Source organism: Bos mutus, chromosome 24, assembly GCF_027580195.1.
Source record: "Bos mutus isolate GX-2022 chromosome 24, NWIPB_WYAK_1.1, whole genome shotgun sequence".
Classification (NCBI taxonomy): Eukaryota; Metazoa; Chordata; class Mammalia; order Artiodactyla; family Bovidae; genus Bos; species Bos mutus.
This window is the reverse complement of record NC_091640.1, coordinates 58,362,626-58,434,386: the sequence shown is the minus strand read 5'-3', so window position 1 is coordinate 58,434,386 and position 71,761 is coordinate 58,362,626. Positions and strand designations below refer to the sequence as shown.

The window sequence follows — 71,761 nt, the reverse complement described above, 5'->3', positions numbered from 1 at the left end:
GAAATAGCTCAACTGGAATTCCATCACTCCACTAGCTTTGTTCCTAGTGATGCTTTCTAAGGCCCACTTGAATTCACATTCCAGGATGTCTGGCTCTAGGTGAGTGATCACACCATCGTGATTATCACCATCGTGATTATCTTGATCGTGAACTCTGTTTTGTACAGTTCTTCTGTGTATTCTTGCCACCTCTTCTTAATATCTTCTGCTTCTATTAGGTCCATACCATTTCTGTCCTTTATCGAGCCCATCTTTGCATGAAATGCCCCCTTGGTATCTCTAATTTTCTTAAAGAGATCTCTAGTCTTTCCCATTCTGTTGTTTTCCTCTATTTCTTTGCATTGATCGCTAAGGAAGGCTTTCTTATCTCTCCATGCTATTGCTTGGAACTCTGCATTCAGATGCTTATATCTTTCCTTTTCTCCTTTCCTTTTCGCTTCTCTTCTTGGAACAACAAACTGGTTCCAAATAGGAAAAGGAGTACATCAAGGCTGTATATTGTCTTATTTAACTTATACGCAGAGTATATCATGAAAAACGCTGGGCTGGAAGAAGCACAAGCTGGAATTAAGATTGCGGGGAGAAATCTCAATCACCTCAGATATGCAGATGACACCACCCTAATGGCAGAAAGTGAAGAGGAACTAAAAAGCCTCTGATGAAAGTGAAAGTGGAGACTGAAAAAGTTGGCTTAAAGCTCAACATTCAGAAAACGAAGATATGGCATCTGGTCCCATCACTTCATGGGAAATAGATGGGGAAACAGTGGAAACAGTGTCAGACTTTATTTTGGGGGGCTCCAAAATCACTGCAGATGGTGATTGCAGCCATGAAATTAAAAGACGCTTACTCCTTGGAAGGAAAGTTATGACCAACCTAGATAGCATATTCAAAAGCAGATACATTACTTTGCCAACAAAGGTCAAGGCTATGGTTTTTCCAGTGATTATGTATGGATGTGAGAGTTGGACTGTGAAGAAAGCTGAGTGCCAAAGAATTGATGCTTTTGAACTGTGGTGTTGGAGAAGACTCTTGAGAGTCCCTTGGACTGAAAGGAGATTCAACCAGTCCATCCTAAAGGAGATCAGTCCTGGGTGTTCATTGGAAGGACTGATGTTGAAGCTGAAACTCCAGTACTTTGGCCGCCTCATGCGAAGAGTTGACTCGTTTGAAAAGACCCTGATGCTGGGAGGGATTAGAGGCAGGAGGAGAAGGGGACGACAGAGGATGAGCTGGCTGGGTGGCATCACTGACTGGATGGACATAAGTTTGAGTGAACTCTGGGAGTTAGTGATGGACAGGAAGGCCTTGCGTGCTGCAATTCACAGGGTCGCAAAGAGTCAGACACGACTGAGTGACTGAACTGTACTGAACAGCCAATTAACAGTGTTGTGATAGCTTCAGGCAGACACCAAATGGACCCAGCCATACATGTGAAAATTTTCATAGGTTTCCTTTTGTTTTTCTCATTTTTTCATCAAAGTTGGTCCTTCATTCTTTCATTATTAAAACAATTTCCTAAATAAACCATCCAAGCTTCATAAATCCCATCAGCTTTTACCTCTGTTTCAGGGAATCCTAGGGCTTCCCCGGTGGCGCTGGTGGTAAAGAATCCACTTGCCTAGGCAGGAGACATAAGAGACGAGAGTTCGATCCCTGGGTCAGGAAAATTCCCTGGAGGAGGGCGTGGCAACCCACTCCAGTATTCTCGCCTGGGAAATCCCATGGACAGTGGAGCCTGGGGGTCCACAGTCCCTGGGGTGGCCAAGGAGTTGGACGTGACTGAAGCGACTTAGCACATGGAATTCTAATACTAGCTTCCAATGATTAGGAAATCTGTCCTTTTTTAATTTAGTGTCACATTTAAAGTGAATTCTCGCCCTCCGTTTCCTGTCACCTACACCTGATCAGTTCGGGTTCACTTTCTTCTCTCACACACTCAAATCTGCCCTGATGGAAGAATTAGCTCTAAAGGATGTAGCTCTCATCAGATCCCAAAAACATATCCTGCGGGTCTTATTTTCCCAGTAAGGAAGTTGGAGTAAATCTTCGCCGAAATCTCTTTCTTGCTCCTTACCCTCTTCTGCCTTAGCCCAGAAGGTCACTGCTTTCTGCTTCTCATCTCTTTCTTAACTTGGTGAGCATGAATGCAAAGCTTGTCCTGCCAATGTGTCCCTAAATCCTTTCGTCCGGGTGTTGTCACCGGCCACACCGTTGGCCTCGGCAATAAATCACCTTCCTTGTTTCTGGCTGTCCGTCTTGTGACTGAACATCCAAGGCTGCGGCACCAGATGTGTGTCCAGCTGCGCCGACGTCTCTCTCGGAGTTTGGGACCCATTTCTGCTCACTTACCTGCCTCCTTCACTCCTCTGTGAGCGCCTGCTGCCAGAAACCACATTTTACTCATCTCTGTATCACCAGCCTCTAGCACAGTGCCCACCTCACACTAGAGTCTCAATAAAGGTTTTTAGAATATTGAATATATTCATTGGGTGGCCAAAACATTCGTTCGGGTTTTTCCACCACACGTTACGGGAAAACCTCGAACGAACGTTTTGGCCAACCCAATACCATGACTTACAAACCAAGAGACCCAGGGCAGGTGAGACAGTTCACAAGCCCTGAAAGAGAGTATAGAGTTGAGCATGAAGTACGGCTCAGTGAGCTTTCAGAACAGGGGAGTAAATAAGGGCTCAAGAGTTGTAGAAAGTTTCATAGAGAGTGTAAGACCTAAATTTGGCCATTGGGGGAAAAAAAGAGAGAGAGCCCTTGAGGCAGCAGCGAAGGTGCTTGCATTCTCCACCGTGCCCTCCGAGCTTTCTGAGTGGGGCAGCCTTTGTCTGTCTTTCTCATCGTACCCCAGCCTCTCTCATTAGGTCGGCTGCATGTTCCGCTTCCACCTTTCCCAACCTGGCCTGAAAATCCTCTTAGGGTGCTTATCTGCACAGCCTCATCTTATTTTTTTAGCCCAGAGTGAGATATCAAAGGCCGATGCACAATGACATTTTTGTCTCTTCTCCCAAAGGTCTCTGGGGCCACTCTTCCAGCCTGGTCTGGTTACTGAGGCTGCCCCTCTGGAAAAACAAGGCTGTGGGGTAATTAGGTCATAGAGAGGACTGAAACCAAAGGGTCCCGCTGGAGGCAAGGCTAAAATTCATAAACAAAGATGGGCACAGCTCGAATTCAAGACAAGCTAATTGTAGATCCGTGGGCTTGCTCCAGTAGGATGGTGACAAATACAGCCTTTCTTGAAATGCTTTGCCTGGGCCGGCCTTTGAAGCATTTATTTTCCATCACTGAATCATTCAATAGCAATATAATTGTTATTTTCATTTCCCTGGTTCGAGCGACGGGTCTAAGAGCCAGTCACCATTCCCAGTTCATTAACCGACTGGCCTTCGAATTAACAGCCCCTCCATTGGGGGTTGCCTTGGAGACAAAGCTTCCTGTGGGTAATCCAAGATTATCTAGCTCTTTATCCTGCATGTGACCCTTAATTACTTGCTAAATTAGAATGGTTTTCTGAAAATCACAAGCGGAGGTTAATACGTTCTTCCAGAGCTGGTCAAGCTAAGATGACACTGAATTCACAGGGAATTCAAGTGACATGATCCCTGAAGGCGTCTCTTTGAGGAAGAAGATGAACTCTCCCCCGGGAAGGCGCTGCCCCCCATAAAGCCCTGTCACTCATTGCTGCCCTGCCTGCTTTTAGAGCTGAGGTTTAATCTCCTTGGGACAAATCACTATGTCAATATTGAGCAGATTCATTCTGGTCCTGGAGCCTGAACCCATTTGTCTTTCATAATCAACTGCTTTCAACTTAAGTTCATATTTTTTTTTAATCATAATTGCAGATTTTTGCTCTATGCATTTACACAAGGTCAAGGCTTCATGGACCAATTACGGACAAACAAGGGGATGGAAGAAATTATTTTTTAAAAAAAAGAAAGTAAACATTTTAGGGGGCGGAAATTGGGGCCCTAGAGTATCTTCCCTAACATTAGACAGGCCTCAAAGGGAGATTAGGGGGAAGGAAGAACTCTTAGGATGTACCTAATGAGATGCCCCTTCACACGGCTTTTCCCCAAGTACAATATGAGCAAATGCAGGTATTAAATGAGATTTGTCATGAATGCATACATTTAGCATTGCTAGGTTTTTATTCATTCAGGCTATAATGAATTTTTTTTCAGGTCTGAAACATTTATTTTTTGTTTTTTCATTAAACAAATATCTTCATGCCATTACATGATTAAAGTATTCTTTAGTCTTTACTTCTCATTGTCTCTGGCAAGTTAAGGATATCCACATTTTTGGCAGTCCGTCCATCAAAACACCGGACCTATGTGTTGTACAAATTAGATACATTACGAGATATAAATATACTTCCAGTAAATTGAGTTAATAAAATGAAAAAGGGAAGTTGGTTAATATTATTGAGTGTCGTTCCAGATGATTAAAAAACTGTCTTAAAACCTTAAATAGTATTAGTAATCCTCAACATTAAAGTATCAAACTCAAAATACTATAGTCTGGAACCTCACAGGCATCCATCCAAAAAGTGTTTAGGAAATTCAACTGAATTGAATTAGAAATAAACCTCATTGATGATTTGGCACCCCAAGTAATTCATTCAGATTCCTGAAGGAGTTGTCTGCAAACTGCTAAAATCCTAGTCAATCAGAATGCTTGACTGATTACAGATAAAGCTTTGTGTGGCCATGGTTATATTCTTCAGCTGTGTACCACCTTTTAACATATTTAAGCATCTATTGTGTATAAGACATCACCCTCATTTTGTTCAACTGTAGTAGTCAGAATAAGAATTATTATAAAGGTCATATGAAAATCATTTTATTACATCTGCCTATAGCTTAATCATGGTAAGTCTGAAAAACCAGGAAATTGACTTTGACTATGGTACCCTTCAGTTAGCCGTCAAAATGATTTGCTTTTAGAGAGGTCTGGTGAAGCTTGGAGCAGTAACCCATGGATACTGAGGTGTTTTTTTTTTTTTTTCCCTGACAGTGTTTTTAAGTAGTTTTGCTTAAGACTCGTGGTTGCCAAGGGGGAAGAGGGTGGAATATGGATGAATTGGGAGTTTGGGATTAGCAGATGCAAACTAATATATAGAGAATGGATAAACAAAGTCTTTCTGTAGAGCACAGAGAACTATATTCAATATCCCGTGATAAGATTCTTGTTGATGTCTGATAGAAAACCACAAAATTCTGTAAACCAATTATCCTTCAATTAAAAAATTAAAAATAAAATAAGATAAAATATCCTGTGATAGACCATAATGGAAAAGAACTTTAAAAGGAACATACATATATATGTGTGTGTGTATATTATATATATATATATAACTGAATTGGTGGCGTAGTGGTAAGGAATCCACCTGCCAATGCAGGAGACCAGGGTTCGATCCCTGGGTCAGGAAGATCCCCTAGGGGAGGAAAAGGCAACCCACTCCAGTCTTCTTGCCTGGAGGATTTCATGGACAGGGGAGCCTGGTGGATTTCAGTCCATGGGGTCGCAGAGAGTCGGACACGACCGAGCGCGCACGCACGTAAGCACATAACTGAATCACTTTGCTGCACAGCAGAAATTAACACACTATTGTAAATCAATTATACTTCAAAATAATCATTTTTTAAAAGTAAGTCTTGTTCAACATTCCTTGAGGTCTGTTCCAGATGATAGAAAGCCTGCAGTATATTACTGCTGCTGCTGCTAAGTCGCTTCAGTCGTGTCCGACTCTGTGCGACCCCACAGACGGCAGCCCACCAGGCTCCCGAATCCCTGGGATTCTCCAGGCAAGAACACTGGAGTGGGGTGCCATTTCCTTCTCCAATGCGTGAAAGTGAAAAATGACAGTGAAGTTGCTCAGTCGTGTCCGACTCTTAGCAACCCCATGGACTGTAGCCCGCCAGGGTCCTCCATCCATGGGATTTTCCAGGCCAGAGTACTGGAGTGGGGTGCCATTGCCTTCTCCAGCAGTATATTATTAAGTGATGTGCAAGAAGGATTCTGTAATCAAATCACCTTTGGCAATGTTTATTTAAATCAAAATTAATTGGGCTTCACCAGTAGAGAGCTGTTAGCACTTTAAAAAATTCAAGTCTCCTAAACTTATTTGCTTATATTGAATAGAATTCTTATTTTTATCATACCTAACAGCATCTCCTGACACTAGTGATATTTAAGCACACTTTGGGAAAACACCTTTTTATTTTTTTTACACACTTTGGGTAACAGGTGCAGATACAACCAATTAAAAAAAAACAAACAGGGGATTAAGCATTCCATTATCACATCCTCACCTATAAAAAGGTACCCCCATTAAAAGTATCCTGAGAAGAATTTAAACAAATCACTTTGTAGCCCTGCTCTAGCAGTTATCCACTATCTGTTGGGAGAAAAGAATGATTCCATAAGCCAAGAGGAGAGGGGACCCAGAAAGGAGAGTAACTGTTCTACATAAAGACTTGATCCAGCTCCATGATGACCTTCCTTAGAAACCTAACATCTTGTATCACTGTTGATCAAAACCTGATTATTTCAGATCAGATCAGATCAGATCAGATCAGTCGCTCAATTGTGTCTGACTCTTTGCGACCCCATGAATCGCAGCACGCCAGGCCTCCCTGTCCCTCACCAACTCTGGGAGTTCACTCAGACTCATGTCCATTGAGTCAGTGATGCCATCCAGCCATCTCATCCTCTGTCGTCCCCTTCTCCTCCTGCCCCCAATCCCTCCCAGCATCAGAGTCTTTTCCAATGAGTCAACTCTTCACATGAGGTGGCCGAAGTACTGGAGTTTCAGCTTTAGCATCATTCCTTCCAAAGAAATCCCAGGGCGGATCTCCTTCAGAATGGACTGGATTATTTCAACTACAGTCTAATCTTGAACTGAAAACTCTTTGTTCTTATATTTTCATGTCCTCCTAACTTAGATCACTCTTACACTCTGCCTCTTTAATAATCAATAAAATCTATAAGACAGTATCATGTTCTTGCTTAAACATGTGTAGGAGACACTGTCGGCTGCTTTCTGATCTTTCATGTCAACCTTCTTCCTTCTGAACTGAGCACTGCCCCCCTCCCCCGCCCCCGCACTTTGGCTAGATATTCACACACACACAGCTCATGTGACTGGGAGGCTGGCCCCATCTTTATCTCCTGGGACAGATCATGATTTGTCTAAGCCAGTGGTTCTCAACGTGTAGACAAACAGCATTAGCATCATCTAGACCTTGTTAGCAATGCAAATTCTTGCATTCTAACCTCAACCTACTACATTAACTAGAAATGTTGGGGTGAGGCTCCCCAGGTGATTCTGAACCCCACTGAAGTTTGAGAACCACTGTTCTTAACCAGTGGGGCTTCCCAGGGGATGCTAGTCGTAAAGAACCCGCCAGCCAACACAGGAGACTTAAGAGATGAGGGTTTGATCCCTGGGTCAGGAAGATCCCCTGGAGGAGGGCATGGCAACCCACTCCAGTATTCTTGCCTGGAGAATTCCACAGGAGCCTGGCGGGCTACAGACCATGGGGTTGCAAAGAGTTGGACACGACTGAAGCAACTCAGCACACAGCACGGTCTTAACCAAACCTGGTGATCCCATGTTCTTTACCATAACCGAGTCAGTGCATGGTTTTTCCCTGGCTACCATTAATGTTCCAGAGATGGACATGTAACCTGACCTCCTCAAATGAAGGGCAGAAGTTTTATTCCGAGGTTGGAAGAGAGATTTTCTACCTTTCATGGAACATGAGGAGGGTACCGCCATCTTAGAACTTCGAGAGAAGCCTGAGGACAGGAAAGTCAACCCAAGGTAGAACCATGGACGTTTGCAATGCAGAGCAGAGTCTGCCTGTACCTTCCTGCACCCGGCTCTACTTCCTACATCTAACTACAGCTCTGCCCAATGACAGGCTTCCCTACTGTTTCAGCCACTTCATATTGAATTTTTTTTGTTTCTGCAGCTGGAAGCATCCCATTTATTAAAATGTTATCATAATTTTTTAAGGATTAATCTGAAATATCCCAGGAAGTTGTATTCCTGCTACTTTGCCTCTAGCGTAGTGGAGCACTCAATTATGTTTGATGAATGAATATGAATTAATGCGAGCATGCATGAATGAATGACCACAAGCAGGCAATAGCATCATTACTCTTATCAAATACAATTGATTCAAAGTCATTATGAGGTTCCACCAATAGTCAATCCACTAGTGCAAGCAAAGAACTCACAAGTAACCGTAGTCTTAACACCATTTTTGCTGCAACCAAGTGAAATCCTTTCCAGCTAGCTTAAGCAAGAATGACGATTATCATATGGAATTCTAAAGTGACTGAAGTGTCTCATAGACCATAGTTTGTACCCCTGACTCTTTGCTAACAAGAACAGTGCCTTTGGGGATTTCCCTGACTGTCCAGTGGTTAAGACACTGCCCTTCTGATGCAGGGGGCACGAGCTTGATTCCCTGGTCAGGGAACTAAGATCCCACATGCCACGTGGCTCAGCCAAAAAATTAAAAAAAAAACAAAGAATATGTGCCTTTTGTGAGAGGAATGTTTGAGAGTTCCCATTTCTCTATATGTTAGCCAATATTTTATATTATCATACCTGTAAATTTTTACTAGTCTGATGACTAGGAAATGATATCCCATTGTTTTAATTTCAACTTTTCTGACTTAATTCACATTAGTTGGGAATAACATCTTAACATTTATTTCTTGGCATTTCAGATTTCCTCTTGAGGAAATGGTCTATTGTAATCTTTGTTTTTTTTTTAATTGGGTTGTATGCTTTTTTATTCATTTCAAGGAGCTCTTTTTCCTTTCTGGATATTGATCCTTTGCCAGATTTATGCATAGAAATTATATTCTTCCTGTATGTGATATTTTCTCCCACTTTGTTTAGCATATCTTTTGTTGAATAAAAGTTTTTTTGTGTAAATTTTCAGTAGGTGAGTTTATCAGTCTTTCTTCTTTATGAGTCAAGCTTTTGTATTTGTTTGAAAGAAGCATTTTTGTACACTGAAGTCATAAGTATATTCACTTATATTTTCTTATAAAAGATTTTACTTTTTCACATATAGATTTTTTTTAAGATTTCTTTATTTTTGACCATGCTGCGTCTTTGCTGCTGCAGGCTTTCTCTGGCTGTGGCGAGCTGGGGCTGTTCTATAGGTGTGGTCGGAGGGCTTCTCATCGTGGAGGCTTCTCTGGTTGCAGAGCACTGCCTCTGGGCACGTGGCTCAGTCGTGGTGGCTCTCAGGCTCTAGAGCTCTAGCTCAGTACTTGTGGTACATGAGTTTACGGCCCCAAGGCATGTGGGATCTTCCTGGACCAGGGATGGAACCTGTGTCCCCTGGATTAGCAGCCGGATTCTTAACCACTGGACCACCGGGGAAGCCCTCACATGTAGATTTTTAATTCACCTGCAATTTGATTTTGTATAAAGTGTGGAGTTTAAAATAGTACGGTTTTACTATATGCTTGCTGTTTTGGAGAGGGGAGAGGGAAAGCTCCCCATTCTGACCTCAACTGCTTAAAGCAGTTTTTGGTCTGGTGGGAGATTTGCGTTGCTGGAGATTTATTGTTGAGAAAGTATTCTCTTTCCAGCGTCATCTTGCCATAAGTGCCACACGTTTAAAGAATTACAGAAAGAATCCATTATTTATTGGGCTAGCCAGTAGCTGACAAATTTTTATTAATGCCTCACATGTCACTGAGATTTCCTTCAGTTTCCAAGTTGGATACACTCCAGCATTCCAAATGGCTGCAAAAGACTTTATCTCTAGGGCATGGAGAAAAAGAACTCCTAACAGCTCTGGTTCAATTCTTCTTTAATACATAGTGGAGGGGTGTGATTACTCCCTATCTATGTCAAGTCCCCTTTCTTTACATGGAACTTTGACTCCCAGTTTGAATGTTTTGCTTAACCCCTCTTTGATTGGCCTTTGTCATTCTGCACTGGGAAATCAATATCTACAAATATTTATTTTGTGGTCAAGTATGGTGCAGAATAAAGAGACTCACAGACTTGGAAAATGAACTCATGATTGCTGGGAGGGGTTGGGGGAGGGATAGTTAATGACTTTGGGAAGGTCATGTACACACTGCTATATTTAAAAGGCATAACCAACAAAAACCTATGGTATAGCAAAAAGAAATTTAACTTTACTTAAGTATAATTTAACTACAATAAATAAATTTTGAAAAAAAGTGGTGCAGGATGTCACAGTTCAGATGAGAACATTTTCTTCCCCTCCTGATTTCTTTCCTCTTTTGCTTTCTGTTCTCCCGCCTATTTTTTTCTTCCCCTTCCCCCCACCGCCCTTAACGGTACCTGGAATTTGTCAAGGAATGAAAGGTAATGTTTTGTCTCAGCAGAAGTATAAAGGGTCATATAAGAAGAAAAGTTTAAAAAAAAAGAAGAGTTAAACAGTTCAGGTTTATGGTGAACAACATATCTTCTTTCAGGTGCCAGGCCTAATTTTACGCTTACCAACATGTTATGTACATTTTACCAAAATCTCACATTTGGGTAAAATTCCAGATTTAAAAATATATTTTAGAAGTCGGAAAGGGGTCAATTAGTTTATTTAAACATCACAGGACCAAGAAAAGTATCCTCACATACACTGACTGCTTAAGAAAAATAATATTTGATGGGTTATGGATACCTGAACCAAACGACATAGTGATACACAGACAACTGATGTCAACACATCCTGTGCCAAACACAGCGTCGTTCTCCCGTAACTGTCCTACCTAAACTGCACCCGGAACAGTTCTTACCTATATTTTATTCATTAGCCTGAAGGTAACCATGCTGCTGCTGCTGCTGCTAAGTCGCTTCAGTCGTGTCCGACTCTGTGCGATCCCATAGAGGGCAGCCCACCAGGCTCCCCCATCCCTGGGATTCTCCAGGCCAGAATACCGCAGTGGGTTGCCATTTCCTTCTCCAATGCATGAAAGTGAAAAGTGAAAGTGAAGCTTAAATTGCAAATTTGATTATATCAATAATTGGCGAATTCTTTAGCACGAACTACTATGGCATTTGTAATACAATTAAAATAAACCAAATTAATCATATTGGCTCTGCTCTTTTCAACTCTGTGGCATGACCCAGAGGCTATTCATACACTGTCTTGCTGCTGCTGCTAAGTCGCTTCAGTCATGTCCGACTCTGTACGACCCCATAGACGGCAGCCCACAAGGCTCCCCCATCCCTGGGATTTTTCCAGGCAAGAACACTGGAGTGGGTTGCCATTTCCTTCTCCAATGCATGAAAATGAAAAGTGAAAGTGAAGTCACTCAGTCACGTCCGACTCTTAGCGACCCCATGGACTGCAGCCCACCAGGCTCTTCCGTCCACGGGATTTTCTTGCAACATACCTAAAAGACATCAGGCAGTTTATGCTATTGATACTATGAAGCCACCAGTTCTTCAGCGTTCACTGTTCAAATCTGACTGCACTTGGGTGCATTTTCTTAAGAAAATAAGAGCTGGGAAGAAGAGATGCACTGTGTGTCCTGATGAATGCAACTGTGATGAGACTGATTTGATGGGACTGAGTTAGGCTTCTCTTTGCTGTTAGTGGAGGAGGGAAAAGATGTTACCAGAATAGCTCATGTTTACTGAGAGCTTACGGGTTCCAGGTACTAAATTCATTCCAAAATGTAAAATCTAAAACGGCAGAGGTACTATTATTAATCTCCCTATCTAGATGAGGAATCCAAGCTTCAGAGAGGCTAACCATCCCACGAACTGGGAAGGCCAGCAGTCACCCCTAGCTGGTTGACTCCAAAGCCTTTGTCATCACTGATTTACAATTGATGAAAATTTGGAGAAGAGCTTTTAAGATGTCCAATATGTTATTTCAGGGAAGATAGTTACTGAAGTTGAAAAAGAGAACTGTTTCTTAGACATGAAACAGGTAGAGGAGAGTAAATGAAAACGCTGGGTTAATTCCCAGGCGGCTCAGACGGTAAAGAATCTGCCCGCCAGTGCAGGAGACATAGGGGCCATGGGTTTGAACCCTGGGTCGGGAAGCTCTCCTGGAGGAGAAAATGGCAACCCACTCCAGTATTCTTGCCTGGAAAATCCTAGAGACGGAGGAGCCTGGTGGGCTTCAGTCCGTGGGGTCGCAGAGAGACAGACAGCACTGAGGACAGCACACGGCTGCAGCCACGCTTACCACCCAGAGCGGCGCCTGATACACAGTAGCTCTCAATGCACGTGCACTGTGTTAGCAGGACTGCAGGTAACAAAACCGGAAACAGCGGCTTAAAGGAGGGAATCTTTTCTCTGAAGATAGAAGACTGGAAACAGGCAGACATCTCCTGCCAGAGGGGCTCATGAAAATTGTTAAAGACAGGGCACCTCTAACTCCCCGGGCATCATTCTTAGCGGCCACAAGATGGCTGCTGCCCCCACACTGCACGCATGTTTCAGGCGGAAAGAAAGACAAAAACAGAAAAGCAGAGCCTTTATCACATGAGGTTGTAACTTTTTATTTGGTAAGTGACTCCTTCCTTAAATAGTTCTACCTACCTCTCATTGATACCCAGCAGGCTGGAGAAACAAATATTTCAATAAGCTAACATGCTATATAAGATAAGCTACAATGATGTATTGTTTAACACAGGAATATAATCAATACTTATATATTCAGTTATATACTTACAACAACTATAAATGAAGCCTAATCTTTAAAAATTGTGAATCACTCTATTGTACACCTGCAACTTATATACTATTGTACATAACTGTACTTCAACAAACATTTTTAAATAAAATAAATAATATGTACAGACCCCTCAGTGCAATTTCTGGCATATAGCAAGTATTCCTCAAGGCTTTGCCATAAAGAGTAACATCAACGTTTCTTTAACAAATACTGATTGATTCTTTATGAAAGACATAGAGTTTGTTCCCACAGAGACGAACGAATTGAAGATAAAATGATTAATCTATGAACTGAAAAGCCTGGAGAGCCTGGCGCAATGACCCACACATACTATACAGACAGGAAGTGTTTGTTCTGGCGGTTGCTGAGGTGGTAGTGAGAATGTACTTTCCTTTAGTTACATCTGGAAACTGAAGAGTGGAGAACTGTAAGTTCATACTCAACTTAAAGATTTGATTTGATTGAGCAAAAGAGATTTAATAAGAATGGGCCATGAATCTGGAGATAAGTTGGAAGGTCAATGAAAGAGAAAATATTGTGGTCATGTAGTTCCAAGGGCCCGGTGGTACTCACAGGCCACATTTAGAGCTCATGAAATAAACTATTTAAATCCTACTGCTTATTCTCACCTTCCATGAACCAGGAAGCAGGTGCCCTCAGACCCGAATCAGAAGCACCTTGACCTTGGAATCCCCAGCCTCCACAACTGAGAAATAAATGTCTGTTGTTTAGATGGAGAAAAACAAACAAACAAAAAATCATACTGCTTGTTCAGATTTTTAAAAAATTCATTAAGACACATTTATGAAAAACAAAACTCTGGATGATCGTCAGCATCTTGACAATATTTTTTCGAGATAAGGAAAAGAAGGTTCCCCTTTATTTTTATGTATTTATGTTTGGCTGCGCCGGGTCTTCCTTGCTGCAGGGCCTCTCTCTAGTTGCGATCAGCAGGAGCGCCTCTCTAGTCGTGCTGCACTGGCTTGGATGGCGGCTGCTCTTCCTCCTGGGCCGCAGGGCACCCGCTCAGGCTCAGTGGTTGCGGTGCAGGGGCTTAGTTTTTCTGCAGCATGTGCAGTTTTCACAGAGCAGGGATCGAACCTGTGTGTCCTGCATTTGCACGCGGATTCGTTACCACTGAGCTACCAGGGAAGACCCAAGATTCTGCTTTAAAATGCAGAACTTACTTGTTGACTCATAAAGACCAATACTATCTCAAATGTCCGGTTTATGTGGCTCCCTCCCTTCGCAGCTCGTAATCCCTCCTATCATACACTCGGTTTTATTTGAATGCATTATTGCTACGGTTTCAAAATTTGGAAAGCTTATGGAATTAGATTTTGAGAAAGGTAAAGGATGAGCGATAAATTGAGGCCTGAATCAACACCAACCAAAAGATCCTAGGTCTCTCCAGGCCCGTGGATTGCTGGTTGCCGGTTTGATATGCCCTAACACGGGCTGGTGGAGCTCAGTGGGTTAGGACCAGTAATACTCGCGATTATGCCTTGCTGCCGGAAAGATCTGTTTCTGCGAAGTTCACGTGCTGAACACCAGGAGCTGTGCAATTGGTGTCACATCAAAAAGAAGGCCTTTCTCCTAACTAACGCTGTTAGTATGGCCGGGAGGGGCGGGGGGGGACGGAGGGGGGGGATTGATGCTGTAGGTTCCACAGGTGTCAGGGCTCCAGAATTCTACCGGCAGGAGGCAGAGTCTCACAGGTAGGCTTCGGGTCTGCACCTACAACCCTGCACGGCACGCGGTAAGAAACTGCAGGCGTCCCTTTCCCGCCCTAGAAGACCAGAAGCGTGTGCTCGGACCTCGCCGCCCGGCCCCGCCCCTCCCGTAGTCCCGCCCCTTCCCGTGGTCCCGCCCACTCCTCGTGGCCCCTCCCCATCCAGCGGACCTGCACCTTACCTCTGGTCCCGCCCCCTCCCCGGGACCCGCCCTTCCCTGTGGGCCCGCCCCCTCCCTGTGGCCCTGCACCCTCCCTTGGCCCCGCCCCCGCCCTACGGCCCCGCCCACCGATGCTCGGCGTCCGGCGGCCTCCCGGATCGCGGAGGCGGGGCGGGGCTCACCCTTGCCCCCGGGGTTCCGCCAATCAGCGAGCGCCCTGTTGGCCGTCCGCGGCGCCCGCCCCGCCCGCTCGCGCCGGCCGCCGTCTCCCAGAGTCCAAGATGGCGGGGTCCAGGCGGCGGGGTCCCCGGGCCGCGATGCGGCCGTTGCTCTGCGCTCTGCTGCTGTGTGTCTGCCGTTCCGCGGGCGGCGACGGCCCGGGAGGCAGCCCTGGGGCGGCGGGCGCCACGGACATCCCGTCCGCTCCGCCGCACCGCCGCTTCGAGTACAAGTACAGCTTCAAGGGGCCGCACCTGGTGCAGAGCGACGGGAGCGTGCCCTTCTGGGCCCACGCGGGCAGTAAGCGGGGCGGGCAGTGAGCCGGGAGGGCGGGCGGCCGGCTGGGGCCCTTCCGCTCCCTCCGCGCCCCGGGCGCGTGGGTCAGCCCCGATCCGCGGGCCCCCGTCCGCACCCCCTCCCCCCTCCCCTCCCCTCCTCACCCTCCTGCCGCGCTCCCTTCCGATGCCCCCCGCTCGTTGTGTTCGGTCTCGGGCTCTTCCTTTCTTCCTGCGCTCACTTGAGCTCGCTTCGAGGCGTCGCGTTTCACCCCAGCGCCGCGGCTCCTGGGAGACGTCCCGCGCTCCTGTCCCCCCGCCCCGATCGGCCCCAGCCTGGACCTGCGCCCCCGCCGCCCCTCGGCCCTCCCCTGCTCCCCCACGGGTCGGCCGCGGTTGATACTCCACTTGAGTGTCCGGTGTCCCCTGACGGCTGCAGGGATGGCCCGTGTTGGCTTTAGAGCCATCTCGGAGTCTTCATGTCAGAGGACATGCTTCTCTTAAATTTGCCTTTCTCAGGGACGTCCTGTGGTCTTTGATCTTTTCTGTTGTATTAACACATATGTCACTTATAGTTAGGCTTGTTGCTTCATAAGAAGAAGGGATGCGAGGTATTGATTGAGAACTTGAGTCTAAAAACTAGCACCGTGTACAGCTGTTGCATTTTTACTTTTTTTTTTTTGAGTGCGTGATTGAAATAACCTGTGCTCAGTGTTTTATTCATTTTGTGTATGTGGCACTGTTAAGCCCCGTCCGTGCTAAGAGAGCCTTGCTCCCTGCTTACGTACGTGAGAGAAAACCTATCTGTGAGAGTGCTGATGTGTCACGGCTGCCTAAAACGTGGCAGCTGGCGTCTGTAAACTGCTCAGTGACCATCAGATGCAACCTTTGAAACGAGTGGCAAATGCCTTTCTATGGGGTGAGAAGCACTGGCACTTTGAATTCCATCTTTGAGTGTCGTGAGCAGTCATTCATGTAAGGTTTGTATACATTCTTTTAGATTGTCCAGGGCTTGAAACAAGATGTTTCATTTCTAGAAAGTAATCGCTGCTTTACAAAGCACACTTTTAGGAAGAGCTATTTCCTTGAAATTAATGTGTAATTAAAAGGTAGAAATTTCAATTAGGCTTAATGACCAAGTCATTAAGTATGTCGAGGAGAGTGCAATTATTCTGTTACTCCGCAGACGTTAACTGTGTACCCGCTTCTCAAAAGCCTATCGCTGGGCATTTCTTATCAAGGTAGCCTTGTTCTTAGTAACACAGAGCTGGCGCAGGCGTCCCAAACACAAGTGTGGGGGATTTTTGTTGTTCTTGAAATGATGCTGAGTTTTTCAGTAGTGGTGATAAACGTGTTGACGTTTTTCACTTCTGCATTTCTCCATCGTCGTCTTGTTCTCGCTTTTTCTTGCACTCACACCACATACATCAGCCAATTAGGAATGTTAATCAACTGCTTAAATTAGTTACATTGACTTTCTTTACAGAACCTATAACCAACTAAGCTTTTCTGCTACAGAAATGTCACGCAGCATACCTGGGCGAATGAAAGTTGTATGACTAGATTGAATTTGAAATAAGGAGTTTAGAATTTTAGCAGTGACTTTTCTGTTGACTCTGGGAATCACCGCTCTGGGTATCTCTTGCTTTCCTTATCACTGTAATTTTTGCCATCTGACAGCTTTCCTTAACTCCATTGATCATTTTTTCCCTTTTCATTTTGCCCTGAGATCCATTATTTGAAACATTTTTTTCAGTAGAGAAAGTTAAGATTTAATTTATTTAATCCTAACAAATCCCCCTTACATCATCCCCAAATTAAGACCAAATCTGTGGTGTTCCTCTTTCTTAACTCTAATGTCCTTTGCACTGTCAGTACATATCCTCGGGTCCATAAGGGCAAAAATGATAACAGCAGGTCATCAGCCTTTCGAGCTCCAAGAGCTCTTTCACCTTCTTCATGCTCTGATTAGATCCCTAGTAGGTCAGGCAGGTGCTGGCTGTTTCATAGGTGAAAAACCTAATATTCAGCTTCTCGGGGGGAACATCACCATTTACCCCACTGCAGAGAGCCATTGGTCTTATTCAGCAAGGGAATTGCTCTTTGTTTCTATTTTAATTCCTTTAAATTCAGTAGCCACAAGGGGTCATAGCTATCATATGGGACGGTCCAGTTGTAGAGGATACACCAGGTTGCAGAAGGTGAAGGCTCTGGGCCACACGGTGTTACCGCCCTTGTCCTACAGTCCAGCAGCGTGTGCGCGCCTTGAATCAGAACCCAGGCCAGCCAAGGGACTCTGCACCTTGCTCTATACGTGGAAGGTTTCGTGCTCAGAGGTTGAAACCACACTAAGGAAATGAACTGGCTGTGCACTCAATATTGAGCATCTCTTACTATATGTCTACAATGGGGAGTTGAAGTTAGTTTTGTTTTTGGCTTTGGTTTATCTGTTTTAGTACATTCTCCAGGTGGCCATAGTGGTAAAGAAACTCCCTGCCCATGCAGGAGATGCAAGAGTTCAATCCCTGGGTCGGGAAGATCCCCCGGAGTAGAAAATGGCAACCCACTCCAGTATTCTTGCCTGGAAAATTCCATGGACCGAGGAGCCTGGTGGGCTATAGTCCATGGGGTAGCAAAGAGACACAACTGAATGACTGAGCACAGTCCAGTAATAGGAATAGCTAACATTTATTGAAATATTTATATGCACTTGTATAAGCACTTACATGCCTGTAAAGTTAGAGAAATGGAGTAACTTGCCTATGAGCAAACAGCTAGTAAGTGGATAGAGATACAGACCATTGTGTTGGGGGTCTCTGTTCTCGCTGAAAATCTCCTGATGCTGAAGAACTGTCTGTTGACTGGAAATTCAGTTGACCCTCTCTCCAGAACAAAGCATACATGCTCAGAATTTTGCATGTAACTTTTGGGGTGTATATAAATGATTGAGCCCAGCCCCTTCATTTACAGTGAATATATGGTGAGCCCGAGAGGAAGAGAATTCTTTGCTCAAAGGCACACAGCTGAAGTGAGACTAGGAATAGGTCTCTTGATTCCTAGTGGTATGTTCTTTTCACGCTGTTTGAGCTTTCTAACGTTTGTACACTGGTAAAAATACACCAAAGTTTTAAAAAAGAAAATACACACATTTCTGAGTTATTTGAAAAAGATTATCGTAAGAATCCAATAGTTGATTTGCCTTTCAAGCTATAATTTCTTCCCTCCTACCCCTTGAATTTTTAGTGGTTAGTTGCAGCTTTAAGGTTTATTTGTTTGTTTTTTGCAGAGATATCACACTTTCCAAAGATAGAGGAGTATTAAAAAACCCCTAAAATTTAAAAGTTGAAATTGTCATCATGGAATTTTTCCCTAATAAAATTACTCTACAGGCAACTGAATTAAAGTTAGATCTCTTTAGGTATATATAACAGTTTGTTGATGATTCATTGAGTTTTATCGAATTATACCTTAAAGCTTTTCTTCCCTGATTGCTATTCTAGATGCTATTCCAAGTTCGGATCAAATCCGAATAGCACCATCTTTAAAAAGCCAAAGAGGATCAGTGTGGACAAAGACAAAAGCAGCCTTTGAGAACTGGGAACTGGAGGTGACATTTCGAGTGACTGGAAGAAGTCGCATTGGAGCTGATGGCCTGGTATGGGAATTTCTTTAACTTGGAAATTTACACAGTGGCATATACTGCTAGTCTCTAAAGGTTCCCTGTTACATATTTACAGGCAGTTTGGTATACGGAGAATCAAGGCTTGGAGGGGCCTGTGTTTGGATCAGCTGATATGTGGAATGGTGTTGGAATATTTTTTGATTCTTTTGACAATGATGGAAAGGTATGGTTGTTTTCAGGACTGTTAACCCACTTTAAATGTATTTGCTAACAAAGTTAGTCTGTGAACAATATAGTTTATTTGACACTTTGGTCAGCTTTGTAGTAGAGGACTCCCTAAACTATATTTTAAGCATGATGATGAATCTTTATGTAGCTGGGAATTTATAAATGGAAAGATAGAAGTTCATGATTTTTCTTATTCCAACTTGAGGTAACAGCGGAACCTTAAGTCTGAAAACTTTTCAGGACCCACCTCCCCAGGCCCCTGTTTATGCCTAATAGTTTTGAGGATCAGCCTGGGTAGTTGAGACGTAGGCGTTAAGGCCAGCAGTGTTTCAGACTGTTAGTGCTTTTTTGTGAAAGCGTGTGCATTGCCACTGTTAGCTTGCTTACTGATACCTTTTTATACATGGTAATCACTGTTTTTTGGAGAAGGCAATGGCACCCCACTCCAGCACTCTTGCCTGGAAAATCCCATGGATGGAGGAGCCTGGTAGGCTGCAGTCTATGGGGTCGCTGAGAGTTGGACATGACTGAGCGACTTCACTTTCACTTCTGACTTTCATGCATTGGAGAAGGAAATGGCAACCCACTCCAGTGTTCTTGCCTGGAGAATCCCGGGGACAGGGGAGCCTGGTGGGCTGCCGTCTGTGGGGTCGCACAGAGTCAGACACGACTGAAGCGACTTAGCAGCAGCAGCAGCAGCAGCAGCAGCAATCACTGTTTTTGATCAGCCTGATTTCTCTAAAACAGTTAAGGACAAAATGTACCTATGAACTGGAAACATTAACTTGTGCCTTAGCAGCCCTAAGACTGTGATCATTGTTTCTGCTGCTGGTTTGTTGATTATCAGAGGTCATTATTAGCCATTTAAAGGAGAGCCTTAACAATGAACTCCTCCGGTGCTGGGGCCGTGTTAATTCTCCTGTTACTAAGTTCCCTTAAATCCCACACTAGTTCCATGCTCACAGTATCCTAGGATTTTAGAGGTGTTAGAGAGCTTACAGCACACCCAAAATAGTCTATACTTCTTTAATTTAAGGCTTTAAAACAAATACATTCTCCTTATTTTTAGAAAAATAATCCTGCAATAGTGATTATAGGCAACAATGGACAAATCCATTATGACCATCAAAAGTAAGTGTATTTTTTTACAGTATTCCAATTTTTAGTTTCCTTTTGGAAACCTTATAAAATATTTTGTTTCAAATCTGAACATTTTCTAAATGAAAAAGGTTATTTTTTCTTGAGGTGTTTTTTGTAACTTAATGGGAAGGTCTTATTTTACGTTGATTTTGTTGTAAAGTTCCTTCTGTGGACCACCTCGATTTCAAACATAAAAATGTGTTGTCGTTAACCTGAAATTGTATAATACCTTCAAAGATTTATGAAACATTCCTGGCTCTCAGTGATGCAATAGCCATGTTTTTTCATCTTTATTCAAAGGGATCTTTAAAAAATAAAGTTTGGAGCCTTAACCAACCTAATGACTAAGCAATTTATGCCTCTTTGTTCAGTCCTGGTATTGCTGTATTGAAAAATTTTCAGTGGGTTACAAAGCTTCTGAGAGTTTAGTGTATTTATAATGTGTGTGAATTGGGCATGTACATTTTTAATTTTCACATGGTTGTGGGGGAATTACCTTTCAGCCAGTCTGTAAAATGCAAGAAAAATTACTTTCCTGCCTTAATGATGTTTAACTCTGGTAATTCCTCATGACCACCTGTTGAGCGATTTGAACTAGAGGTCCAAGGCCTCTCCCTGGTGATTCTGCTTCAGCTGATTGAGGGCAGAGTTGAGGAGCCTGCATTTTTTTTAAAGCTCCGTATGTGACTCTGACTCTGCTGAGGAAGAGAATCACTGTCCCCTTGCTGGCAGCCATGCTAACATTGGCTCCTCGTCCAGACTCCTGACCCGAGTCGCAGGGAGAACTCACGTGTGAACTTGGTGTCTTCTGCATAGATAGTTTCAGATATCCCAAACTTTGTCATAACTTGATATGGGTTTTGGTCTTTCTGGAAATTAATTGTTTTAAATAGTGAGTTTTTAAAATACCAAGAAACTTCCCTAAATTTCTTGTCTTCCTTTCCCTCACGCTATAGTGATGGTGCTAATCAAGCTTTATCAAGTTGCCAGAGGGACTTCCGTAATAAACCCTATCCTGTCCGGGCAAAGATTACGTATTACCAGAAAACATTGACGGTAAGTGACCAGCTCTTAGAGGCAGTCCAGTGAGCAGCGCTCCAGCGTGTCTCTTCTGTACTCTTCGTACTCTAGTGCGCTCCTCGTTCTGGTGGAGACTCAGTGCATCTAACTGGGTATTCACATCCTCATCAGCGCTGCTCTGTGAGAACAGAAGTGGCTTCACGGCGTGGTTCTCGTGTCGCATGTTGGCACGCGTGGTGTGCTGTCAGACTTGATGGTAGGTTTGCATATAGTGAGTGAATGTTTAGGCGTGCTGCTGTGCGCCGCACGAACGGGAGTGAGACAAAGGCCATTGTCTGCAAAGAGCGTGTCTCATGGAGGCAACCGTAGGTAACACCATGCTGCGTGATAAATGCTACAACACGGATACCATTAGGGACCCAGAGGCCAGAAGCCTGTAACTCTGCCAGGAGGGAGGTAAAGGTCAGCAATAGTTTCTCAGTTGAGCTGCACCCTGAAGGAGGAGGAGAAGCCTCCCAGATCGGGTGCAGATTCCAGGCCGAGGACACGGGCCTCAGAACTGTTGAAAGATTGGAGAAGGGCCAGTGGTTGGTATGGCTGGGGGAGAGAGGAGCCGTGGAAGGTGAGGTAGGAAGCTTGGCAGTAGTGAGCCTCAGCCGCCTGGTGCAGTGTATCCTGTAAGGAGCAGGAGAGTGGAGTGAGCGGGTTCCAGTTCAGGACGATGACCGAGGCAGCAGTGGTCTTCTAATGGTGTTCGTGAGAGAAACAAGAAGCGGGAAGGTTGAGACTGACTCTTAGAGGGCCGCATCTGTGTGACTTGGTCCTTTACGTGCGGTTTCTCCCTTTTTTCCTCCCAGTTTCGTTGAGATGGAATTGACACACAGCATGGTAGGAGTTTGGAGTGTGCAGCATGATTTGACTCACACACCACAAACCGATGGGTGCAATAAGTTCAGTGAACATCCATCGTCTCATGCAGATAGAAAATGAAGCACAATAGAAAAAAATGTTTTCCTGGAAAGGATTCAGCCTGAGAGTGTTCATTTTTTTGTTACGTTAAAATTTTTTATTAGATCCTATTTTGTGCGTGATTTCCAAACTGAGATAAAACTGCACGTGTTAAAAAAAATTAAATAGTAGTGTCAGAAGAGTCTTTGCGCTAAGACTGCTTCGTATTTCCCCCTCTGACCGCTGTGAGGTGCCACGTCAGCCTGTTCACCGTGCTTCCGTGTTGCACATCGCACCCTTAGCGCTCATTTGTCTTATAACTGGGAGGTGATCCTTTTTGACTGTCTTGGTCCAGTTCTCCACCCCCACCCCCTGCCTCTGGTTTCCGAAAATCCAACGCTGTGAGTGAGTTTGTTTTTCGGGCAAAATTGACCTACAACAAACACTGTGTCAGTCTCTGGTATACAGCACAGTGGTTCGCCTTTCTGTACATTTCAGAATGGTGGCCGAGGGAAGCCTGGTTGCCTGGCGCAGTACGCAGGGGCCTGGTGATCCTGGCTGTCTCCCCGCTCTGTCTCACACCTGTGACTGTTTGGCACCTAGAGGCTCTGCCTCTTAATCTCCTGCCCTGTTTCTCTCCTCCCCAGTCCCCTCCCCTCTGGCAGCCGCCTGTTTGTTCTGTGCGCCTGTAGCTCTGCTTCTGTTTTGTTCTGTGAAATCATAAGTCCTTGTCTGTGTCTGGTTTGCCTGCATGACGCCCTCTAGGCCTATCCATGGTGTGGCAGGTGGCAAGATTTCATTCTTTCTTATGGCTGGGTGGTATTCTCTGGTATGATTCACACGTACCACATCTTTACCCATTCGTCTGTTGAGTGTTTCGGTTGCTTCTGTATCTAGTCGGTTGTAAAGAAGCTGCAGTGAACAGGAAAGAAGAAAGTGAGAGTGTTAGTCACGCATTTGTTCAGTCATGTTGGACTCTCTGTGACCCCATGGACTGTAGCCCGCCAGGCTCCTCTGTCCTTGGAATTCTCCAGGCAAGAGTACTGGAGTGGGTAGCCATTCCCTTCTCCAGGGGATCTTCCCGACCCAGGGATCAAACCCCAGGTCTCCTGCACTGCAGGCAGATTCTTTACTGTCTGAGCCATGTAGACGAATTGAGTTTGAGATGATATTTAGGTGGACGATACCCAGCAGGCAGTTAGAATACCTAAGGTCACTGCTACCATCGTGCTTTGCTTTTCTACAGATGCCGTCAGTATCTATCTGGTCATGCAATACTTATAAGTAAAGGATATCTTGCTTACTTTTTCTTTTCGCTAAATCATGAGCTAGCCTTGTACGCCTTTGTGTAAACTCAGAAGAAGACAGTCATTTGGGAAACTTGGTACTGGCTCAGTCTTAAATTCCAAACTGATTTGGAGACCTCAGAATAGAGGCAAGTGTCCAGCCTGCTATGACTAAGTTAGATTGCGTTCCACGGGCTTGTTACACGTTGTGCAGACTGCACAGTCTCACTGGGGACACCACTGGTCACGTGCACCAGCCCCCCAGCCCTGGCAAGTGCAGACCCACACTTGAGTCCACAGATCCCAGGGAGGCCGCCTGTACAGCCCGACACAGAGGCCGTCAGCCCTGCCAGCAGTTCCCGAAACAATAATAATCCTGCAACATAAATACCCGCAGAAGAGTTCCATAGTCAGATGAGGTTGGTAGGACTGTGCATACAAGCAGAGTCAAGATTCTAGGAAGTCCTGGAATAAAGAAGCCTCTGTTAAGCCGCTCATTCTTTAGGCTCACTGGACCATGGGGTGCTCTTTCCACCTAGCGTCTGTGAATGTCTGTGGAGCCAGCGTTTGGAAGAATCCATTTGAGAGAGCCTTGCTGGGACACCGCTGTGGCTCGGTGGTCCCAGCGCTCGTCTGCTGTCGCTTGCTGTGACACGCCCCCATCCTCTACCTGGCAGAGGCATGCTCCTTCTACTAGTTCAAGGTTTCTTTCCGTGATGATCTGCCTTTCTGAAACTCTTTAAGTGTTTTTTTTCTCTAGTGCTTATTTTTTCTTCCAATTTTATTGAAATGTAATTCACATGCAACACTGTAGAAGTTTAAGGTGTACAGCGTTACAATTTGAAGCTGATGGCCCTTTGACAGTTATTAGACCAGGTACAAAGATCAAATTGCCGTAAACCGACTGCATGAGATTCATTTTACAAGGTCTTTGTAAAAGCTCTAACGCGCAGTGTGTCTTTCTAGGTAATGATCAATAACGGCTTCACACCAGATAAAAATGATTATGAATTTTGCGCCAAAGTGGAAAATATGATCATCCCCGCCCAGGGGCATTTTGGAATATCTGCTGCCACTGGAGGTCTTGCAGGTAAAGCCTCGCCGTCTTCTAACATTCAGAGGTTATGAACTGATTCTTACTAGGAATCCTATACTTTGGAAATGGGTAGCTTTGTTTACTTTTAACCTTTTGAGACAAGTTACAACCTTCCCATGATCAGTGGGGCCAGGCCTTTGGTCTCTTGGGGCTGCTCATCCTGTAGGCTTACAGTTGGCTGGGGTCTACACACGATTATGTCCATCAGAGTACCAGTCTGGGTGCGGTATTTTATAGTGAAGGAGACATATTTAAAAGGTTGATTGCCGAGTGTTTTAGGACTCTGAGAGTTGTCACAGCACATGTAAATGAATTTATAGCCTGAGGAAATATCACTGGAGACTGAACTTTAAAGATGTACTCATCATATCTTTTTCATATGTGGTGATAAATGAATTTATTGTTAGATGTTAATAGCATCTTGTGTTTGTACTGTATAATAGTCTTATTATTTCCAAATATGTGAATTTTTCATTTCAACAGCACCGGGAGGGAGACAGAGAGGCTAGATCATATTTACTCTATTTTTAGGTGGCTTTGCCAAATCTTGGATTAAAGGGCTTTCTAAAGATCACGTGGCCAATAAATCAGACCCAGGCAGGAGTTGGTCTGGGTTTCTGTCCCCTTGGGTCCAGTGCTCTATTAACACTGCGTGACTTCTCCTAATGTTACCTAACCCTGTGGTGTTTCAGTTTTCTCTTTAATCTGGCTATGTATCTAGATCTCCGTAAAAGTAGCAGAAAGCAAACACCCTGTGGTGTTTCAGTTTTCTCTTTAATCTGGCTATGTATCTAGATCTCCGTAAAAGTAGCAGAAAGCAAAGAGATTGCCGCAGTTGAGATCCGTGTCTGGTTTGTGGGTGTGAGGCTAGCCAGGATGAGTATGATAGTTCCACACTAAGGAGTTTGATCTCTTGGCTGTTTTTAGCTCAGCCAGCTTGAAACGAACGAGTTCAGGTTAAATAAAATTGCTAGTATGTGCTGTATGAGAGAAACAGATACAAAAGTACGGAAGAGTAGCTGTATTGCCTAATTGAAATGCTTTGGTAGTGAAGGGAGTGCTGTTAGTAACACCAGGACGACACGGATAAATCGGGGCTCCCAGTAAGCCAGGACAGAGCGCTGTCGGGTTTAAAACAGGTAAGGAAGGCTAGGGTGGCGAGTGTAAGAAAGGCTCAGAAACAGATGGGAACAGGAAATACCTGGAGGACAGGCTTCTGGCTCATGTGACCGGGACGCAGTCCGTGACGGAGCTTTGTGGAAGGATGAAGGGGGTCTTGGTGCCGGGAGAAGAGTCTGCGCTTGTCTTGGCACTTCTCTGTTTGGTCTTCCCTTTATCAGGTATTAAACATCCATAACACGTTAAATGCAGCTAAGTGTTCTGGTTTAGGATTTAAGAAAGTAAATTCTTGTTTAGTTCTAATGTAAGTCTTTCAGATGAACTTTTGTCGCTGAGTTCACAAAGCACCATTGCCTTTATGAAATTAGAGCTAATTTTCAGTATTCTAAAGTAAGAGATGTCTATAAATTCACAACCATAAAAATGATCAACTATGGAACTTTTTCAGTTTGTTTTTTTTCTTTAATTTGTAGACGACCATGATGTTCTTTCTTTTCTGACTTTCCAATTGACTGAGCCTGGGAAAGAGCCAGTGAGTATACTTATTTTTCTCAGAAAGCTTATTTGTAATTTACTGGTGTTGCCTCATAGCTGAAAACTTGAGAAGATTAAGTCAGGTTCAGATCTTGTCTCCTAATGATCACTGTTACGGCCTGTTCAAGTTGTTCAACGTCCATTCATGCCTTTCCTTCACTAGTAAAACTGAGACGCTTGTGCTGGCCACCTTGACGTTGTAAGCATTAAAGGCAGCGCACTTCTGGCAAGCACTCAGTAAATGGTAGTGGCTATTGTTATTTTTTGTCATAATATTAATAGCAAGAGTACATTAACTTTTCAGCTAGTGGTGGAGTAGTTAATATGAGAAAAAGGAACATATATCGAGGCTTATTACTTTCTTACTAATTTCTTTTTTTTAATGATCTATTCTTAAACTCCACATAAGCCTACAGTTGATAAAGAAATTTCTGAAAAAGAGAAAGAAAAGTACCAGGAGGAATTTGAGCACTTTCAACAAGAGCTGGACAAAAAAAAAGAGGAATTCCAGAAGGACCACCCGACCTTCAAGGGCACCCTAGTAAGTTGGAGCCGGGCCGTCCTCTGGTGCAGCGATGGTCGCGGCCCTTTTGAGTCCCCAGCGCTTCATTCGTCTTACCTTTGCCACTTATCTGTCACAGTCCAAGTACTTCCTGGAAATGATTTTTAAACCAGTCTTCAGTCTCTAAAGGGCTTGGAGATCGATGCTTTTACCTGGAAGAGTGTCAGTTAGAGAAGCGGGCAGCTGGGAGTGCTGGGTGACGGGACGAACAGGGAGCCCTGGGCTGCAGGCTCCCCACATGCACCCTGTGTCCCTGCGCCCCCAGACGGCAGCCGTGCTGGTGTAGCAGTTGAGACTCATAGATGCTTGTTGAATGGAATTGTCCAGGGTTGGTTTCTTTCCTTTTTAGTGGCACACACTTACCTTAGTTGATAACAAAGCTAGTACTTGAAAACTGTCGAGACTTGGGAGAGTAATGTGAAGTGATTATCTCCTCTTATTACTCAGACAGAATTCTGGACATTAAAGGTTGAAAATTTTGAAATACTAGTTTAAGCTAGTGTAACTGAGAACTTATATGGGCTCCATGTCACGAACAAGATAAGGCCAAGTAGAATGACTCTGTGATCTGCTAACTTTTATGATCTCAGGTCCCCATCAGCACAGATGATCAAGGCTGTGTGTAATAAGGGCTTCCCTGATGGCTCAGCAGTAAAGAATCTGCCTGCCAGTGCAGGAGATTCGAGTTTGATCCCTGAGTGGGGAAGATCCCCTGGAGCAGGAAATGGCAACCCGCTCTAGTCTTCTTGTCTGGTAAATCCTATCGACAAAGGAGCCTGGTGGGCTGTAGTTCACAGGGTCAGAAAGAGTCCATCATGGCTTAGTGACTGAGCACACACACTTGATAAAGCCTGGGGCTGGCTTTTGAACTAAGTAGTGTGTTAATCTAAATGATTAACAGTGTTATTCAGATTTAATGATAAAATGAAAAATAAATTTTATTTTTTCCTTGGATTTGTTTTAAACATCACATATGATTTGTAAGTATATCCTGAAACTTATTGTAGTAAGTGTTTGAATAAAAGTATCTGAATTCAGTGTGGTTAGAAATAAAAGGAAAAGTAAAACTGCTTTCAACTCTCTTAGTCTTTTATGTGAGTAAAATGCAAAGATTTTAAGAGAATAGTTTGATAAATTGTGACAAATTTTAACCATCACTCAGATGATTGTATAGAATGTTTTTATTGCCCCAGATCAAGTCAGCCCCCTTCCCACAGAGACAGCCACTATGCTGATTCCTATTAAAAACTTAGATTCGTTCTGCCAGCCTGTAAATAGATTCGTTCTGTAAATAGAATCACACAGTCTATTTAAAAGAGAAAATAATTTTTAGGTGAACAAATTCAGACCTAAGTTATAAATATTCAGCCACCAGAGATGACGAAAACAGTTAGTAGTTGAATCACGACTGAATCAATTGCACACACGTTTGTAACACTGGAAGGATCATGCCACGGTGTTGGCGATGGCCTTCGTTTAGTGGAGGTTGGTGCTTTGGTCACTTACAGGAATTCGAAAACCACATATGTGTGGGTGAGTCTAATAATGCCTTGTGATCTGTGATCACCTTTTCAGCGGATGAAATGTTTGAGAGCGTGGGAGACCGTGAGCTGAGACAGGTCTTCGAAGGACAGAATCGTATTCACCTTGAAATCAAGCAGCTGAACCGACAGTTAGATATGATTCTCGATGAACAGAGAAGATACGTCTCTTCCCTGACGGAGGAGATCTCTAAGAGAGGAGCTGGAGCCCCAGGGCAGCAGGGGCAGGTGAGGCCCGTGGATGTGCCTGTGGCAGGGAAGGAAGCAGGAGCCATGTCTGGGTGTTAGGCGGTGTGCTCTGTGGAGTGGGGACTCTCGGGCTGGCTGGTCATCTTTTGTTTTTCCTCCAGACCTTTCAACAAGAACTGGATACTGTTGTGAACACTCAGCATGAGATTCTGAGACAAGTAAACGAAATGAAGTAAGTACACAAAAGTCCCGTCTGAGTACATGTGACACCTTTATCCTAAACTCGTGGCTCCTCTAGACATGAAGGCATGTCACTACTGCAAGATTCCTCCATGGGTAAGAATCACATTCTGGGTTATTTCTAAATAGGGTAGGTCCAAATTTTTTTATTGTTCCCAGCTAGAAGAGAAAGCTTTAGCATTTTTAAGGGGGGGGGGAAATGTTAGTTGTTTGACAGCATTTGTGCATTTGTAAAATAAGAAGAACTTCCCAGGTGGCTCAGTGGTAAAGAATCTGCCTGCCAGTGCAGGAGACACAGGTTTGATCCCTGGGTCGGGAAGATCCCCTGGAGAAGGAAATGGCAACCCACTCCAGTGTTCTTGCCTGGAGAATCCCATGGACAGAGGAGCCTGGCGGGCTACAGTCCTTGGGGTCACAAAAGAGGCGGACAGGACTTAGCAACTAAACAACAAAATATAAAAAGAATGTAGGTAATACGTAACAGTGCTGTGGAAAATAACTAGAGGAATAAGGGGCGTAGTATTATAGGGCTGTAAGACAAGCATACCTGATGCAGGAACTCCTTTGTGATGGAATGAAGCCATTCTGAAGGAAGTATGTTACGGTGAGTGCCTCTTTTTCACTCTGTATTGTACTGTGAGAGAGACTGTGTCCTTGTAACACTGAATGGTAGGGTTTTTAAAAGGATTCACTTCGATGATTAACAGCATTCAATGCCTGAAGCAGAAAAACAGCCAGCATGCCACGTGTCATAAGCTAACACGTTAGAGAACTGTCCCAACCAGTACAACCCTTGGCAGACTAGAGTGTTAAGGTGAGTTCTTCCGGACTGGAAAATGCAACTGAACGAGGTTAAGCAGAGGGTGATAGCATTTAACACCTAGAAATTAAAGCTAACTGCAAATTTGTATTTCTTTCAGTTGTACTGTTTGGTAGTTTTGAAAAATCTTCAAGTTTTTTGAACTCATGATTAAAACATGTACGATGCTAAATGAAGAGTTAAATTATTTTAGAAATAGAAACCAGATCAGTATAACATTTTTTAAAATGTTTTGATCTAATCTTAGGCATTGTGGAAAATAAGGGACATACATCCGTCATATAGATCCCGTGTATCCCTCACTTAACTTCCTGATGTTATCATGTGTGTAGCCACAGTACGATCGTCAGAATAAAGAAGTTGACGTTGGTTCAGTTCTACTAACTGAACTAACGATCCTACTCAGATTTCCCCAGTTTTCTACCAATGCCTTTTCATTCGAAGATCCTGTCCAGGATTGCACGTTGCATTTAGTTATTTCTCTTTTGACCTCTGCAGTCTGAAATAGTTTATCTCTCCTTGCCTTTTATGACCATGGCAGTTTCCAAGAGCATTGATCAGTTCATTGGACCGTTTGGTTCCTCGATTTGGGTTTGTCTGATACTTCTCGTGGTCGGATGGAAGTTCTGCACTTCTAACAAGGATGCAGCAGTGCATCACGTCCATGGTGTTGATGTCTTGCTCCTGGGGATGTTGGCTGTGGTCGTTTGGATATTGTAGTTTCTTCCCAGTTTCCCTTGGTGGTTAATAAATATATATTTGGGGATAGATACTTTGAGTATATTTGTATCCCTTACACTCCCTTTTGTATTAAGAAACCACGAGATTATCCAGATACTTTGGATTTTGGTTGGACTGAACCAAACACTGCAGGGCTGGTTTTAGCCTCCCTGCTTTCTCTGCTTGAGCGTTCTTTCTCCAGCGGGGAGTGACCTGGCTCTTATCTGCAGCGTATTTACTTACTGGCTCAGTTTCAGCGTGTGCACAAAGTACATATAAAGTGACTGCAAATTATTAAACCATGTCCCTGTAAGAAACACACTTACTGATGGATTTATATAAAGCTCCTTTCGCCTCTCGTCTTATAGTATTTGAAGCTCATGTACAGTTTACTCAAACTCATGTCCGTCGAGTTGGTGAGGCCATCCAACCATCTCATCCTCTGTCGTCCCCTCCTCCTCCCGCCTTCAATCTTTCCCAGTATCAGAGTCTTTTCCAATGAGTCAGCTCTTCGCATCACGTGGCCAAAGTATTGATGTTTCAGCTTCAGCATCAGTCCTTGCAGTGAATATTCAGGGTTGATTTCCTTTAGGATGGACTGGTTTGATCTCCTTTCTGTCCAGGAGACTCTCAAGAGTCTTCTCCAATACCACAGTTCAAATTCTTCAGTGCTCAGCCTTCTTTTTGGTCCAACTCTTACATTTGTACATGACTGCCGGAAAAATCATAGCTTTGACTATACTCACCTTTGTCGGCAAAGTAATGTCTCTCCTTTTTAATACACTGTCTCGGTTGGTCATAGCTTTCCTTCCAAGGAGCAAGTGTCTTTTAATTTCATGCTTGCAGTCACCATCTGCAGTGATTTTGAAGCCCAAGAAAATAAAAGTCTGTCATTGTTTCCGCTTCCCCTTCTGTTTTCCATGAAGTGACGGGACCGGATGCCGTCGTCTTAGTTTTAAATGTTGAGCGTTTTCACTCTCCTCTTCCACCTTCAGGAGGCGCTTTTAGTTCCTCTTCACTTGCATTTGTAGGATTGGTTTTAACACAAATTATTTAGTATTCTCTGTGCTTAGACAGCCTTTAGTAAAAGATGAAGGCATAATAATGTAGTTTTTAGAAGTTACTTTCCAATTTTGAGGACAGTTTTTTAAAATACTTGTTTTGTTTTGTTTTTAAATGATCTGTTGCATTGAGCGTAGAAATGTATCTACCCCTTTGACGTCTGTGACATCCTGCTAGTGATTCTGCTGTCTAAAGCGACTTTGTGTCTCAGGAACTCCATGAGTGAAACTGTCAGACTGGTGAGTGGCATCGCGCACCCTGGGCCGGCGGCGGGCGTGTACGAGACCACCCAGCACTTCAACGACATCAAGGAGCACCTGCACATCGTGAAGCGAGACATCGACAGCTTAGCGCAGCGAAGCATGGTCGGCTCTCCTTCCTGCTCGCCTGTGACTAGTTACCGCGGTCTGCTTTTAGCAAGGACAAACACATGCTACTCAAAATATTTTAACTTTTAAACTGATGCCAGTGCTCACTTTTAATATTCGGGGTAGAATGACTCCATTATGACCCAGATGTCTACGTGTTCCGCATCACACTTCCATCACCTACTGAATAGAATTGTTTAAAAAGATAAATTTGCTGTTCCAGTTACTGGGGTCATCACAACCTCAGACTTTTTTCTTTCTACAAGTTCTCTTTTAAAAAACATGTCTCTGGTTTTCAGTAACGATACCCTTAGACAGCTTTGAAGACGGTAGGTGTTTCTTGACACACCTGTTGGTGAGACAGACAGGCACTGAATATTTCATGTCTCTCCAGGCTGTTCAGGAAGCACAGATCTGAAACTGGCTGACTTATAGCAGCTCTTTTTAGGCAAGGTTTTTCCTTTCTCCAGCTACTTCCCTGTTTTACTTGGTTCATTTTTTTCAGTTTTGTTTTGTTTTCTTTGCTTTTTTAGGGTTTTTTCTTTTCTTTTCTTTAGTGTAAGTGCCACCTACGTTTTTGGAGAGAGGCAGTAAATATTAAAGATAGGTAGCATATTTTTGAAGTTTAACATGCATCAGAGACAATATTAGGAAACAGGCCTCTGGAACTTTTACATTTTTTCTTATTGACTGGATTTGAAAACCCTTGTGAAATCCACAAACGCTTATAGCATTTGCCTCTTCCCCTTCCAGTTTTTTAAACATGGTTCAGTCGTTTTCTCATTGACCGTTTTACCTCCCACCCAGAGCATCGTCATCTACTCCTAAATTCTGTGTGAGGTTATTTCCCCCCAGCTTCCGCTTTTGTTGCAACGGCCAGGCTAATGCTGTGGATGATACGTACCCTGTGCAGAGCCTTGTCCTGCAGGTGTGAACGTGTTGAGAACAACTAATCTTAGAAGCCGTTTTGTCTGGTTACCTTGATGAAATCTTTGTCCCCGGATTTTAATTTTTGATACTTGCGTATAATAGAAGGAATACTCGTGTAAATGGAAAAAGAAATGTTTTCCCGAAAAACTAATCAGTGATGTTGAACGTTAGGAGGTCGGGGTGGATGAGAGCTGAGAAAGGCCCGTTCTCTATTGGGCAGCCGTGCTCAGTTGTCTGAACTTGAAGCCCCCCGACAGCAGTGGGGCTGCCGTGGGTAGTCACTGCAGCCGGGATGACGGGGGTGTCCTGGGGTGGGCTCCGTGACCCCCGGGGACACTGACCTCATGGTCACTGAGATGGGGGAGGAGCCGGACGGCGGGAGGTCAGTGACAGAGGGCGCGAGAGGGGAGGCCTCCCCCGTCACCTGCTCTTTCAGAAAGTTTGGTTGTGAAAATGAAGAAGATGTTTATGGGGTGAATACATGAAAGTATTAGAGTTTATACCAAGAGTTTTATAAAGATTTCACATTTATTTCCTTTTCTGAAATAGTGGTTTGACCGATTACAATAGAATTTCTTTTTCCTCATAGCCATCAAACGAAAGACCGAAGTGCCCAGAACTACCACCATTCCCATCGTGTTTATCTACAGTGCACTTCGTTATATTCGTCGTGGTACAGACGGTGTTATTTATCGGTTATATCATGTATAGGTAAGTGTCTGAAATTTGATCCAACATTTTTCTGTATTTGTTTAATTTGAAATATTCAATAAGTTATCTATTATCTGTAATGGAACTTTGAATACCTATAAAATTAGGATCATACAAAGCGAATGTTATGTCTAGAATATTTCCATTCGCGTGGGTGTGCATGTGTTGGACATGTGTATCTTCATGTATTTCACACTTGAAAAGATATTTTTAATTTTAAGCAGTACTGTTTCATTCCACTGTAAAGTGTACAGAACTTCACAGGTGTTTTTTTTTTTCTCTTTTTCCTTAGGACTCAGCAAGAAGCAGCTGCCAAAAAATTCTTTTGACCACCATTTTCATGTGTACATCATGTATGTATGTACAAAATGTCTTTTTGAGGGAATTTAAGTATTTAAATTGCTTTTTAGTCTAAATTATTTTGTATAAAATAACTGTTTAAACATTGACTTAAGAATAAACCTTAAAGACAACCACATGTAAATTTGTGCATAGTACATAAATCTATTTAAATTTCAGTGAATTTCTGGCCAGTAGAATACAGCCACTGCACAGAATATTGATAAATCAGAGGGTTAAAAAACAGAAAGGGGGAATCCCCATCTATGAAAGTAGCCCGTAAGTCTCTAGTGTTGGAGGTTTCTATCTTTAGCATAAATGCCCTCGCCCTCCTGCCCCCAAAGTATGAGGTCTGAGAGCTACCCATCATGTTTATTTTGTAACCAAAGTCTTTTTTTTAAGAGGCCAGAATTTCCTGTTCCAAGACTCAGTGCTGCAGTCCTTAAATCTAATACAGCTCCCTTTGAAATCAAAAAATATTTTGTCTGAGTGTTAGGATCTGGGTAATAGGATTCAGAATGTTTATTAAAGCATTTTTTCCCCTTCTGATCATCAGTGATATATTTCACTTTTAAAGGAAATTTGGGGGGAGAATTAAGAGCTGCTCTTTGCCTGAAAAACCATTTAGGCAGGAACATTCCTCTGATGATGGTTTTTATGGGTCTTTTACCAGGTGAGGTGTTCATTTCATGATTGCTCATATTCTTGAATGTCTGTGTTCCAGTGGAGTCAGTTCAAAATTACGAAACTCAGTCTGCCTCCGTATCTCTAAACCCACCTCGGATGGCGCATGCTGAGGACACTTGAAGGCAACAGCACCTGCCCCTGCCTTCAGGCTGAGTCGCCCCACGCAGCGCGGCGTCGGTGGCACTGCGTGTTAGTCGCGAGAAGGCAGGAGCAGCAGCAGTGTTAAAGTTTCTGAAAGCAAAATCTGAAAAATAGTGTTATTACTTCTGATTTCTTTGTTTTAATGCCAGAACTAGGGGTATTGTGAAGCACGTGTTAGTAAGCGTAACCTTGAATTGTCAGGCTGGAAGGAGTTGCTGTAGTCTGTACATAGTTCTAGGTATTATAGAGACTGTCTGTAAATGACATTTAATTTAGTTTTCATAGCTGATGTAGACTTCAAAATACTCTTACATTCCCTTGTCTAGCTAGCTAAAATGATGCCTTTCGTTTGTCATAGCACTGAAAATAGTGCTGTTTAATTCTTCACAGCTTTCAGAAATTTGCTCTGAGTTGTTATTTGCTGATTGGACTGCCTGCCTAAAACCCATACAGAGACTCTGAAGAAGTCTGCATTAGAGCAGTAGCTAACTAGTACTGCATATGCAGACAGTCCTAGCATTGCTTTTTACAAAGCATTTATCCCAGAACACTGAACAAGAATATTCTATTGATGACTCACACACTTAGGACCACTTCAACATAGAACTGCTCCACAGGTTTTTTTTTTTTCTTGTAGTGTTAACATGTTGAAATTCATATTTCAGAGACATCATCATGACAGAATTTACTCTTATTCCATGAAAAAAAATTAATACTTTCAAAAGAATGTTTCAGTTGTAGACTGTGAGACTTGGAAATCCTCTTGAGATGAAAAAGCTGCAGAATATCCAGTATTATAAAAATCCAGAGCCACGTGTGCCTGAACTTAAAGGAATATTAGATCTATGCAGTGTACATTTTCCAGGCTAAATTTCAAGAGGAATTGTTGCGATCATTTCTAATGCAAGTGAAGACAGCTAGGACAAAAGAGCATACACGTGAATCTTTCTTTCTTTCTTACTAATTTAATTTGCTAAAAAAAAAAAAATCACTCAGTAAGACGGTTCATACAAGTTATTATTGTTGGAAATTTGGTTTGTTTTCCTCTAACTCACTGACTTCAAGTAGTTCATTTCTGTTTTTTAAAAAAAGGTGTTTGCTATGTGGGAAAATCAATCACTGCCAGGATTCTCTCATTTCTGTACTGTTTTATAGAATTGAATTTTAACTTTTCTCACACCAGCAAGTATTTTACAGGTGCCTTGGATTAAAACAAAGTCGATTTTACAATTTTACTGTAAATCTTTGTGCTTTTGCCACTTTAAAAAAGAAATGCAATTGTATGATGGTTAATACTCTTATTTAATCTGCCTTTTGCATTCTGAGTGTTTGAATGTTTTATTCGGCCTGAACTTTCACTGTGAGGGCACGGTATTCTGTCACATAGTAAAGAGACATCAGTGTTTCTCAGAGTGAGGTCTGTGAGCCCTCTGAGTCCTGGAGCGCTTGTGAAGAACGCAGATGCCAGAGCGCCATTCCCCACCACCTGCATCAGAACTCCGCAGTGGGAGCTGCAGAGAATCGTTTTCGGCAGGTGACTCTGAGCGCACTACTGTTTAACAACCACTGAGACGAGGAGGGGTGAAAGAAACACAGGTTTGTGTAGTTTTACAGCTGAGCTGAGAGCTAACGTAACATTTTCATCGTCAGCGACATTAGCAAATGTGCACTGATTCTTTATACTTAGAACGTATTACTTAACGTTCTTTTCACCGAAACGCTTGGTTTATCAGCAGCTACAAACTAAACCCAGGTTGCCGTCTGTGGCTCGCGGTACTTTGGTTGACGGCTCTTACAAATCATCTTCAGATCATGGTCGAGCCATGGAAACCCCCATCTTCGCGTCTGCCTGCTAGAGCGTTTGCTTTTCCTGATTGTGGTTTTTGTGACATTTTCTCTCAGACAGTTGTACTTTTTGATAACTTGGGGAAAACAAAAATTACTTGAATAAGGGATTGCCTGACCCGCTGCATCGCAGGGACACAGTCTTTGTAAAGAACGTAAATGACAGTTGTGAATATTAAGATGTGATTATCTTTTTCCTGTCCATGTGCTCATTGCAGGGAGATAGTGAACAAATGATTATACTGGGGATTTTTTTATTTATAAGATCTAATGTAAAATCACCACTTGCAACTTTTTAGATCTGTATGTTGCCTGTTTAATATATTCTTTTAACATTTAAAAGGGTTTTCTATCCATTGTTAAATTCAGTTAGGTGACATTTCGTCGTGTGTTTTTTTTTCCTGATTGTTAATTTGATGCTAGCTGGAATTCAAAAGATGACATTGACCTTATTCAAATAAAGAAATATTTTAGTAAACTTAACTTTTTCCTTCATTGGTCTCAGATAATCAGTTATTTCCCAAGTAGGTTATTTCCCAAGAAGGCCCTGATCTGTGATAGTGTTTCATGTGTCTTGTGCTTTGCGTTCTGCCCTAGGTGGCACCACCTGCAGAGTCAATACACGGAAGCATAAAAAGAATTAAAAAGTACTATGGATAAATGCTTATCCTTGCTGGTAATGAAAAATGCAAAATATTAAAACAATACATTTGATATTTTTATCCTCAGTAACCAAATATTGGTAAAAGTGTGGCTAGAACTTTTAGTCATTACTAATGGGAGTCTTTTTAAAAAATCTTTTCTTCTTTTTGGTAAGTAACATTTAACCAAGTAATTCCAATTCTGAACTATGAAAAAAGAAAGAGTAGAGCTTTAGTGTCAGACAAATCTGGGTTTAAAATCTTGGCTTTGCCACTTCCTAAAGATGGCCTTCATTTTCCTCATAATACTCTCTCAGGGTTGGCAGCTTGTAAAAGGTGGTCTTTATAAGTGGTTTCAGAAAATGGAAACTGAGGTAATGGCCCTTACAGAAAAGGGCTTCCCTGGCGGCTCAGCTGGTACAGCATCCACCTGCAATGTGGGAGACCTGGGTTTGATCCCTGGGTTGGGAAGATCCCCTGGAGAAGGGAAAGGTTACCCACTCCAGTATTCTGACCTGAATCCCATGGGGAGGGAGTCCATGGGGTCGCAAAGAGTCAGACACGACTGAGCGACTTTCACTTTCAACGTAAAAGAAACTAGATGGGTTTGAGTTCATGTTGATGTTTGGCAGAAACCAACACAATTTGTAAAGCAGTTATCCTTCAATTTTAAAAAATTAATTAAAAAAAAGAAATTATGTAGCTTTGAAAGAAATCAGAGGAAACCAAAACCTAGGCAGTGAGCCTGCCTGGGGCGGGGTGGTGGGAGCTAGACACTGTTGGGCACTGGGGACGTGCCATCGTAAAGATGTAGGGTTTTATTCAGAACAATGAGGAGGCTTTGGAAGGTTAACAGCTAGTTTCCCTTTTCACCTGGGGTGTTTATTTTCCCTTTCTGGAAGATTCCACCGGGTGGCCAAGTAGAAAGGCCATTGGAATAAACTGAATAAAAAGTTTTAAAGACACGGTGCTCTTTTCAATGGAATTACCTTATGGGAAGGCAGTGAAAGGTCTGATTTCATAAGCAGTCCCAGGGAGTGTTCGCTTGTCACCCTGGTGTGGTCATCACCCCGGAGTTTCTGTGATGCCCAGCACCATCCCCCCCTCTTCACACACACACAAAGCACTGCTCAGGGAGGAGCAGCTTCACAGACTGGCTTTGGAGTTCAGAACCGAGACCCTCACTGTTCAGATCTCCTAATTCCTAGTAAAATGCAATTGTAATCGTCTTATAATAAAGCGAATAATTTAACAGAATAACTTATAGATTTTTATCCTTATTGTTTTGCTTTTAGAGATTGTCCTTTTCTTTCAGAAATAAGGAGAAACAACAGAAACAGATTATGGCTTTTCCTTTGTATAAAGTTCTGTAATACTTTACTAGTAAGTCTCCTCAATGGAGATGAAAAGCAGTTTATTATAAATAATAATTTAGGAGTCATGGCTTGAATGTATTACATCCCAAGCAACACATCTTAAAAGTGGAAGTGGAATTAAGTATGAAAGCACATTCTCAATCGAACACCAAGAAAAGTTTCTTACTTCACCCTAAATGTTTGTTAATTTTTAAAACAGACCATTTTAGCAACATTTTAGGTTAGTAAAATGAAGAACATCTTAAAATACATAAAACAAGCATTTTAGGCAAAGATCCAGTGTATATGGTTGTGTACAGTCTGAGGGAGAGTCATCTATTTCCTGAAACGGCTCATGCCTGTGGATAAAACAATAAGCATAGCTTACAAATAGGCTGTATCTCTCCCCTCCTCCCCACCGGCTCTTGGAGTGCTTTAATTAGAAAGATACTAAGGTAGATTAAAGTCTTAGCCATGCTCAAATTCCTCCCTTGACCTGGAGGAAACCACAGCCGATGAGAATCTGCTATTAACCAAACACTGTTGAAAGTTTTCTCCAAATACACTAGTGAGTTTAAACACAGCACCCAGGAAGTGACTGCGTTTAAGAGGAAAAAAGTGTGAAAGTGTTAGTCACTCAGTGGTATCCGACTCTGCAACCGCATGGAGTGCAGCCCACCAGCTTCCTCTCCATGAAATTCAGGCAAGAATACTGGAGTGGGTAGCCATTCCCTTCTCCAGGGGATCTTGACCCAGAGAAGGAACCTGGGTGTCCTGCGATGCAGGCTGATTCTCTACTATGTGAGCTACTAGAGGAAAATACCCAGTCCCCACCGATGACCTGACTTACCCATGTTCTTACCTTCTGGGTCAGAGCTTTGCAAGTGTCCAGCACATTGTTTCCATGCAGAAGTGTAACCTTTCAGTGCAGGAACAAGCTAGGCTGATCTTCCAGGTGCAAGTGAAAGACCCTCTGGCTTGCCCTTCACACTTGCCCTGGTTGGGTATTTGTGTCCAGGACCCAGTAACCGCTGAAACAGCATAGGATTCAAGCAAACCAAAACACAAATCCTTACATAGTCCTGAGAGTCCAGTGGGATAAAATGATGGATCAAAGGATTATTTTTGCTAAATAAAGCATTTTAGGTTTTGCATCTCATGGGACTCAGTTCTCAACAGGATGTTGTCCTCATGGGCTAGAATTTGGAACCGCACCACAGTCATATAATCAGTCACCTCCAATTCATTTAATTGAAACAACCCTTGATGAAGCCCTACTGCGCTTATAATTTAAACCTTAGAAATAGGAGAGGGATGGATAATGTGAAGGATTCTTTTTTCCCCCTCTGAAATTAGCTTAGTGTACTAATTCAGAAAGTAGTTGGTTGCATCTGATTGCATGCCTCGGTAATCAGAGCCATCTGCCTCTCTGTGCTAAGGAGTTCACCTCTTTAATCCAGCTTAGAGCCCACAAACCACTCCTCGCTATCATTATGCCCTTGAATAGATGAGGCTGCACAGAGTCCTTTGCTTTTCAACGTGTTGCTATCACTGAAAATACTTGGGGATTTTGTGATTTATTTCTGTTGAGTTTTCTCGGAGTGTTCGGTTTTCTTTTTCTGGGGGCAGACACAATGGCTTTCCTTATGAAAACTATGATAAGTAACCAGGTGAAGAATTTAGGACTCGGTGGCGGGTCTGAAGAAAAAAAAGAAGAAGGAGGAGCGTCTGACCCCGCAGCCGCTCAAGGGATGAGTCGAGAGGAGTATGAGGAGTACCAGAAGCAGATCATCGAGGAAAAGTGAGTGCGCTCAGCTCGGGCTCCCTGTTAGAGCAGAAGGCAGCTCCCTGAGCCACGCTGTCGGGCGCCGCCTCCCCCTCCCGCCCTTCAGAGGCCTTTCCTAGGCCGTCTCCTCTAACCTCAGGGAAGTCTGTCCTGCTAAAAACTGAACCAGTTCCTAGCATCAGCAGCTACTCTGTCTTGTGTGAATGAAAATGAAAAACGCTGTAAACAAATCTACATGTCATCCTTAAAAGCAGCTGAAACTTTGATCCGGGCACATTTTAATTGACCTCAGTTGTTCAAATGCAAAATTGGGCACCTGAATATTTTTACAGTCATCTGGAAATTCACCCTTAGGTGAGTGCAGAAAGCTTTCAAACCAGGAATTCAGACTTTGCGCCTGGAAGGGGGCCTAAAAGAGCATAGAGTACAATGTTCTTGAACTTAAATGTGTGGGGGGAAAAAAAAGCCTGGAAAATACAACATGACAATTATGTTGTAAGACTTGGCTTCTCAAAAGACTGAATAGATATGCGGACTGCCTATTATGAAAACTTTAAAAGTTGCAGACGAGTCGAGCAGTATAAAGAATGGCCACGTGACCTGTGGCCTGAAATGGGCAGTTGGCATTTCATCGCGTTTGCTTACAGATGATTGGGTGGAGGATAGATGATTGATTGATAGATAAAATAGGTACCGAGAACCACTTTTAAAGTAAATTACAGACGTCCTGATACTTTACCCCTGCATACTTTGCCTATATAACTCCAAAAGATAAGGACGTTCTGGCTATATATAAACTGTAATAAAAATAAAACATTAGTAACATTTCAGTTGGGTATTATGGAATGTGAATATTACCAATTTTTAACTACTGAAGACTGATCTTTAAGTGTAATCTATATTTAATTTTTTAAAGTTTTAAGTAGAATTTAAGAGTTTTAATAATCAAATCAACTGAGTATTGAAGCATCAGTCTTGAAGTTAAAAGTTAACCATATGTTACAAAAGGGTTTTTTTGGTGTTTTTTTTTGTTTTTGTTTTTTTTGCCACTGTGGCTGTTTTGCTAATAATTACATGATAATTGCCTAGGTCTTATTGCTAAAATGATTAAAGGAGAAAGGGTTGATGACCTGGAGGAACCTAAGGAAGCTGAAATCTTCCATTTAGTGGGAACCTTGTCTATTGTATTTTTTCCTGAAAGCAACTGTGGCTTATAAAACTACCTCGAATGTACTGTACTTGGCTTTGCAGTAAATTTAAGGTCTGTTTTTGTTTTTTTTTTAATGCAACTGCAAAAATAATGTGGGTGCTAAAATAATACGCAAAAAAAGGCAGCATTCCTTGAATACTGGCCAGTTTTGCCCATGGTGTGTTAAAAAAAAAAGCGGAAGCAGAAAAATAGCATCAGATGTTCTCAGCTCAAGGGGACCAATAAAAAGAAAATGGTCAGAAATATAGACTACACATCTGATATTAAAATATCACTTAATGTGTCCCAGTAATAAATCTGGTCACAGACATGACATCTGTTTGATTAACTAATGTCATAGTTTTACTTAATTTTATATCTGGACAGATCAGAAACCAAAATAGTCAAATGGTATCATCAGTCAGTTTTCACCCACCACTCAGCTCTGTGTGTGTGTGTGTGTGTGTGTGTGATACGTTTGTTTGATCACCCAATTAAAGCAACGGTAGCAGGACAGTGAGGCTGACCTGCTTGCACGGCAGGAGGCAGGACGTCCAGTCCACTGTGAGTTTCCAAGAGCTTATCGCCTAGAATACAAAACAAAGAGGCAGACATCAGGGAACTGTGCTCCGTATTTTGTAATAACCTATAAGGGGAAAGACTCTGAAAAAGAATATATATAAAGGGCTCCCCAGATGGCACAGTGGTAAAGAACCCATCTGCCAGTGGAGGAAACTCAAGAGATGGGTTCGATCCCTGGCTTGGAAAGATCCCCTAGAAGAGGAGGTGGCAACCCAGTCCAGTATTCTTGCCTGGAAAATTCCATGGACAGAGGAGCCTGGTGGGCTATAGTTCATGGGGTCGCAAAAGGGTCAGACACAACTGAGCACACACACACACACACACACACACATGTATATATAAAGCAGAACCACTTTGCTGTACACCCAAAACTAACACATTGTAAATCAGCTGTACTTCAATAGAAAAAAATTTTGAAATGTATAATTTGGAGCAACTATTACAATGAAAAAATTAGGCATCAAAAATGGTTCACACAAGTTACGTCTAGAGACAGCTACACATGTCATAATATATATAATAATTAGAATGAATATTAGCAAATAAAAGCCTCCTTAACTTGTCCTCATCACTTTAGGAAAGTTGTGGGATTGACGTTACTAATAGTAAATCAAACACTACTCAGCAATGCTCTCCACGGCACATTCATTTTTACTTTATTTCCATGCTCAGATTCCACACGCACACTGCCCCGCCCCCGCCGCCATATTGGTAACATTAGTACTGAAAGCGGTCTATACCTAAATAGAATATTTGGAAAGTTCTAAATAAAACAACCTGTTGATCCCTCCATTTCTCTCCATTATATGAAAATGTCCCCTTGGTTATGATACAGCAACAGCTATGGCATCACTTGTAACTGGAACCTTGATGTGCATCACAGGCTTAAGCATAAAAACTAAAATTATGAAGCATCTAGAAAAAAAAAAAAAAGAATATTTTTGCACCTTGGAAGCAGGCAGAAATTTCTTAAACATAACCCTGAAATCAGTGACCATAAAATTTTGAAATGAGGAATTAGACATTATCAAAGTTAAAAACACGCACTGTGACTAGAGAAATACAAAAAGACTTGTACAAAGAAGTTCCTAGTAGCTTCATTCACGAGAGCGCAAACTAGGAAATAATCCAAGTGTTCATCAATAGAATAAATAAACAAATGAGATCTATTCATACAGTAGAATACACTCAGTAATGAAAAGGAACAAACCCCTGGTAAGCAAAACAAGCTGGATAAATCCCCAGTTTTTTTATGCTGAGTGAAAGAAGAATTACACAGAAGAATGCATAGCGTGTGGTTACATGTGTATGAAGTTCTAGAACAGGCAAACCCAACCTATGGTGGGAAAAAGACAGTGATGGCCTCTAGGACTGGGAGCAGGCATCGATCGAGAGCGGGATGAGGGCATTTTCTCAGCTGATAGTAATGTTTTTTACACCTCAATCGAGGTTTGGTTTACACAGTAAAAACAGAAGCAAGAGAAGAGAAAAAAATGTATGTATCTACACACAGATATATGTGAGATTTATCACAAGGAGCCAATGTTCACGTGGCTGTGGAAGCTGGGAAGTCCCACCATCTGCCATCTCCAACCCAGGGAAGTAGGTGGTGTGGTTCTCAGAACTGGAGGGTTCTCGGAGCAAGAGGAGATCACTGTCTCAGCTCAGCAGGCAGGCAGGGGGCCTTTTTGTTGATTCAAAGCCTCTGTGGATTCCACGAGCACCCCCTACCCCACACACGCACATCGAGGAGGGCCTTCTGTTTCACTCCGTCCACCGTCCACAGACTCCAATGCTTATCTCATCTAGAAACAGCCTCCCAAACACACTCAGAAATGATGTTTAACCAGGACACCCTGTGTCCCAGTTGAGCTGACACACGAAGTTAACCATCACAGTCCATTTAAGGTCTGTGCATTTAATAGCATGCAACATTTTAATTCAAAAGAAAAGGAGCCCCAATACTTTGGCCACCTGACGTGAAGAGCCGACTCACTGGAAAAGATCCTGATGCTGGGAGAGATAGAGGGCAGAAGGGGAAGGGGATGACAGAGGATGAGATGGTTGGATGGCATCGTCAACTCAAGGGACATGAATTTGAGCAAACTCTGGGAGATGGTGAAGGACAGCCTGGCATGCCACAGCCCATGGGGTTGCAATTGGACATGACTTAGCTACTGAGCAACAACAACAAATAAACAGATATGTAATTGGAATTATGGTATGCACATTGAAGTGTTTGGGGGAAGAGAGTACTGATGTCAACAACTTTGAAATGCATCAGAAAATATGATGGATAAATGAATGGAGAGAAAAATGGAGAGAGAGGGCTAGGTAAGTGACATTTTCTAAAACGTATAGGAAGATGCCAGTAGTAGAATATAAATGGTGAATATATGCGTGTCAACTGTAAAATTGCTTCAACTTTTCTGTACACTTGAATCTTTTTATAGTAAAATATTGATGTTGGGGGAGATCGGCTTCTGCCCATGCCCCCAGGTCTCTGAGCTCTTCAGCAAGCTCTTTCCCTAAATGGGAAGACTGAGTCCAGGGTTCTCTTATGCCTCCTCCAGGCCTGACCTTTTGCAGAGGGAAATGAGTTCAAAGAGTGTCCAAAGCCAGGCCCCAGTGATGAGCAGTTTAATGTGACACCTTCAGAGCCAACCCTTCCTTCAGCCAGGCTTCTGTGTAATGATTCCGAACTTGGAGTTAAGAAATAGAAATCAACGGAGCCACCTGAAAACAGGATATTTATTTTAAGGCAAATTATGTAGTTCAGGGAGGAGGGCATGGCTACCCATTCTAGCATGCTTGCCTGGAGAATCCCATGGACAGAGGAACCTGGTGGGCTACAGTCCACGGGGTCACAAAGAATCGGACACAACTGAGTGACTTAGCATATCATAGCATGTAGTTCAGTGGCAAAGAATCCACCTGCAATGCAGGAGACTCAGGTTGGATCCTCAGGTTGGATCCCTGGGTCGGGAAGATCCCCTTGAGAAGGGAATGGCAACCCACTCCAGTGCTCTTGCCTGGAAAATCCCATGGACAGACCACAGGATCACAAAGAGTCGGAAATGACTGAACAAATAACATGCTTCTTGCAAAGATGCTTCACCAGACCCATTGCAGACATGCCCCGAGGCCTCGTGGGCGAACCAGGACCAGAGCGTCACTGGGAGTCACGGGCCCTCATTCGATCCCTGGCCGCCCGTCCTCCTCCCTGCGGCTGCTTTGTCCTTTCGGGGCAGTCAGCCCTCTGCTCCTCTGTTACCCAAACCACCCGTGAGGATGGGCAGCCGACATCCTCTGAGCTCACTGTTAACAAATCCAGCCACACTGCAAGTCTCTGACTTGCTCCGTCCCAAACCCAAATTCTCAGAGAAGAAACTCCACTTACCCAGCTTGGTCCAGTCCTGTACAGCTAGAGGGCAGGGCCACATATATAAAGGTTCCCGTTGTTGTCGTTGAGTCGCTCAGTCCCATCTGACTCTTTGCGACCCCACGGACTGCAGCCCACCAGGCTCCTCTGTCCATGGGATTCTCCAGGCAAGAATACAGGGGTGGGTTGCCATTCCCTTCTCCAGGGGATCTTCTCAACCCAGGGATCAAACCCACGTCTTCTGCAATGGCAGGTGGATTCTTTACCACTGAGCCACCAGGGAAGCCCGTATGAAAAAGCAGCCTCTAGCAATGTGCTTCCTTGGGCAGCTAGGAGAAGACGTGGTTCAAGGGAGCTTCACCGACATCCTCAAAGGTGTTTACTTCTCTCTGGATCATCAAGAACAAGGGAGCCCACTTCCAACAGCAAATCACAAGTCCAATTAGGCCATCCACAGAGCGTTCTGAAAATCCACACCCGACCCTGTGTGAGTGACCCCTTCACCCAGGGAAGGGACGGCTGTACCTAAATTGGGGCTTAACAGGTTGACAGTGAAGGGAAATAGCTTTAATATTATATCCCCAAATCCTGTCTGCCTCCAAACGGCCCCCCGTCCTGGCTGCTGCAGCTCTGTTTAGCTTGCATAAGAATCGCTCAGGCCGTTTGTTAAAAATGTCACTTCTCAATGGCAGGGCCATGATGGAAGCAGGGAGACCATTTACATGGCCAATGCGGCCTCTAATCAAGTGGCCCAAGTGGTAGAGAAACGTGGACAGAGCACGTTTGCTGTTTCCATGGTATGCAGTAAAGGAGACGGCTGCGTCTGAGAGGAGCCAGATTTAAACAGCGGTGAGAAAAATGGATCTTCCAGCCAGTGATGTGCCGAGCTGACCCACGGGATCCGGCAGTGACCCATCAAAGTTAATGGCATGTATCTCTCCCCAGTGTCTCCCCAGTATCAGTGACATCAAGTTGACAGTACTAGTTTGAAGTCCGCCTCAGTGGAAGTATTGACACCACGGAACCTGGTGGGTGCCTCAGAGCTTCTCTCCCCAGAAAGCTGGTTGTGATACATTAGCCAGTACACCACTACTTCCAGCTCTTTTTGATAATTCGGGACTAGAAACCTATTTTAAAAATCACCGCATAAGATATGGTATGAAGATAAGAATCACTGCATGAGATACGGAATGGACTGATGGACGTTCATAAGGCTGCTATGGTTAGAATGGAAGGGGTGGTTCTGAGAGACACTGGAAGAAGTCTGCACGACCTGGTTTATAGACGCTGACAACAGAAAGGGAGGAGCGGATGCTTCTCCCTGGACTAAGGCGCCGTTTCCAGAGCACGTCTCTTTGGCAGGGTCACAGAGAGAACTTTTCGCAGTTGGATTCCCTGTCATTTATATTTTACATGTCCCTGTTCAGCTGTTAAGGATTTCAAGTGCTTTTTTTTTTTTTTTAATTCCACATTATTGTAGCTTAGAATTCTGATCCCCATTTATTGATGGAATTAAATGAATTGAATAATGACTGAATCTCCAAGTCTCAGTCACTGAGCGTAACTGTTTTGCAGAAACACAGCTCTGCAGAGATCTGGAGAAGAACATCCTTTAAAACACAAAATTAGATCTCTCACTTTCAGAATCTTGCAGAATCAAGGCAGCATGGGTGGAGACCGAACCTGGCCTTAAATAGATATGTGGAAAGTCCATGTAAGGGTTTCTAAAAGGATGTCAGGAAAGGAAATGGAAGGAGATGCCAAGGGTTTGCTCCAAACATTTTTGTTCCATAAAAATAAGTGTTCTGTAGAATTTAAAACTTATGTGCCAAGTACAAATTATTATGTATAAAATAAGCTATAAGGATATATTGTACAAAATAGGGAACACAGCCAATATGTTAATTATGATCATTATAAATGGAAGATAACCTTTAAAAATTGTGGGGAAAAAAGAGGGAGGAAGAATTCCCTGGCAGTCCAACACTTAGGACTCTGAACTTCCTGTGCAAGGGGCCCAGGTCCGATCCCTGGTTGGGGAACTAAGATTTCCTATGCTGAGTGACACAGCTCAAAAAAACTTTTTTAAATAAAATAAAAGTAATAAATTGCTATATTGTATATCTGTGACATATAGTATTGTACAGCAACTATATTTCAATGTTTTAAATTCTAGAAATAAATAAAACTTACATCCCCAAAGTAATTCTCAACATCCTCTGTTATCAGTTTATACACCTAGCATTTCAGAAGCACTAAATGTGTCAGCCCCTAAAAAATATAATAAAATAAGAAACGAAATGATTTTGAAAACGTAGCTTCTCTCCATGATGCGGACAGGCTGGGAAGCTGCCCGTTGGGAAGCACTCACAGTGACTCTGACGTCTGAGCTCCCAGGTGGGGTGAGAGGAACACGGTGAGGTCAGCTCTGCACCAGGGGTGGTCCCCCCGCCTCTCCCGAGCCGCATCAGAAGGCTTGCAGAACCGACGTGTCTGGGAATTCGGGTCTGTACTCAGTCGTGATCAGTGGGAACTCAGAGGGTGTGGCCCTGTGTCTGGCTCCTCTGAGCAGGGCTGGAGTAGCCAGTGGTCTCATGTCCTCTGATCCTTTCTTTCACTTTCAGGATGGAAAGAGATGCTGCGTTTACACAAAAAAAGGCCGAGAGGGCGTGCCTCAGAGTTCACCTCAGAGAAAAGTACAGACTCCCAAAGGTGAGACTCTTAACACAATAAACATGCAGTCATTTTTTACATAATAAGAAACGCAGAGTGTTGGATTATCAGCAAGGGTCACACTCAGAAGGCTGTGTGTGTGTATATATACATATATAAATATATATATAAATACATATATATTTTATGTCTTAATCATAACTGGGGCTTCCCTGGTGGCTCAGCTAGTAAAGCAGATCTTCCTGGGTTGGGAAGATCCCCTGAAGAAGGGAAAGGCTGCCCACTCCAGTATTCTGGCCTGGATAGTTCCATGGACTGTATAGTCCATGGGGTCGCAAAGAGTCGGACACGACTGAGTGACTTTCACTTAATCATAATCGAGGTATTTGATATAGTGAAAAGAGCATTGAATTAGTTCATAAAAACTAGATTCCAGGCACTTAACTTCTATGAACTTCCATTTCCTCCCAACAAAATGGAGTAATACCTGTTTATGTAAATATATTCAAGGACTATAGAATATCTGTATATGCGCAATGAGAATAACGGTCATTGCAGCCGACATTTACTGAGCTCTTCTAAGTGCCAGGCACTGCTCTCAAGTTCTTTGCATAGATAAATCCATTCAGTCCTCACCACAGTCTTAGAAGGTGTGTTCTTAGAGGAAACAGATGGAAAGAGAGTGACTACCGTCCCGCTAAGGGACGCGCACACAGACACACACAGACACTCCATCAGCTGGTTGTGTGTCTTCCAGAAAGATGGGGTATTTTAAGGATATATACATACATATTTGTTGTTGTTGAGGATATATTTTTGACAACTGTTCTGTGGTTCGGTGAGGATGTAAGGAGAACTGGGTTTGAGTCCTGGCTCTGACATCAGCAATCTCAGATGGCTTCCTAATACATCTCAGCCTCCTTTTCCTCGTCTATAACACGAGGGCAGCGACACGTACTTCCTGACACGTACTTTCTTCGTCTGAAATCATAAGACAAATCAAGTGCCTGACTAGTGGAAAGAGCTCCGTGGGTGATCGCTCTTACCGCTGTTATTATCTCTACACACAAAAGCCTTATTTCTTGATAATAACAAGGGTGAGTCACTGAGGTGAGTCAACAACTTAAGAACTACAGGTCTCTAAACCGAAAACAGTAGGGCTTCCCGGGGGCTCAGGCAGTAAAGAACCTGCCTGCAGTGCGGGAGAGCCAATTTCGACCCCTGGGTCAGGAAGAGACCCTGGAGGAGGAAATGGCAACCCACTCCCATGTTCTTGCCTGGAAAATCCCATGGATGGAGGAGCCTGGCAGGCTACAGTCCGTGGGGTTGCAAAGAGTCACGACTGAGCAACTTCACTTTCTTTCACTTAAACTGAAAATATCTGCCCTTTGATTGTTCTTTTAATGGTGAGCTGGTGGTCTTGCTCACCCAAATCCTCAGGGGTGGACAACCTCCTTTGCAAAATGTTTGATGCGCTTCAGAGAATAAAATAATTCCTAGATCTCTAAGCTTGGTTTCTTTCTTTGGCACAAGAGCCTTTCCAACAGAAACTATGGAAGGAGGGGAGAACTAGAGCCACGTAATACATAGATCCGTATCCTCCCTGCAGTGGCAGTGACTTTACTCAGCATAGGCTGCCTGCCTGCCAAGTCGCTTCAGTCACGTCCAGCTCTTTGCCACCCTGTAGCCCACCAGGCTCCTCTGTCCATTCTCCAGGCAAGAATACAGGAGTGGGTTGCCATGCCCTCCTCCAGAGGATCTTCCTGACCCAGGGATTGAACCCACGAAGCTTATGTCTTCTCCACTGGCAAACAGGTTTGTTAACACTAGCACCACATCTAACTCCTGCTCCCCGAAGCCACCGAGAGGAGGCAGGACCACAAGCAGTCGATACACTATGAACAGTGGAGCCAGTAACTTGGCTGCCTGGGTTACTAATGCCCATGAACCCATTCTTCTATAGCTGGTTCAAATGCACAACACATATGAGACCCCCTCCTGATTTTTTCATAGACCCGAAAGAGACCTTCAAGTTTGTCTAAGAGTCCAAGCCATGGCCTCACTTCAGACATGAGAAGACTGCAGCCAAGGTGGGAGTGGGGTGGGGGTGCTCAGGGACTTTGCAAAACCCCACAGCTGTGGAGTGACAGAACCAGGATTGGATCTCGGGCCTCTCAGACCTGAAAAAGAGCATCCTACCCACAAAGGGATTTGAACACAGCTCCGCCTGGTCTCAAGGTCTCTGCTCTTTCCACTCTTCACGTTTGAGGCGTTCTGAAAGTTTTAGAGCTGTCTGGAATTCCACGTGGTTTAAAACTGCCCTGCCCCTTCTGGGACAGCGTGCTCTGCTCCTATTTCGGCGAAGCATCTCAGAATCTGTCCTCCAGAGACCTGGGCCCGTCGCTTTCCCCGCTGCTCTGTCAGCTGATGGCTTGACGGGAGACCGTGAGCACAGACAAAACTCCGGTACAACCCGAGTAAACAGTGATAGCGGCTCCTGAAAGCGCTCCCCACGTCATCCTGCGCCGTGGAGTTCACTCTCTGGTGGGGGCCTCCCTGAGGGCGCCCATGTGTCGTGGCTTTGTGTGTGTGTTAGTCGCTCAGCCTTGTCCAACTATAGCCTGCCAGGCTCCTCTGTCCATGATTCTCCAGGCAAGAACACTGGCGTGCATTGCCATTTCCTTCTCCAAGGGATCTTCCTGGCCCAGGGATCGAACCCAGGTCTCCTGCATTGCAGGCAGATGCTTTCCTTCTGAGCTACTAGGGAAGCCCATGGCTGGATGGTGTCAAAATGGATTCTACATCTGATGCTTCAAGAATCTGCCACAATAACACAACGGCCTGCTTTTTTGGTCAGCACCTGGAAACTCTATCTAACCTCAGGTGCACTGTTCATAAAAATGGTGATTAGGACTCACCTGGAAACTCTATCTAACCTCAGGTGCACTGTTCATAAAAATGGTGATTAGGGCTCACCTGGTGGGCAGTGGATAAGAATCTGCCTGCCGGTGCACAGGACCCAGGTTCGATCCCTGGGCCGGGAAGATCCCACATGCTGTGGACTCAACAAGAGAAGGCACAGCAAGGAGAAGCCCGCCCACAGCAGCAAAGGGTAGCTCCTGTTGCCGTAGCTAGAGAACGTCCTTGCGAAGAATCGAAGACCTAACACAGCCCAAAATAAACAAACAAAATAAATACATTTTGAAAACAGTAACTAATAGGAAGAACGCCATCAAGGATCGGCCGGGTCGTATTCCGTCCAGTCCAGATCTCCCCAGCCATGAGTGACACCCCTGCCTCCGCGCAGGCCTTGGGCTTGGAGGGCAGCCCGCCGCGCCCCCTCCTCCTTGAGAAGCCGTCACAGGCTCTTGATGCCGGCGCGGGGGCAGGACCCCGGGTCCTTCCGTCTTCCCGGTGTCCCCAGCCGCAGCCGAGGGGAAATGTCCCCAGGCCGCCCCAGCAGAACCGCCCCTCGGTGGGTCTCAGTTCTTCCCTGGGGACTGCGCACTCTAGGAGGGTCAGTGCGGGTGGCCAGGAGCGACTTCCAGAGGGGGGCTTGTTTTTTGCAGTGCACTCTGTTGATATTAAGGATCGCACAGCGCATGTTGCGCTGCAGTGGCTGATGTGCTAGCAGGCATGGGAAGGACGCTGGGCCCTGCTGGATCGCTGGGTGGGGGGCAGGAAGGGGCCACATCTTGAGGCCCGTGGGTGGGCATGGTAGGGAGCTGAGCCGCTGTCTCCGCAGCCACCGGGGTGCTGGCCGAGAAATCTTGAAACAGCTGGCTGTCATTGAGGAAGCGTTGAAGGAATTGGAATTTTCAGCTGCGAGAGGAGACAACTTTGAGGAAACGATGGCCATGGGGGAGAGTCATTTCCCAGGCCTTGAAAGTCTTTGCATCAAGTCAGCCTCTTGAGGGGGGCTACAGGCTCGTATGGAACCATCCATCAGTTAGCTCATAGGGCTTCCTTTGATTATTCAGAAGAATCTGCATGGTGGACCCTTTAGAAAGAACCTTCTGAGAACCACAAGGGGAATATAGGTGGTGGGTTTTCCTCTCCTAGATGCCCCATAAGGAGCCCTGGAAAGCCAGGCAGTGCCCGTGGGTGTCACTGAAGTGGGGAAAGGAGATGGCCATGGTGCTGTGTATGGTGAACTGGAGGGGAAGGGATGAGGGGCCGGCGTGTCGGGACTGGGCCCTCGCAGCAGCCCAGACCGGCTAAGGGAGGCCTGGGCCAGCGCAGGGACAGAACAACAGGTTCTCGAGTCGTTGCCGCAGCCGTTCATGGGGCTTGCCATCCTGATTACTGCACTAATGAGAACTTGAGACCAGAACACAGAAGCCTAACATGTCTAAACAGTGCTGGCCAGAGAGCGCGGCTCACCAGGGCCTTACCCGGCTCCTGAGCACAACCTTCCCTCCCCTTGGAGTTTGCAGAACCCTCAGTCCCGGGCCGTCTCATAAAATCCATGTTGGGTAAACAGCCGGACTAACAGTATTAACAGCCCACAGGGGGTTGGACATGCTCACCGGGTCCTCCCCGCTAACGAGGGGGGACCCCTGGGGGCCTCATTCACCGTTCCCCGGGGTCACTCCCAGCGGTTACATAACCAGCACGAGGCGGTCCTGGGCCCGAACCCTCGCCCAGGCCCAACAAGAGCAGATTTGAGGGAAATGTCTTCCCAGGAGCTGTCGGGTCTGATGAGGATAACTCCGTCACATTCTAGAATTAGAACTGTATTTTTGAAAGAAATCATTTGGCCAGTGTTTGCTGCAAAAAAGAGTTCTAGTCGACTGCTGACCGGGGGAAGGGAAATTCGGTCTCTGAGAGGAGCAGTGGAGCCCTCACGCCCGCCAAACCACACACGCCTCCCTTCCGGGTTTTCTGCTCATCGTCAGTATAGCCTCGTTGGTCAGACCCTCATCTTCTGATGACCCCTGTCTATTGCAGTCATCGCAGGAGTCAAATGAGTGTGGTCATCAAATCGCAATAACTGGACATGTATGTAGAAGAGTATATTTGCCGTGTCCCCACCCTTGAAAGCCTCCCCACCACCCCCATCTCATCCCCCTACTCCAGGTCATCACAGGACGTTCACGTCCACACGTACGTCGGTTTCCTCTGCTTTTCAAATGCCAGGTCGTTAGGGGACTTCATCGGCCTGAAGTAACCCACGACCTCATGTTAGACTTGAGTCCTGTTCCACCCAGTGTCCTGTCCTGGGTCTTCAGTGCTTTCTCCCCACTGGCCTCTCCATTGTAAAGGAGGTCAAGTCTCTCCAACTAAAGCAAACAGCACTTTGAGTGAACGTGGCTTTCTAGGCATCTTCCTAAATGATCGGTTCCCGCTGCTCTGCCAAAGCCTTCCTCCTGAGGATGCTCTGAGGTCGGTCTCGCTGCAGTAGACAGTCCTGTTCCATGTTCCGTCCTGGGCCCTTCCTGGGGCAGAGCGAGTGCTTCCCAGGGCAGAGCCTGTTCCTCACCTTCCTGTCTCACTCCCAGGCAGAGCCTTCCACCCTGACTCAGCCTCTCTCTCTCAGCCTCTCAGCACCACCCTCCTCATTCTGCTCCGTAACCTGTCTCTCCTCTCTTCCCAGGGTTACCTCCCCGGTCTGCCCCCAGGTTTCTGAATATCCCCGGGTGCTCCCCTCACCGTCTTCTCTTTGTCCCTCACGCTGTCACTCTCTCCCCGAATGGCAGCATCTCCTGTGGCCTTCAGCTGCCACCTAGATGTGTGCTGCTGACCCTCCAGCCTCTACCTCCTTCCTACACCTTCTCCTAAAGGTCACCATCGCGTCCACCTCTCCTGGGGCACCTCCAGCTCAGACCCAGAAATGTCTTTCCCTGCTCCTGCAGGATCCACCTCCGCCAGGGCCCCCAACCCACACCACCCCCAGGCTCACCCTCCAGGTCCCCCCTCCTCCAGCCCCGCACAGAGCGATCAGCAGGTGACAGCCGTTCCACCCCCTGCTGCTGCTGCTGCTAAGTCGCTTCACTCGTGTCTGACTCTGTGTGACCCCATGGACTGCAGCCCACCAGGCTCCTCCGTCCGTGGGATTTTCCAGGCAAGAACACTGGAGTGGGGTGCCATTGCCTTCTCCGAATTCCACCTCCTAATCGTTCTCAACTCCTCCCCAAGTGCAGGGCTCAGCACTTCTCAGCAACTTGACTACACTACCTCTTGTGTGTGCATTAAGTCTCTTCAGTCGTGTCCAACTCTTTGCGAGCCTATGGACTGTAGCCCACCAGGCTCCTCTGTCCATGGGATTCTCTAGGCAAGAATACTGGAGTGGGTTGCCATTTACAATACCTCTTAAGTAGTTTTTTGATTGTGTCTTGCTCCCCTCAAAATTGCAGAGTGAGGTTTCCAAGATGCAAACAGATTCTGTTCTTCCCCTTTAAAAAAAAAAAAAAAGGCTTCCCATGACTTTTTAGGGTAGAGTCCAGCCTCCTGGCCTGCACACCTTGAGTTGGCTCCCAGCTGCCCAGCCTCACCTCTTGGGGCCCCTCACCTGGACTAGCTCCTCCTCCCACCTCACGTCCCCTACACCCTGCTCCCTGTGACCCCTTTCCTTCCTGGAAGACGTTGCTCTACTGCTGCTTCTTCCAGAACCTTCCATGATCTCCCCACTCTCCAGGTTCCCTGTGCTTCCATAGCGCCTGAGTGCATGTCTCGCCTGCCATCTTTCTACTCTGAATCCTCTCACCTGCTGGACTGTGTGCTTCTTAACAAAGCGGCTGAGGTTTCCGTCTTTGTCATCGGGGCCTTGCATGGTGTCTGACATGGAGAGGCTGCACACACACACACACATGCACACACACACATACACATGCGCATACTACACAGAGACATACACACACACACACATATGCACCTACTGCACACACAGACGTACATATGCACATACTACACACAGAGACACACGTGCACACACATGCACACGTGCACACACTACACACAGAGACACACACATCCATACATACATACACGCGTACTGCACACACAGAGACACACATACATATGCACATACCACACACACATGCACACAGACACATGCACCGATCACACAGATATACATAGACACACACATAAACACCCCCACACACAACAGTCTTGCTGAATGATCAATGTTAGTCGGGAAAAAAGAAAAACAAAAGTACACCCAAAGAACGAAGTATCAAAATCAGCAGAAGGGATCCATCTGCCACAAGAGTTAAATTACAATCAGTTTTCACGAAAAGAACAAGCCTGGATTCGACATTATGATTCCTTATAAAATACAAAGATTACTTTAGCTCATAATTAGGATGTCATATTTTCTCAAGCAGAGGAAGTCATAAATAAAGCCATGAGGTTTTTTTCCCCTAAAAACAAAGGTGCCCCCCCTTTCCTAGCCAATTCAAAATGTATATGTAAGTCAAGCCAAATTAATAAGAGAAAACAGCTCCACAATGAGCGCTAATCCTATTAACAGAATTGTCAATCTAGGTTAGTCATTGAAAAATAACGTCGGGCCCCCCGCGGAGCCGGCGCTTTCCTTACACCTGGTGTTTGTCTGCGGTATTAAGGGCATCGCTCGCTCTGAGCAAAGATGAAGACAAGAAAATCTAGCAGGAAGGCTTCTTTCAACATTCTACACTGAGAGCGCAAGCTGCCCCTTAAAGGCAGAGACGATTCTGCGACCCTCTCTCTGCCTGCCTTCTTCAGACCAGGCGCTCTTGGGGCTGCCCTGCAGGGTCCCAGGCACTAAAACGCCCGCCTTGAGCAGCTCTTTCCGGCGGCGGCAGCTCGGAGGCCCTCCGGAGCCTGCTAGGGGCCGTCCCTTCCGCTCCTCCCCTGCCGGCCGGGTTCTGTTTGCTGCTTCTGCTCCTGCCCTGGGAAGGTCCTTGGGGCCCTGGGAAGGGGGGAAACGGCCATCGGCTTTGCATGTGCCACCTTCTCACTTACCCCTCACGGCCACCCTGGAAGGGAGGGAGGCCTCATTTCCCCTGCTTGGATAAGAACAGCAGTTCAGACGGGGTGCCGGGATTCCCGAGGTCACACAGCTGGTAAATGGCAAGACCCCAAGGCGATCTGACTCACCAGCCGGGTTTTCCTACCAGACCCAGCAGCAGGGCTGGGCTCTCCTTCCCTAACAAGCAGAAGGACATCGCGAAAGCCTCTTCACCTCCCAGGACCTCGGTTTCCACATCTGTAGAGGAGAGGCTTGGACAAGTGACCTCTAGGAACGTCTCGAGTCCCCCTGGAAAGTCTGCACACAGGAAAGCAGCGTGAGACGCACACAGTGGGGGAAGTCTCGCACCTCGCGAAGCCCCTGTGCGCACTCGCTCAATCAGCGTCGGAAACTGGCGGCTCTTTTCAGAGTCACAGCCTCTGCCTCGCTCCTTCAGGAGCTAAAGAGGGAAAGACCGTGCGGTGTAGCAGAAGCTGACGCTAGCAAGCCCTGACAGGGTCTCAACACCTCTCACGCATTAGAATCACCCAGGAAGCTTCTAATTTTTAAAAAGTTTTAAAAACACACACACTTTTTTTTGAGGTGGACCATCTTTTAAAGTCTTTATTGAATTTGTTACAATATTGTTTCTGTTTTCTGTTTTGGTGGTGAGGCATGGAGAATCTTAATTCCCCAACCAGGGGTCGAACTGGCACTCCATGCATTGGAAGGTGAGCTCTTAACCACTGCACTGCCAGGGAAGTCCCAGGAAAGCTTTTTAAAAATTCTGTTGCCTGGATCCCTGCCCCAGACTGTGCCTATGTGCGTGCTCAGCCGTGTCCAGCTCTTTTGCGACCCCATGGGCTATAGCCCACCTGGCTCCTCTGTCCGTGGGATTTTCCCAGACAAGAATACTGGAGTGTGTTGCCATTTCCTCCTCCAAGGGATCTCCTCGACCCAGGGATCAAAGCTGTGCCTCTTGCTTGGCAGGTAGATTCTTTACCACTGAGCCACTGGCGTTAAGTCCAAAGTCAGATCTTCTTGTTGATGTTGTTGCATTGCTCAGTCATGTCCGACCCTTCGAGACCCCGTGGACTGCAGCACACCAGGCTCCCCTGTCCTTCACATCTCCTGGAGTTTGCTCACACTCACATCTATATCATTCTGGTGCGTGTCTGCATATCAAGCTTGACTGGCTGGACTCTAAGTGGGAACACTCAACTTTTTGGCGATATAACCATGTGAAATAGTTGATCACCATATTTCCATTTTGATACCAGATGAGGACCAGTTCACCAAGATGAGGAAGAAGGAAGTCTGAATCCAGGATCATGCTTACCCTTCAGCGAAAGGTCAGAACCAGTCAGAGGAGTAACAAGGGCAGGAGGCGGTGCTATTTAAATAATGGGGCATTCAGCCCTGGCAATTAAGATTATAAACCTGGTTAAAAGGCAAGAGATTACGACTGATTCTGGTCAGCCAGCCTAAAAATAATTAGTTCTTAACTGCATTAAACAATATCCCATATTGATGAGATTTCTAGAAATGAGAAGACTTCTGAAACAGGACCCTGAAGAATGAAGGCAGCCTGTGCGTTCCTCTGTATATGCCAGCTCACTTGGCGCCCTTCTCATTCATTCATTCACTCGTTCGTTCACCTGTCAGGGGTTCTCAGCATCAGACTTCCGAGCCTGTGCTGGGGCTGGTTCACGTCAGCTGTACCTGCACTTGGGCTCACGGCGTGTGGTGAAGCATGGACGCCTTTCCTCGATGCATGCATTCTGTCAAAATATTCCTGGCGTTCCCAACCTGGAGCAGCAAAGTCAGGACAAGACACCCATTGCTTGGATCGCAGAGGAGTCCCTCTCAGCAGGGCACTTTGTCGTGCAAGGGGAGGCAATCCCAGGGTCGTGTATGAGTCCCATGTGGGTGAGTGCACGCTCAGTCTCTCAGTCGGGTCCGACTCTTTGTGACTCCATGGACTGTAGCCCCAGTGTAACCCTCCAGGCTCCTCTGTTCATGGAATTTTCCAAGCAAGAATATCGGTGGTGGTGGTGGTTTAGTTGCTAAGTCGTATCTGACTCTTTGAGACCCCATGGACTGTAGCCCACCAGGCTCCTCTCTCCGTGGGATTCTCCAGGCAAGAGTACTGCAGTGGTTGCCGTTTCTTTCTCCAGGGAAACTTCCCGACCCAGGGATTGAACCCAGGTCTCCTGTGTCTCTCACTGCACTGGCAGGTGGATTCTTTCCCACTGAGCATGCGTGTGGCCTGGGCGGGTGCCACTCCTCCTCCAGGGGGGATCTTCCCGACTCAGGGATGAACCATGTCTCTTATGTCTCTCGCATCAGTAGGCGGGCTCTTTACCAGTATCTGGGAAGCCCCAGGCTGGGAACCATATACACGAGGCTCCCGTGGACGGGTGGGAACAGGGGTTGGGGGGCAGACAGAAGTGCAGGTCACAAGCCGGGCACCTCGGTCAGTCTTCACCCTCTGGTCCCCACGTGCATTGGGTTGGGCCTGACAAGAGGTGAGGGGAGCTGGGCGCTCTGGGTCATTTTCTCCCAGAATTGTGTCTAGTGCTGAAAGGGAAATGAACAGGCCCAGTTTGCTAGGAAAGCCGAGGCTCTGGAGTGAAGGTAGGTAGGGGCACTCCCAGGCCAGAGGTGAGGGGCGGGAGAGGGAGGCCTCCTTCTGATGGGATGAGCACCGTGTGGAAGGCCAAGGCCTTTCAGGGCAATTCAGCTCCCCCACCCCCGGCTTTACCTCTGAGGGTCATTACATTTAGGAATAGCCATCTTTAACTGCTTAATACATTCCAAATTATTCAGTCATCATTTAATTTATCTTCTATAGAATTACGAAAGTTATGTCGGTTCATCACCCAGTCGTGAGTGGCTCTTTTCGACCCAATGGATTGTAGCCCGCCCAGCTCCCCCGTCCATGGGATTCTCCAGGCAAGAACAGTGGAGCTGGGTTGCCATTCCCTTTTCCAGGGCATTTTCCCGACCCAGGGATCGAATACTGGTCTCCCGCACTGCAGGCAGATTCTTTACCATCTGAGCTAGCAAGGAGGCAAATAACATAAACCCAATTTATAAATAAGGAAATAAGTTCAGACAAGGGATATTAGGTGCCCAAGGTCACACAGCCTGTATGTGGTGGAGGTAACCTTCACGCTCAGGTGTCTGATCTTCAAGCCAACCCTTGACCTCTAGGCAGCCCCTATGGGAGTGGGAACGTAAACACGTCAGGAGCTATGAAACAGCTTGTTCACAGTCAAGAGGGCCTGCACATTCAGTCGTCGTCCCTGACAACAGGCTCCTGGAGTCTTGTCTGTGACGACATGCCAGATACTCGCTGGGTTCCGAGACTTAGAGATGAGTGAGTTACAGCCCCCTGTCTTCAAGAGAGGTAGGGTGGGGCTTCTTAAACTTTGACAAGCAGCAGAATCACCAGGAGGGCTCGCTAAACCACAGACGGCTCAGCCAGGCCCCACGGCTTCTGAATCAGCAGGTCAGGGAGAGGGCCAAGAACCCTCGTGTCTAACAAGGTTCCGGGGGATGCCGCTGCGGCCGGCCTCGGGAGCCCACTTTGAGAACTGCTAGGGTAGATGTGGTGGTGACCCAGATCCCCTCTGTGAGTCGGGGGGCACAGTGGACCCTCTTGGGTCTTCCTTCCCTGGGTCAGGGAAAGTGAAAGTGAAAGTCACTCAGTCACGTCCGACTCTTTCCGACCCCATGGACTATACAGCCCATGGAATTCTCCAGCCCATAAGACTGGAGTGGGTAGCCTTTCCCTTCTCCAGGGGATCGTCCCAACCCAGGGATGGAACCCAGGCCTCCCTCATTGCAGGCTGATTCTTTACCAACTGAGCCACAAGGGCCAGGGGAAGGAGGTGAAAATAAACCCGAGTCGGTCCGCAGCTGCAGAAGCTGCACTCTGAGCAGCCTGGAGAACAGGGGTTGGGGAGCGCCCTCCTGAGGGCATCTGGCAGCTCAGGGCACCAGTGAGCTGGCCCCCTGGCCCCGCCAGCCGCCTATTCCCCCAGCCTGTCCAGGTTCCAACCTGGTGACAAGCACAGAGAACTTCTTACCACCTGGAGGGGTGTAGATGCTGAAATTCCCAGGAATGCCTTTACAGATTCTATATGTTTTATTTCAAGTGGGCAGGGGCCCGGCATGGCATTTAGGTAAGCTGAGAATTCAGGCTGCTTCCTGCTTTTCCCCTTCTTTCTGCAAAAAATGCCCAGAGGACCGTCCACAAGGGAGGCACCCTCGAGGGCAGGTGAATACAAAATAAATAGAAACGGAGGCTTGGCCGGGAGCCCCTGGGGATTAACTAACTAATTAATCCCCACACCAGTTTGACGAGGAACTAATTGATCTGTTAAGCGCTTTGAGGGGCCAAGGCCTGGCCAAGTGCACGGGAAGCTTCTGTTACCTGGGAAGCTGACACTGAGAGCCATCCTCCCAGGCTTCCAGGGAGAGTCAGGGCGAGGGATGTGCCCCCCAAAAGCCTCCTTCCCCTTGGCATCAGAAGTCTGCATTCCGAGGAGCGGGGAGAAAGCACAGAAGTAAGCATGGAGCGGGAGCTCTGGGGAGGGCGGGGCAGGTAACCCAGAAGTTCCGTGTTGGAAGGTGAGCCTCCAAGCTCCATGACCATGTATGTGTCTCTGTTAGTCGCTCAGTCGTGTCCATCTCTTTGTGACCCATGGACTGTAGCCCACCAGGCTCCTCTGTCCATGGAATTCTCCAGACAAGAATACTGGAGAGGGTTGCCATTGCCTTCTCCAGGGCATCTTCCCGACCCGGCGATCAAACCTGGGTCTCCTGCATTGGCAGGTGGATTCTTTATCGTCTGAGCCACCGAGGAAGCCCCTTTTGATCTTCTGTGTCCCCCAAAGCCCAGTTTGCCCCATGTTACAACCTGATCTCAGAAAATTATATCTGAGAGCAGCCATCTAAGAAAAGAAAGGACCCTTGCCTTTCGCAGAAAAATGTGTCCTGTAGATTCTTCTTTGTTATAGAACAGAGGGCTCTGCAGCCTAAGAGTAAAGACAAATTCAGAGACCATGCAGCAGGAACTAAGCGGCTCAGAACAGCCACGCCTAGGACCATGGGAGAAAATTGTAAGGCAGTAGCAGTGAACAAGGCTAGCCCGGGGGTGCTGCGTTGGAGTCCTGGTGTGAACGATTCACTCAATAAACAGGTGGTGTGCGCCAGACTTGTTTCTAGGCATCAAGGATGTAAAGCTGAATTTGAGCCGCTTCTGTATCTGGTAGAAGGGAGGGAAGGGGTGATGGTTAACCGGGAGTTGCCCCTAAAGAGTGATGGCTGGATGGAGAGAGCCTGCTCTGGCCCTATGAGCCCAACAGCCCCCCACCCCAGAGTGGGCTCAGCTTGGGCCACTGAGTCATAGTCTGGTGCTGATGGAAAACAAAGCATGCAGAGCAGCCCTAAGGCAGAGTTGGTCAAGCTTTTTGGGTATCAGCAGGACAGACAGGGAGTCTGAAAATGCAGATTGCTGGACCCCAGCCTGGAGTTTCTGATCCAGTAGGTCTGGGGTAATTTGAGAATTTGTGCTTCTAACACATTCCCAAATGATGCTAATACTGCCTGGTACAGGGACCACGCTTTCATGTTTTTAATTAATTAGCTAATTTTGGCTGTGCTGGGCCTCCCCATCTGTGTGTGGGTTTTCTCTAGTTGTGGCGAGTGGGGCTCCTCTCCCTTGTGGCGTGAAGGCTTCTCACTGCGGCACCATGTCTTGTGGGCTCTACAGAAAGGGGTTGGTAGTCATGACACACGCATGGGCTCTTCCCAGACCAGAGTGCCCTGCACTGGCAGGCCAATTCTTAACCCCTGGACCTCCAAAGAAGCTCCTCACACTTTGAGAACCACAGTGCTAGAAGCTTCTGAGAGCCAAGTGCAGAGAGATGGGGCATCTCAGCTGGGACGTCCGGCCTCTGCAGCTGGTACCAGACCCAGGTTCTGCTGTGAGACGGCCAAGTGTATCGTTCCCGGCATCCCTTCTCAGCAGACCTCGAGCTCCCTGCTGCGGCCAGGGTTGGTTGGTTGGTTGGTTTTAGAAGGGTTTTTCCTCTATCTCTGTGTTTGTTTTTCTGCACAGAGTGAGATGGATGAGAACCAGATCCAGATGGCTGGAGACGATGTGGATTTGCCCGAAGACCTCCGGAAAATGGTAGATGAAGATCAAGAAGAGGAAGAAGACAAGGATTCTATCCTTGGGCAGCTACAGAACCTTCAGAACATGGACTTGGACGCCATCAAAGAGAAAGCCCAGGCCACCTTCTCGGAAATCAAGCAGACGGCGGAGCAGAAGTGCGCTGTGATGTGAGGCGGGCGGGCGCGGAGGACGCCCAGTCGAGGCGGAAGCGACAGCTCTCCTGGGAGGCGCTTCCAGCAGCATCGACGTTAGCGTAGTGAGCGGTTAAGCAAACCGTGAGGAAACTCGCAACCAACACGTAGAGGACACCTCGGTTGCTCTAAACGTTCCTGGTAGCGCCCCTGGCAGCGGGAATCACGCTGTCCTTTTAGTTGTGAATCTGACGAAGCCTGAGCTTTTCAGCTGTGAATGAGGCAGAACACGCATCTGCTTAACGGTCTGTAGGACAGCCAGGAAGAAACAAAAGCAAACCGTGTTTCATCTCCGACTTTCTGCAGACAGGACAAGGGCCTGACTCTGTCCAACCATTAAGCAGGACTCCGGGTCCCTTCAGAGAAAGACGTGGAAGGTCAGGGTGCCCCCCGGAGCCCAGACTGCAGGCTAAGGGCCGTCAGAGATCACACCACCTCTGTCTCCAGGATGCCGTTGATGCTTCTTGTGGATGCTTGCACGAAGCCGAAGGGCAGGGATGGGGGAGGAGACGAGAGAGGAGGCAGAGAGGAGACCTGGCCGGCGTTTGCCCCGCAGATCACCCTTCCAGAAGGGTGGGAAGAATGGATTTGGGTGGAGGTGGGAGGCTGGGGAGAGGGGCGGCTTAGAGGCGGGGTGGGGGGCCGTGGGGAGCACCTGGAACGGCCAGCCCTGGTCCAGTATTCGGTGTCAGCTCCTCTTGGCTGACCTTGGTAACAGCACCGGACCGTGAGGGTGGACAAACAGCACGGAGACCTTAAATCCGCCCGTGTGGGTGTCTCTCTCATCCTCTTCTCCTCTCTGGCCCCTCTCCCCATCTTCCCTGCTTTTTCTTTCCTGTCCTCAGACACTCACCTCACTCCCTCACACTGTCTTCCAACAAACTGTGCTGTCCTTCTCTGCCACAGTCCTCCAGGCTACAGTCAACCCTCATATCCACAGACCCGGGACCCAGACATATGGAGGGATGACTGTCCTATGCCGGGTTATACAAGGGACCTAAGCATCCTTGAATGCTGTGTTCGCGGCAGGTTCTAGAATCCTTGGCAGACATCCAGGAACGACTGTGTACATGGATTTTTTCTTTTTTTGCCTAACATTTGCTCTCTTTCAAAGGAAATGACCCAGAAGATTTAGAACATTTACCTCTGAAGCACTTAGAACTGTTTAACCAAACCAAACTCAAAACAAAATTCTAGTTTTTTTGGTTTTTTTTTTTGGCTATGCCATACGTCTTGCAGGATCTTCCCCAACCAGGGACTGAACCCCGGCCCACGGCAGTGAAAGCAGGAAATCCTAACTAATGGAATGCCAGTGAACCCTCAAATACTGGTTTTTCAATGAATGGTACAGAAAAAAATAATTCCCAAAGACCAATTTTATCAAGAAGAATTGCTCTATCAGAGGAAAAGGGAACTAAGACGCAAAAGTTAGGGGCTAACCTGTTCTCTGAGCAGAGTTCCTGAATGTGATATATAAGAAAAAATTTCATGTTAATAAAATGAATTACTAGGGATCGAGAACCCATGGTCCTTGGCAAAGTTTAGCCCCTCTTGTAAGTTCCTGGGAGAATACTGGTATGATGTTTGAGGGTAATTAGCCTTCAAGTCCACTTAGTCCATTCAGGCTGTTGTAATAAACACCAATAGACTGGTGGCTTATAACATTTTCACTTTATCCTCACTCGGTGGAAGGGGCAAGGGAGCTCAAAGAGTGGGGTCTCTTTTATAAGAGCACTAATCTCATAATACACTAATACACCGAGAATACACTAATATATTCAGTACCCTGAATATTCATTGGAAGGACTGATGCTGAAGCTGAAGCTCCAATACTTTAGCCACCTGATGGGAAGAGCTGACTCATTAGAAAAGACCCTGATGCTGGGAAAGATTAAAGGCAGGAGAAGGGGATGACAGAGGATGAGATGGTTGGATGGCATCACCAACTCGATGGACGTGAGTTTGAGTAAGCTCCAGGAGTTGGTGATGGACAGGGAGGCCTGGCGTGCTGCAGTCCATGGGGTCACAAAGGGTTGGACACTACTAAGCAACTGAACCACAAAATCTCATACGCTAGGGCTCCAACCTCATGACCTAAGCATGAAGTCCTACATCTTAATACCATTTCCATGGGGTTTAGGACTCAGTATATGAATTTTGGCGGGAGGGACACAAAGTCAGATTGTAGCATCCATGAACGCCAGATACCATGAACATATTTTAAAACCATGCTTGTCTTTTATCAGAATTTGCATGTGAATTATGATTTGTTTTATACCAGAAAGTTTGAAATATTCACAATTTTTAAAACCACAAATAAAGGATAAGACTTATTTTCAGGGACTTCCCTGATCGTCCAATGGTTAAGACTTCAAGCTTCCACTGCAGGGGGCACAAGTTTGATCCCTGGTCGGGGAACTAGATCCCAAATCCTGCAGCAGAGATCCTAGGTCCCACAGGTAAGACCCTGCACAGCCAAATAAATATTTTAAAAATAAAATGTAAATACCATTTTTAAAAAAGATTCCACATGTTGCATAGCATGGCCACAAAAAAAAATTTCCTTTTAGTCCAATGCCTGACTCTGTCATATAATTGGAGTGGATGAGATGAATGGGAGATGCATGGGACTGACTGATTCTGTCATATAATTGGAGTGGATGAGATGAATGGGAGATGCATGGGACTGACTGATTCTGTCATATAATTGGAGTGGATGAGATGAATGGGAGATGCACGGGACCCTGTTTCGTCTAGTTTGTCGTGACATAAAATAGCATGCCTTCCTAATTATCCCACAGACCAGCTGCAGGATGATGTGCAAGACCTGCTTTCTTTTCAAAGATGCAGCCAGTGCTGCTCAGAATGTCGCTACATTGGCAGTTCTCTTGACAACCCAAACCGCTCCAATACCGCTTGGAGCTGTATAACTGTAGAGGACTCTGGCCATGGGTATCTGATTCCTCTCATTTGACAATACTCCACACAGCCCCACACCATGGCATATCACACCACACCGCAGCACACCATGTCACCGCAGTACCATGTCACATGCCTGTGTGGTGGGGGTTGGGGTGGGCAGGGAAGGGCATGGATCAGGACATTCAGAAGGCATTTTCCTTCTAGAAGGAAGACATGTCTATACCATGGGACAGACACAAAACACAGAATCCAACAACTACTACTGCTACTACTAAGTCGATCAGTCGTGTCTGACTCTGTGCGACCCCATAGACGGCAGCCCACCAGGCTCCCCTGTCCCTGGGATTCTCCAGGCAAGAACACTGGAGTGGGTTGCCATTTCCTCCTCCAATGCATGAAAGTGAAAAGTGAAAGTGAAGTCACTCAATTATGTCCGACTCTTCACGACCCCATGGACTGCAGCCCACCAGGCTCCTCCATCCATGGGATTTTCCAGGCAAGAGTACTGGAGTGGGGTGCCATTGCCTGCTCCAACAACTATAAAGGGCCCAAAGGAATCTATTCCACACTCGTATACAGTAAAGGGATCCCTTCTACAATAGCCCCGTGGAGCCTTAGCTGAAAGCTCCCTGAGGTAGATAGTGAAAGTGACTCACTTGTGTCCGACTCTTTGCCACCCCATGGACTATAATATAGTCCAATTTTCCAGGCCAGAATACTGAAGTGGGTAGCCTTTTCCTTCTCCAGGAGATCTTCCCTACCCAGGAATCGAACCGGGGTCTCCTGAATTGCAATTGGATTCTTTACCAGCTGAGCCACAAGGGAAGCCCAGGAATCCTGGCATGTGTAGCCTATCCCTTCTCCAGCGGATCTTCCTGACTCAGGAATTGAACCGGGGTCTCCTGCATTGCAGGCGGATTCTTTACCTACTGAGCTATCAGGGAAGCCCAGTGGTACAGAATTCACCTTCGGCTGCTGCAAGGGAATTCAGCCACCACCCCTTCCAAATGTGGGTTTGTGGACACCTCTAATTGTTAAAAAAGCCTTCCTTAAAAATAAAAAATAAAAAAGCCTTCCTTGTCTTAAGCTGATATTGGCAGCACCTCCGACCCCTTAGCCCCGGCTCTCTCGTATGCCGCTCCGCAGCTGAGCTTCAGGTCCCACTCAAGCCCCTGATGGTGCCCCCACTCAGCCTTCTCATTCCCAGTGAGGACGTCTTCAGTTCTTTCCTCAATTCTCACCGCACAGTGTCGACACCGTTAACCCACCGGGCAATCCTGCTCTGACCGTCACTGTCCCCAGGTGAAGCCGGCCTTGCAGAAGGCTCTGGTGCTGTCGCTCCCCACACCTGGCCTCCCTTGATGTTTGAGCTAACTGATAGTCGGGAATTAGGATCCTAGATCCAGTTCTGCCAGCGAGTGACCTTCACCCAGTCATTGATTGTCTCTGGAAGTTCATTTTCACAAGAGTGAAAACGGACGGGCTGGCTGACTTTACATTCTCTGATTCACGCAACGCTTTCAAGGGTGGTTGATATCCAGTGCAGATTTATCTTGTGAAACAGAGCAGATTGGCCCACGGTCACTGTCGCAGACCGGGGTTTCTTTACTAACTCCAGCTGAGCAGAGGGACAGCAGGCCCCTGGGTGGACAGGGGACTGAGTCTTTGTAGGTACTAGAAAGGAAAGGGATCAAGAACACAGAGGGCTGCCCATGGAGAGAAAATTTAGGGGTCCAGGGAGCATTTCTAGCCAGGCAGAAGGAACCGTAGTGAGTCTGGGGAGAGGTGTGGTAGAGTGGAGTCCAAGAAGACAAATGGACTTTCCAATTTGCCAGGAGTTAGTTTAGTCCTCACTCAGATACGCACCCTTCCAGTGTAATGAAGGAATATTAACACAGCTCAGCCATTCGGAGGCCAACTAATCCAGTTTGTGAGGTGTATGAGCACTTCATCTTCGTTCTTTGTCTACCTGCTAGATCACCGCTTACAAACAACCATCAGAGACAGGGAGGAGAGTGAGACCAAAAGGGATCACAGCTTCTGATAACAGGATGATTTCCTACGGAATTAAACCTCCCTCTGAAAAGAACTGCAAGCTCTGGACAAAACACAGAGAGAAACAACAGCCTGAAGGTACCAGAGAAGAGCCCAAAGCAGGTTTGCACTGGAGGGGAATCAGATCTACACTTGGAGGGGAAAAAAAGCACGCATGAGTTTTTGTTTGTTTATAGGTTACTACTGCTGGCTCGCCCCACTCAAACTAAGTTAGTTAAAACTCAGAAAACGTGCAGTCATATTGGCTGCAGTTGTATGGGCTCCAAGAACCAGCAGAGTCTGGGATAAAAGAGCGATTCCCGGAAGGGAGACGGACCTACGAGGGCAGTCCTGAAATCCGTGTAGTCAGTCACCGTCAGTCGCCCAGTCGTGTCCGACTCTTTTGACCCCATGGACTGTAGCCCATCAGGCTTCTCTGTCCATGGACTTCTCCAGGCAAGAACACTGGAGTGGGTTGCCACTCCCTTTTGCAGGGGATCTTGCTGACCTAGGGATCGAACCCAGGTCTCCTGCACTGCAGGCAGATTCTTTACCATTAGAGCCACCAGGAAATCTATGTAGATACTGGCTAATCCCTGACCTATGCATGCGTTAGGCTGACTGCAAGCAGCCCCGTTAACTGTTTCTTAACTGAACTAAGAATTCTATCGCTGCCCATCCGAGAGAAACAGTTTGCAGTTTGTATCCAGCTAAGTTCACTAACAGATAAACAAAAATACTCTTTAAAAAACATAACTCACCGAATAAGTAGAAAGGAAGAAACAATAAAGAGCACAAATCAGTGACATAAAAAACAAAAAATGGAAAAAAAATGAACTCAGAAGTTTTTTTTGAAAGGATCAACAAAGTTGACAAATACTAGAAAGACTGCTTAAGGGGGAAAAAAGAGTGAACACAAACATCAACACGAGAAACAAAAGAAGGAATAAGGCACAGGTCCTCCAGATACTAATAAAAAGTCGGAGTGCGTGCTAAGTCGCTTCAGTCGTGTCTGACTCTGCGGCCCTATGGACTGTAGCCCACCAGGCTCCTCTGTCCATGGGATTCTCCAGACAAGAATACTGGAGTGGGTTGCCATGCCTTCCTCCAAGGGATCTTCCCAACCCAGGGATCAAACCCAAGTCTCTGCATCCCTTGCAGCCCAGTTCTTTACCACTAGCGCCACTTGGGAAACCCATGAAAGTGAAAGTCACTCAGTCATGTCTGACTCTTTGCGACCCCATGGACTATACAGTCTATGGAATTCTCCAGGCCAGAATACTGGAGCAAGTAGCTTTTCCCTTCTCCAGGGGATCTTCCCATCCCAGGGATTGAACCCAGGCCTTTCGCGTTGCAGGCAGATTCTTTACCAGCTGAGCCACAAGGGAAGCACAAGAATACTGGAGTGGGTTGCCTATCCCTTCTCCAGCGGATCATCCCCACCCAGGAATCAAACTGGGGTCTCCTGCATTGCAGGTGGATTCTTTACCAACTGAGCTATCAGGAAGTTTAATAGGCAGAAAACAAAACAAAAGTTTGATAAGGGAATATTATGGAGAATTTTGTGCCAATAAATTTGACAACTTTGTGAACTTGACAAATCTTTGACACAACACACCTCACGAATACTGACACATGATAAATAGAACAACTCCATGTTTATTTAAGAAATAGAAATAATTCTCAAAATTCTATCCACAAAGAAAACCCAGGCCCACATGACTTCACTGGTAAATTCCGCTAAATATTCAAGGAAGAAACAACATCAGCCTTACAGAGACCCTTTCAGGAAACAGGAGTGGAGGGTTTGAACTGGGAGCCGAGCTGCCTGGGTCTAAACCTCAGCCCTAAATTTAGCAGGTGGGTCCTTGACCAAGCTCATCCTCAGTCGTGTCTGACTCCTTACGGCCCCATGGACTATAGCCAGGCTGCTCTTTCCATGGGGTTTTCCAGGCTAGAATACTGGAGTGAGTTGCCATTCCCTTCTCCAGGGGATCTTCCCAACCCAGGGATCATACCAAGTCACCTGTGTCTCCTGCGTTGCAGGCAGATTCTTTACCTGTTGAGATATCAGAGAAGAAAGAAAATATGAGAGGAGGGACTTCTTCCAAGCAAATTAATTAGGCAAATACTCTGACTCTAAATTCTGATCAAAACATTATAAGCAGACCAATTTCCCTGTTGCCTAGAGATTTAAAAATATCCTCAGCAACTAATAACAAATCAAATTCAGCAATATAGAAAATGGATAATATATCATAAACAAGTTAGCTTTATAAGCAAGCTTTATTTAAGTGACAGACTGGGAGAAATATTTTCAAAATGTGTATCTGATGAAAGACTGGAATCGGGGAGAAATAGATTTCTTTTTTATATCTAATTACATATAAATATATAGTTTAATGCATTTTATATAGATTACATACACAGCTTGATTCCAGTCTTTTGTCAGATATAAATTATATAATTTGTAGAAATATATATTTAAACTCTTGCAACTAAACAATTAAAATTTTAAAAACAAGAAAAGAAAGGCAAAATCATTGAGCAAGGAAGATACACCAATGGTTGAGCACCTGAAAAGGTGCTCACTGCAACTGTCAGGAAAATGAAAATTGAAAACAACCACAAAATGACTTTCTTTCTGTTTTCTTTCTCTTTGGCCACACTGCATGGCTTGTCGGGTCTTGGTTTCCCAACCAGGGGTCAAACCCATACCCGCTGCCGTGGACTCGAAGAGTCCTAACCACAGACTGCCAGGGGATTCCTTCTTTCTCCTTTTTTTCTTTTTTTAACAAAAGGACATTTTACCAGTAAAGTGTTTAAAATTTTAAAAACTGACAACAACAAGTGTGGGTCAAAATGTGTTGTAATTGGACTGTTTATATATTATTGCAGGGAGTATTAACTAACACAACAACTCTGGGGAAGAGTTCTGGAAGTTTCATATAAAAATGACACACTGAGCTAAACTGCCTCTGACCTAGCGTTCTGCTCTCAGGATTTGAAAGTGCACGTCCTCAAAGAAGATGCGCCCATGAATGCTGACAGCAGCTGTATTCATAAGAGCCAGGAAGTAGAAACAGTCCAGGGGCCTGTTAACGGGTGCGTGGGTAAACAGCCACGGAATATTCCCACAGCTCAGCAGCAAAAAGGAATGACCCTCTGATACAGGAAACAACACGGATCCATCGAAAAAGCATGAAGGTGAATGAAAGCCGTCTTGCGCAAAGTAGGTGCTAACGCAACCCCATTTGTAATAAGTTCTTGAACAGGTAAACTATTCAATGGTGAAAAATACTAGAAAAATGTTTGCCTCTACAGGAATGGTGGTGAGCACTGACCAGGAAGGGGCAGGCAGGAATTTTCTGGGGTGATTTTAATGCACCCTATCTTGATAGGGGTTTGCTACAAAAAAGCATATTAAGGTATACATCTTTGTGAAATTCATTAAATAGTACATTAGATGTATACATTTCATCATATGTATGTTTTATTGAAAAAGAAAAAGAGAATCCTTAAAAAACTATTGAACTCTAGCCAATGATATACTCGAAATTGTGTATTTGGGGATAAAATGCACTGAAACCTGCAGCTTACCTTAAGAAATACAAAAAGGAACAAACAAAACCAAGAGATGGATTGATAGATAAGAGATGGGTAGATGGAGAGATAGAATAGAACAATATAGCAAAGTATTAATTTTAAAATCTAGGTGGTGGGTACATGGTGTTTATAATCCTTCAACTTTATTATATGTTTTAAATTTATCCAAATATATATTTTATATTTATAATTAAATGTTGGGGCAGAATGTGCAAACTTCTCTACTTTTGGCAGCTCTAGTGAAAAATGTATGACAGGAAGAAAGGCTGAAACAAACAAGTGAAACACAGTATTCTCCATACACGTTAATCTTTCACTTTCCTCTCTGCATAAGCATTCAAACAGAAAACAGATATTTGCTTCATACTCTTGTGTTCATGTGTAGGACTCTCATTTAAGAGTTCAGAGCATTGAACAATATGTAAATATCACTCCCACAAAAGATGAAACTTTCTACAAGAATTTCACATCTCTTAACGCAATTAAAATAGAAAAGTTAATGCATTTTAATGCTCATAGCAGCACTATTTACAATAGCCAAGACATGGAATTCAGTCAGTCTGATTTCAATATTGACCATCTGGTGATGTCCACGTGTAGAGTCTTCTCTTGTGTTGTTGGAAGACGGTGTTTGCTACGACCAGTGTGTTCTCTTGGTAAAATCCTGTTAGCCTTTACCCTGATTCATTTTGTAGTGAAGGCCAAACTTGCCTGTTACTCCAAGTATCTCTTGATTTCCTACTTTTGCATTCCAGTCCCCTATGATGAAAAGGACATCTTTTTTGGGTGTTAGTTCTAGAAGATCTTGTAGGTCTTCATAGAACCGTTCAACTTCAGCTTCTTCAGCGTTAGTGGTTGGGGCACAGATTTGGATTACTGTGATGTTGAATGGTTTGCCTTGGAAACAAACCAAGACCATTCTGTTGTTTTTGAGACTGCACCCAAGTTTTCAGACTCTTTTGTTGACTGTGAGGGTTACTCCATTTCTTTAAGGGATTCTTGCCCACTGCTGCTGCTGCTGCCAAGTCGCTTCAG

At 45.4% G+C, this 71,761-nt stretch overlaps 2 protein-coding genes across 2 annotated transcripts; both read left to right on the top strand.

Annotated features, from left to right (window-relative positions):
• The first annotated feature begins 14,844 nt into the window (after positions 1-14,844).
• Positions 14,845-36,728, top strand: LMAN1 (lectin, mannose binding 1). The gene is given in 14 exon segments (XM_070362007.1): positions 14,845-15,122; positions 18,598-18,752; positions 18,835-18,942; positions 20,017-20,078; positions 21,044-21,143; positions 24,308-24,431; positions 26,030-26,088; positions 26,500-26,611; positions 26,614-26,631; positions 28,228-28,421; positions 28,544-28,614; positions 31,436-31,589; positions 33,112-33,233; positions 33,526-36,728. Coding segments are annotated over 14 exon segments (1,554 nt in total). The 5' UTR covers positions 14,845-14,884; the 3' UTR covers positions 33,563-36,728.
• A 3,147-nt stretch (positions 36,729-39,875) lies between these two features.
• CPLX4 (complexin 4) lies at positions 39,876-62,144 on the top strand. The gene is made up of 3 exons (XM_005910418.2): positions 39,876-40,042; positions 47,805-47,892; positions 61,917-62,144. The coding sequence occupies exons 1-3, from the start codon at positions 39,876-39,878 to the stop codon at positions 62,142-62,144; spliced, it is 483 nt and encodes a 160-aa protein (XP_005910480.1).
• The last annotated feature ends 9,617 nt before the right edge of the window (positions 62,145-71,761 follow it).

Bases quoted from the DNA above. Each gene is read 5' to 3' on its own strand.
- CPLX4 (XM_005910418.2), top strand. From the start codon at position 39,876: ATGGCTTTCCTTATGAAAACTATGATAAGTAACCAGGTGAAGAATTTA. The intron at 40,043-47,804 runs GTGAGTGCGCTC...TTTCACTTTCAG, and splicing joins AAGCAGATCATCGAGGAAAA to GATGGAAAGAGATGCTGCGT. The intron at 47,893-61,916 runs GTGAGACTCTTA...TTTTCTGCACAG, and splicing joins AAAAGTACAGACTCCCAAAG to AGTGAGATGGATGAGAACCA.